The sequence below is a fragment of the Dipodomys merriami genome, unplaced genomic scaffold (assembly GCF_024711535.1).
Source record: "Dipodomys merriami isolate MVZ:Mamm:240054 unplaced genomic scaffold, mDipMer1.0.p SCAF_323, whole genome shotgun sequence".
NCBI classification, from domain to species: domain Eukaryota; kingdom Metazoa; phylum Chordata; class Mammalia; order Rodentia; family Heteromyidae; genus Dipodomys; species Dipodomys merriami.
Genome location: NW_027204749.1, coordinates 491,404 through 563,492, shown reverse-complemented (window position 1 = coordinate 563,492; position 72,089 = coordinate 491,404). Strand labels below are relative to the sequence as shown.

The following is a 72,089-nucleotide window of genomic DNA, read 5'->3' as shown; positions in this document are numbered from 1 at the left end:
AAGCTTCTTATCCTATGATGTTTTATTCAATTCCTGTACCAAGATGGCCAGGATAAAGGACAGGTATCCCAGACTCCTCTATTTTTGTCTTTGTCCTGAGCCATTCTCTCCTACAGTCCTCTTGGAAACCAGTTAGGTGAAGACCACTTGCCAGTCATCAATGACTCTTAATGGAACAAGTTCCCACCTGATCAATCCAGAGACACTGGACACTCAGACCACCTGATACCATTAAGGCCCACCTTTGAATATACTTGTGAGTGTTTTATACTTAATATTGTTTTAACTATATACCTTCACTTTTTCCTATTTAATCTAAGGCCAATGGCATCTGAAGATGGCTGAAGATACACTTAAATATTGTCTTCCCATGGCTGCCAGGGAATGATTCACCTTTCTCTGGCCTTTATGGTATGTCTCTATTTGTATAGGGTGAATGGCCAGACTTAGCACGTTGAACTCAAGCAGTTTGGACCTACCTGCTAAAATTCAATGTTTATTACTGATAGGAGTTAGTAGAAAAGTAGACAGGAAATTGAGGCCTACAGAGCTTGCAGATGAGAGGATAAACTGAAAAGCCAGAACCTGTCTGGCAATAAAATAGGGATGGGGGCTACCTAAGAATGAGGAAGTAAGAGGAACAAAAGAATGAGGAAATAAAGACAAGGCAGTAAGTCTTGGCACCAAGATCTTACAGGAAACAGAAAAGAGACATCAGACAGCCATCTTCAAGGACCCCAATTTTCCCTTCTTAATCCAAGGCCAAGCTTAACTCAGAAGAAAATGCACGATGGCTGACATTGGCTTAACTGCTGTCTTTTGTGTTGAACGCGAAGTGGCCTCCACACAGACTGGGCTAAGCAGCATGTTCTTAGCTAGTGCCAGCTGTAACTACATTTCTCATTGCTGGGGTGAGATGGCTTGCCTTCAGTGTTCTAAAAGAAAGGTTGAACAGGGCTTGCCAATGGGGCCACTAGAGTGATCTCAGCCCACACCGCAGGAATCAGAACCAGGTTAAGTCCAGTAAATTTACAGAGTCCTAATAGTAATTGTTGCTTTAAGAGGCTAGGTGCTGAGAAAGCGCAACACAAAAGAGGCAAGGAAGGCCACACAAGGCCATGAATGCTTACCTGCTTCTCCAGTCTACTTGCATAAGATGGCGCACACACACGTGACTCAAGGTTACATGGAAATACTGAAATAACTGACTCCCAATGTGGGGGGAGTGTAGGCCCCAAACCCCTCCAGAAGCCGTGCTGAGACAGCCTGGCTTACTCCACTTACTCTACAGGTGGCAAGAAACATCTAGTAATCATAGAGACCAAACAAAGGATCGCTAACCCTGCACTGTCCCCACAAGGACCTGCCACTCCTAGAAATAAGACTATTTCAGATTTTCTTCCCTTATGGTTACGATGACATTCCATTTCCTTGCCCACACTCTGCACTGGTTTCCAAACTCAACTTTATTTCATTTCAGAACTTCCCACATGGTGTTGCCCTGACTTCTTGCACTATTTCCTCCTAAGGCTACTTGTTCCCAGATACTAATACCTTTTCATTATTTAGTTCTGGATCTTGGCATCGCATTCTAGCTAATCTTCCCTCCTTTCTTAGTCTGGTGTAGGTGCCTCTGCTATGAGCTCTGGAGTATCCTAAATTATTCTGTTTCTGTTCTGTGCTATCTGTTCTCTTGGGCTCTCTGCATAACTCTACCAGTCTCTTTGCAAGCACATGTGCACATGTGTGCATGTCCACACCTGGAAGTGGGCAACTCTTGAAGTGGAAGAGGCAGCATGCTGTTAAGTTGGAACTGCCCCATTCCTCAGCCCCAACTTCTGTGTGTGTGTGTGTGTGTGTGTGTCTCACACTAAAAGTATCAATTCTTCACATGGCCAAATGAGTAACTTAAGTGGGTTCACTACCTCCACCTGTGTTCTTCTGCAGCTGATTCTCAATGACTGAACATCAGGATGACGCTTGTTAAGAGCGGTCATGTCACCACTCTGCTCAAGGCTCAATGGTGTTTTAGTTCATTAGGAGTAATGTCCTCAGGATACCCTAGGCCTCCAGGATCCATCATAGCATCCTCATCTCTGCCACTACTCAGCCCTCGCATCCCTTCCATCCCTTGCCCCTCACAGTCACAGGCTTTGTCCTGTTTACATAAACCCTTCTTCCCTGCTTATACCCTGGTAGACACTCTCTCCAGTCCAATGGTCACATGATTCATGCCCCTCTTTTTCATATCTATGATGTGCTTCTCTCAAGAAGTATTATGATATCTGGCACCAGTGACTCATGTACCTAATCGTAGCTACTCTGGAAGCAGACTTCTGAGGGCCCCATTTCAAAACCAGCCCAAGAAGAAAAGCTCCAGAGAGTAGAATGCCATCTCGAATTAACCAGCCAAGTGTTGGACATGAGCATGTTGTTTAAGTGGTATACTATCAGCCTTGAGTAAAAAACTTAAGGGACAGCACATGCACTCTAGATTTCAAGCCCCGGTACTAGCACTAAAATAAAACTAGAAAGCCAGGCACAGTGGCTCATGCCTGAAATCCTAGCTACTCAGGAATGTGATATCTGACGATCATTATTTGGAGGCAGGTGAGGTGAGACGATTATCTCAGTCAACCACCAAAAAGCCAGAGTGGATACTCAATTCAAGTGATGGAGTGCTAGCCTTGAGCAAAAATAGGTCAGCAACAGGGTCTAGGCCTTGAGTTGAAGACACAAAACTGGCAAATGTGCATGTACATGCACTCACACAAGCACACCCATGAAAGTCTACTTTGACTACCCTGTTTAAAAACAAGTCCCACCGGATGCTGGTGGCTTATACCTGTAATCCTAGCTACTCAGGAGGCTGATCTCTGAGGACTGTGGTTCAAAGCCAGCCTCAGCAGGAAAGCCCATGATCTCTTATCTCCAATTACCACCAGAAAACCAGAAGTGGTGCTGTGGCTCAAGTGGTAGAGTGCTCGCCTTGAGCTCAAGAGCTCAGGGAGTTCAAGCCCCACGATGGGGGGGAAAAAGTCCCTTTTGCAGCAACTGCTGTTGTCCTGCTACTATGCTCCTTTCTAACCAATGGTATTATTTTTCTACTTACAAACTTTCCTATGTGCACCAGATAGAATGTAGCCTTAATGAAGAGAGTTGATTTGCCATGCCTTTACCTGTCATATGCTTATCATCTTGAACAGGTTGCTCTGTATTAGATGGAATAAATGAGTTAAACATTACCTATTTCAAATTTCAATTTCCAAAAATTTATTAGCTTTTTGAGAGTTCATAAAACTCTTCAAACACACTGAATCTTCCAGGTATTCTGTTCCAGCTAAATACGTATTCACAGTTCTTGTATCTGCCAATTCATGTTTATAATAGACATTCAAGAACCCCTCTCCCTCTTGACAACTTCCAAATTTTCTTTTTTCTTTTTGGTTGGTCCCAGGGCTTGAACTTGGGGCCTGGGTAGTGTCCCTGAGTTTTGTTTTTTTTTTTTTGCTCAACCACTTCCAGTTTGGTGGTAGTACATTGGAGATAAGAGTCTCATAGAATTTCCTCTCCTGGCTGGCTTTGAACCACGATCCTTAAGTCTCAGCTCCCTGACTAGAGAAGATTACAGATGTGAGCCACCAGCATCTGGCTAACTTCCAACTTTTTAAAATATATATTTTTTATTGTAAAGTTAGTGTACAGTGGGGTTACAGTTACATGAGTAAGGTAATGAGTACATTTTCTATCGAGCATTGTTAACCCTCCTTTGTTTCTCCCCTACCATCCCTTCCCACCCACCTCTACAACTCCTCTCTCTCCACCCCCCAAAGTTCACTTTCAACATAGTGTCTTGTACATCTCATTGTTACAATGGGTCAACCTGTATCCTTATTTCAGTATTTTGTTATTTCCCTTCCCCTCCCCAAATCAGAAAAATGTATAAAAATGATTCAGGGCACTGGAATCAAATACAGTGAAAACAGAGGTTATATCATGGGGGAAGAATATATAAAAGAAACAAAAAAATCAAATAGTACCTTGTGTCCCTGTCTTGGGGTTCATTTTGTTTAGCATCATCTTATATGGTCATATATACATAGTTTTTGCTTTTCTGCTTGTTCTAGACAGATACTAGTTATTGCAAATAAGGGAAACCATCAGGCCTATGTTTCTTTGGGTCTGGCTTATTTTGCTTAATATAATTTCTTCAAGTCTCCATTTCCTAACAAATGGGGTGGTGGTGTTCTTTCTCATGGAGGCATACAATTTTCATGTGTGTGTGTGTGTGTGTGTGTGTGTGCGCGTGTGCGTGTGTGTGTGCATGTGTGTGTGTGTGTGTGTGTGTGTGTGTGTGTGTGTGTGTGTGTGACTTTTCTTGATCCATTCATCTACTGAGGGACATCTGGGTTGGTTCCATATCTTAACAATGGTGAATAATGCTGCAATAGACATAGTTGTGCTGGTAGTTTTAGTATAGCCTTGTTTGTGATTTGGGTAAATGCCCCAAAGTGGGATTGCTGGGTCATAGGGGAGCTCTATGTATAGTCTTTTGAGGAACCTCCATACTGTTTTCCAAAGTGGTTGAACAAGTTTATACTCCCACCAACAATGCACTAGGGTTCCCTTTTGGCCACATCCCCTCCAGCATCTGCTGTTATTAGATTTCTTGATTATAGCCATTCTAACGGGTGAGGTGGATGTTTTGATTTGCATTTCTTTTGTGGCTAGAGAAGTTGAGCAGTTCTTCATGTGTCTATTGGATATTGTTATTTCCTCTTCAAAGAAGTCTCTTTTTAAGTCTCTAGCCCACTTTTTAATTGGGTGGTGGTTTCTTTGAGGATTTGTTGTTGGGGCATTTAATTTTTTGAGTCCTAAGTATATTTTAGATATGAGACCCTTGTCCATTATATGGCTAGTAACTTTCTTAACTTATACACATCTATTGCCAAGAAATGTCATAACACTTTCCTCCTCTAGAGAACCATAAACACATTGAGTCACACACGATGTTAGACATTTGGAAATTCCTGTTTTCAAAAATCCACCTCAGAGCATGCTTTTCTCTCTTGTAAATCCCTTCAAGATCCTTGGATATCTGACACCCTGTACCACTCCAGTTATTTCTAATTTCTACCTCTTTCTACTCTTGATTCCAAACAGGAACTATTTTTGACAGTATCAATTTCCATTCAAAATTAGCCAATGTTTCCAACCTCCTTCTGTGATCTTCCTTGATATACGGTACCAAGGGGAAAACAGGTGGTGTCCCAGGGAGCGTAAATTTTTATAAAGTAGAGATCATGGTCAGTGCTCGAGTTAATCCAGGTAGAATGGTCTGACAGTGAGTAGGAGAGGACATTTAGATACTGGCTAAAACTCTTTCCCTAACACAGACATATTCTTTATCAAGTCTTATTTTGTCAAGCCATAGTTTTAAAAGATATTTCAGGTGATGGCAGAGGACAAGGAGAAGGATGAGGAGGAGAAGAAAGAAAGGCTGCTGGGCACCAGTTGCTCATGCCTTTAATCCTCACAGTCAGGAGGATAAGATTTGAGGTTAACAGTTTGAAGTTATCCTGGGAAAAAAAGTCCATGAGATTCTTATCTCCAATTAACTATAACAAAGTTAACAATAGTGCTGTAGCCCAAGTGGTAGAGCAGCAACCTTAAGCAGTGAAGGCTAAGAGACAGTACTCTAGGAATGAATTCAAGCATCCGTATCAGCATAAAAGAAAAAGAGAGGAGGAGTGGAGAGAAAATGTAAAGAATTCCATTGTGTGGTTGGCTCTGTGCACACATCATCCACTGTCCCAGGGCAGCAAAGGTGGCTTCAGGTTCTAGGTGAGAAAGAAGCAGATGAGCTGGGTCCTAGTGGCTCATGCCTGCAATCCTAGCTACTCAGGAGGCTGACATATGAGGATTGCAGTTCAAAGCCAGCCCAGGCAATAAAGTCCATGAGATCCTCTCTAATTAATAACCGCCAGAAAACCGGAAGTGGCACTGTGGCTCATGTGGTAGAGTACTTGCCTTGAGCTGAAGAACAGAGGAAAAGCAACCAATCCCAGAGTTAAAGCCCCACTACTGACAAAATAACAAGAATACCAACAAAAGAAGCAGATAAGGGCCCATGCTACCTCTCTCTGAGACTATTTCAGGGCTATGCAATGATCAGATGCTGTGGAAAGCTTGAAAGAATGGTCTGGATTACAATGGTCTCACCACACACTGTGTGGATAGCAATGCAGTTGGAAACCTGAAAAACACATAGTCTATAGAGAATAAATGTGCCTGCCTGGTGCTGGAGTGGTCAAGATGGAAAAGGTAGGCCGTCCTTCAGTCAGCATTAGTCATTACAGAGTAATAAGCAGCACCTCTGTCACACACAGTGCCATTTCACAGCAGCCTTCTCCACAAGGAAGCAAAAGACATTTTACACTCTTTCTCCTTTATTTTAAACATGACATTCTGGGATCTGAACCCAAACTAACATGCTGGGATTTTATAGACACACACACACACACACACACACACACACACACACACACACACACACACGCACGCATACACACACACACACACACACACACGCACGCATACACACACACACACACACACACACACACACGCACACACACACACACATTCAAAAAAATTCACATTCTGAACCCAGGTTCTTGACCACTTCTGAATTGATGTAGACAACAAAATTGACAACTAAGAAACAGAGCTCTCTGCCTCCACTCCAACCTCAGCAATGCAAACTGCAAAAGTCCTGGCATCACGACCAGGCATAGCATGAGTTCAGTCAGTGTGCTACCCCCTTAGCCAACAACAACTCCACATCAAGAACTGACAGATTTAAAATTTTTTTTTCTTTTTCCAGGTTTTTGTATTTCTGTGGTGCTAAGGAATCAAACCAAGGGCCTCATGCATCTGAGACGAGTACTCTACCACTGAGCCACCTTCCCAGCCCCCTTCAATCTCCCCTTTGCTAATAGTCACCTGCACAGAAAAATGCAGTTGGCTATTTAAATCACCAACAAAAAGTGCCCTTACCTCCTATTAATGGATTGTGAATTTCATTCAGTTTTATCAGCATGTTGAAGGACTTACAGCTGTGTTTCTTCCTTTTAGAAACCTAGGGTTTAGCATCATCAGACCTTCTCGTACCTTTGCTGAAGTAACAACTCTAGGTGGCCAACAGGTCTTTTACCCATTTCACATCTATTACTAGCAGGTTACATCAAACATAAATAAGAAAGGTTGAATACATTAAGCGCCACATAAAGTTCTTCTGCTTTATGTCCTTTCAATATTTATTTTCGAATGATAACAACCTGCTAATTCTTACTCAAAACTTTTCCATTTTAAAATTTAAAAAAATTCTTACATCAAGGTCAATGTCTCACTTATTTAATTTAAAAACTGTAATTCACATCATGCTAAAAATCAAACATTTATAATACAATGCATCAGGAAAATTAAAGGCACATACATGATGGAGAATTTATACATAGCAAAAGAAAAGAAACCCTAAACTAATGCCCATCACACATTCAAGCCCACACTTCTCATGGTACAGGGTAGCTTTTGCCTGTAAATCATGGAAATGTCACCTCAATCCAGTCTACTCCACACAGGCTAACCCCTAAATACCCAATGCTTTATTGCTTACAAAAACTCCAGCAAACAAACTTCAGCATAAGATTCTCCTCCTTATATGATTAAATGAATTACTCTAATAAATGTAAAAGTAAATAATGCGAACTAGCCTAGATGACAGTATAAAAGGATTCTGAGCTCTTAAAAATCTTGAGATACTTCCAGTTAAAAATGGGCCACAGAAGGTCCTTTGCTAAAGTTTTAACATGCACTTCATAAGCAGGAAAGCAAAAGGGATTTTCTTGTTACACACAAACCTCCCTAACTCAGAGTGAAACAAAAGTACTAAGTCTAGCACCATCTACTCAGCCTCATGTGTTTAAGAGACTTGAAAGTCTATCCCTAGAAAGCCAAGTTTTTGCTTTCTTCTCTCTTGTCATTATATATTTTAGCTTTTAAACTCTTGTCTCTCGGGGCTGGGAAGGTGGCTCAGTGGTAGAGCCCTTGCCTTGCATGCCTGAGGCCCTGTGTTTGATTCCTCAGCACCACATAAGCAAAAAGATAAAAGCCGGAAGTGGCACTGTGGCTCAAGTGGTAGTGCGCTAGCCTTGAGCTGAAGAGCTGAGGGACAGTGCCCAGGCCCAGAGTTCAGGCCCCATGACCAGATCCAAAAACAACAACAACAACAACAACAAAACTCTTGTCTCTCAAAGCCCAGAATTCCTCATTAATCTCACAATGGCTCTACAGTCTGCTCTACATTAATTTTGGAGAACGTTCCAAGTATTCCAAACACTTTCTTTTGTATAAAACCTTAAAATAAAAGAGATGACAAAATACTTTGTCCTTTTTATGGCATGCTCATTTTTGTGTTTGGCGGGGCTTGAACTTGGCTTGGGCACTGTTTCGGAAATTTTTTGTTCAAGAACAGTGAACTACCACTTTGAGCCACACTGCCACTTCCACGGAAATGTATGTTCTTAAAAATCTTGAAGACAACTTGAAGTCTTAATTTGTTCAATGTCATCACTGGCATAAACTATCTAATACTCTAACCAGGACTTTCTCCTGAGTAGAAGTGAGCAGCTGATCTATCAGCTTCTAAAAGTTTAAAAATTCCAGCTCTTCTAAGTAAGAGCATGATTACATGTGTATGAAGGTAACAGTGTAAGTGCCCTCATGCTTAGTGGAACCCAGTAAGACTCCTGCTGCTAGGCTCAGATGAGCTGTTACCCAAGCAAGGCCAGAAGAGGCCTCTCACAACAGACAACCCTTGTCACCATCTACCCAAACAAGACCTGAGCCCCACAGCACCCACCCTGTCATTCTTCTCCTAATTAAGGTTGCTTTCAAACACTCCTTAAAAGTGTGCAGCATTCAGTGCTGTGGAAACCAGGGAATGTTTCTCTTAAGCATGTTGCTGCCTTCTAAAATGACAGAAGGTAAAGGAACAGTTGAGGACCATGGACTCTGCCAAAAAGTATCTCAAGTTTAAAACAAAAATTAAAGCTCCTTTCTAACACTGGCATTTGGGGACATGCAGCCTCCTGTGGGCAGATGACTGCCTGACTCACAGGAGAGGTCTTCCCATGTTCTGTGCAAATGTTCTTTCAGTTCTTTGCCAGTGTCATGTCCTCTGGAATATGTGGCTCAGGTTGGCCTTCATAGTTTGAAGTTCTTTCAAATTCAGAGTCCTGTGAGCCAATGACTTCTGTAGTTCCTGCATTTAAACACAAGAAAGAGAGTTTTATTTTTTAGAAAAGCTTCAGTTCAAGCTGCTGCTTTCTCCACACCTAAACTAATCCATTGATTAAACTCAATGGGAGGGGACCAGCCAAGGAGAGGGATTTTAGGATTGAGAAACAGCCCTAGCCTACTGAAGACCTGCCTAGGTGGTCAGCTTCAACCCGAATTGCTCTCAAAACAACATTGATTTCTTCTACTCCCTTTGTCACTGCCTCAGGTACATCTCGAATGTTTCTATAACTCACTGTGGTTTAACATGTAGATCAACACCCACTTCAGTGGATAGTGAAGTTAAACAATTAGTTGAAAAAAAAAGTACTTAGTTGAAATTTAATAATCTTACAAGGTGATAAAAAGTGAAACCATTTTAAACTGGGAAACGCATTCTTGCTAAATTAGTCATTGCATAATTCTTTCTCTTCTACTGGAGTTGTTTTTTGGCTTTCTTCTTTTTCATTTTTAACATTTTTTATTGGTCCTGGGGCTTGAACTGTGGGCCTGGGCACTTTACCTGAGCCTCTTTGAGAGGCTAGCTCTCTACCACTTGAGCCACAGGGCCACTTCCACTTATTTTTGAGTAGCTTATTGAAGAATCTCAGGACATTTTTGCTCAGGCCAAACAACCATCCTCAATTCTCAAGTTCCTGAGTAGTTAGGATTATGGGCATGAGCCAAGCCACTAGCACCTGCCTTGGGCTAACTTTCTGAATGAAATAGTGTAAGAAAAAATTTTGTCTCTTAGTAAGGATCAGCAAAAAATTCCCTCTGACTGTGAAAATATTTTTTGTTGGTTGTCTATTTTTCGTGGTGGTAGCAATCAAATTCAGAATTTCAGGCAAACTAGGAATACTATCACAAGCCATACCTAGAGTTATTCTGTTTAAGTTTGGGGCTGGTTCTGGGACTTGAACTCTGGGCCTGGGCACTGTCCCTAAGTATTTTTTGCTCAAGATTACTACTATACCACTAGAGCTACAGCTGTATTTCCAACTTTTTGGTTGTTAATTGGAGATAAGCCACATAGATTTTTCTCCCTTGGGTCAGCTTTAAACCGAGATTCTTCTATATTGGCCTCCTGAGCAGCTAGGATTATAGCCTTGGGCCACCAACATCCACATTATGTCTTTTAAAAAATCTATCAATAATAATAAAAATGACTATTATTATTACTACAAGCTCACACCTGTAATCATACCTACTTGAGAGGCTGAGATCTGTAGATCATGGGTTAAAGACAGCATGGTCAGGCAATTCAGAGTCCATTCATATTTTTTACATGCTGGCTCTAGGGCTTGAGGGCTTGAATTCAAGGCCTGGGCACTGTCTTTGAGGCTAGTGCTCTACAACTTGAGCCACAGTGCCACTTCCAGGTTTTTCTGAGTAGTTCATAGGACTACTGGACTTTTCTGCCCAGGCTGGCTTTTAACTGCCCTCCACATATCCTAGTCTCCTGAGTAGCATTTCACCAGCAAAGCCACACTGAAGTGGCTCAAGTGGTAAAGTGTTAAACTTGACTGGAAAAAGTTAAGGGGATTCAAGCCCCAGGATTGGCACATATGTACTCATATGTATGTGTGTGGGTACACACACACACACACACACACACACACACAATCCTATACTCGGTACCCCAGGATGAAAAAAGTAAAAATAACAAATTATAAGATGGATAAATATTTTAAGTAGTTCCAAAAGTAACTAATATGGCCATATGGTGGCTTAGGTGGTAGAATGTTTTCCTCCCATGCACCATTTCAATTTCCAGTATTGTTCAAACAAAAGCACACCAACAAAAGCACACCAAAATCTATACCGAATAAAAATATATAATACTATGTAACAAACATTAAACATTAAAAATAAATACAGCTAAAGGATTGCCATACCATAATCCTGTATGGGAAAAGTCAATATCTAAAGAATATATTATTTTCCATCAAATCAATCTATACACTGAATGCAATTTTATGAGAAGTCTTATCAGAACTATTTATAGTTTCAGGAAGGATAGATTAGGAAAAATGAGAGCTGGGAAATGGCATCCAGGAACTCTGATAGAAGCAAGACAGTTAGAAACATACATGCAATCTTCTTTGCTTCTAACACAGGATGCATTCCTCATCTTAAGGATAAGCATTTCTTCTATTGCAAAAATATATGCATTCTTTCCTGGAAGAAATACAAAGACTGAGTCAACATGTAACCAAGAACTCAGAAGGTGCAACACCAGGAGCAAAGATAAACACCTATATATATGGCTTTATGACAGGTCTTGCCATTATAATATAAATGCCCCTGGTGTCAAAGAGTTCTGTGCTTTTCCCTTAAGGAGCCCCCACACTCTCAGTGTGCCTCTGTCCTTCTGTTTCTCTGCTTATCTGTTTGTTTGCTTGCTAACTCAATAAAGCATTGCCGAGTTTTCTTACCATGGTGACTTCTCTGCAAATTTTTATTCTGTGACAAAGGACCCTAAGTCAAGAGTTCCTACTTCTAGAGGGAAATTTCCCAAACCTCCCCTGGACCCAGTGACTGTAGCTCCTCAAAGTTAAGAGGTGAGTTGCTGAGTGGTAGAATGATTAACTTGCATGTAAGAGACCCTGGGTTTGGTCACTACTAATAGAGTAGAGGAGGGATTATGAAAGATCAAAGACCCAAAGAATGTAAAGAACAATTTTGGGGACATATCATATCTCAAAATGAAGATTTGTCATATTAAAGCCTAGTAATCAACACAATCTGATATTAAAGCTGAAGGAAAAGAATGACACAGGGTGCAGAGCTGAGAAACAAGCCTATGTGGAATCCTGAGATTTGACATTAGACTACTCAATAAACAGCCCCTGTGACCAAGCTATCTATATGAATAAGATACAAAATAGACCTTGACTTAAAGTCTTAGCAAACAATTCCTAAAAACAGAGGCAAAGGTAGAAAGCAACACTTGGAAGCTTAAAGTATGAACGAATAGTGTACTTTGAGAGTTCCCCAAGGAAATAAATACATATGTAGGAAAATAGCAATAAGTTTATCTATATTATAACAACACTTTTTGTTGGGTAAGTGACACCAAGAAAAATATAAACATGCTCTCTTAAGGTTGAAGACATTTAAAAACTATGTATTCAAGAGAGGAGCATTTCAATCAAGAAGATGACAGATAAAATACATGAGATTGACTAAAATATCTGAGCATGCAATTCACAAAAAGGCAGATGTAATGGGAGAAATATAAAAAATGTTCCATCAGGAACAATAAAGAGATACCACACTTGTCAGACTAGGGAAAAGTTAAAAATATACCGGACAGTACCAAATGACTGGAAAAGGGATATATAAGAATATATGTGGCTATGGATACACTGTATCTTATGCAAACTGCATATAGTGGAGTATCAACACCACTGACTCAAATTCATGAAGAAAAGTTTCATATAGAATATGTAGTATATTGCATATTTAATATGCATTGTCATTATTTGTGATGATTTTAAGTACATTGGAAAATTTTGCAAAGAAGAAAAAAGGGGGAAGAAGCCTTAAGGACCCTCATTTGTGAAATAACTTCAAGTTCACCACTACTTCCTACTTGCTAATGTTTTCTCTTTTTGTTTGAGGAAAGTAGCCCAGGTTGACCTCAAGCTCATTATCTTCCTACCACAGCTTCCATGAACTACCTCTTACTTTGTTTTCATTTGAGCCCTGAAGTCACTTAAGTGAAAAAAACAGTTATCCCAGCAAGTCCTCACCACTGAGCCTGAGCAAGGCAGGGTGTATCCCATGAAATCAGTGCATCTGGAAAGGCAAGTCACCTAAGTGGTCGTAGATCAGGAAACTGAAAGTCAAAATGGGGGTAAATTGGATGGCACTGGCCACTGGGCCAACACAAATCAAGAAGTCAGAGTTCCTCCACATGAACCAGAGGAGGCCCTCAGGCACAAACTCACTATAGCAGATGAAGGACTAGTTCGGGAGGATGGCAGCATCCCCAGCTCCAGGACAATAATCCTGTGCTACACAGGCATTAGAAGAATATTGATATGGGACAGTCTCCAAGCCCTGGGATTCCTTCTCCTGGGTCCAATATAGCTCATGACCAGAATTCTCTGGCACCACATAGGTACCCTCTTGTGAATATGTGTATACATGCACACAACTCTTGTCCTGATCCAGCACCTGGTCCAACTCAGACCAGGAAGTAGAGAGGTTCCAAAATGAAGAAAAGCAGTCCATTTGCACTATAGCAGGTGACGCACTGCCTGGGAATGGTGGAAGCATGCCCAGCTTTGGGCCCATAGCCCCAGGCAAAACAAGCCACAGCCTAGAAGAAGAAAGTCTCTGTGTCTGGCCTTCCTTCCCTAGTGGCTGTGCAATACAACATGAAAAGATGTAACTGTGTCCCTCAAACTTGTGCACACACAAGCAAAACCACATACCCACACAACCCACCCAGCAATCGGTTCCCATGAAGGGGCAAGCGGATGCACTTACCTTGAAACTTGATCATCTCAGATGGCCCTGGCACAGGGGCCTACCAGGAGGCCCAGAATAGCCAGATGATAGACCATGGGGTGAAGAACAGGCCACTGGGCATGACCTCCCTGTGAAAGGTGAAGAACTGGATGGGGAGAGTGGCAGCATCCTCAACTCAGGGCTTATAATTCCAATACACATGCCACAGTTGAAAATGGTGGTAGACACGCTGCAATCTTCAGTGTGCCATCTCTTGTGACTTCTAGAGGTGTCCTTTAGGCTAATGTGGCACCACATCCACGCACTTGTGTGTACATAGGTCCACATAAGCTCACCCACAATTTGGTTCCCATGGGGTGGTGGGAAGGGGCAAATGTTACTTTGAAATAGGGGCATCTTGAATGACACCAGCCCCTGGGCCCAGAGAACAGAAAGACAGAGTTCCTGGAGATGAATGAAGGAGGCCCTCAGGCATGAGCTCACTATAGCAGGTAAAGGACTAGTTAGGGAGAGTAATAGCTACACAGGCTTTAGCCAAGTATGGATGAGGGGCAGTCTCCAAGCCCTGGCCTTCCCTCTCCTGTTCCAATATAGCCTACAACCTGGCCTATCTGGCACCACATATTTGTCCTCCTATGAACACACAGGCATGGCCAGGCTATTTGGAACCACACATATGCCTTTATGGGAAATTGTTTATATACGCACAACCCTGGACTTGCAAGTCAGTTCCCACAGGACAAGGGCAGGAGGGAAAGAGCTTCCCTTGAATTGGTGACATCTGTAAATGGTACCTGCATCTATGCCAACACAGATCACAAATGTGGAAGGTTTGCAAAATGAAGAAAATCAGGCTACAGGCATGACCTCCATGTGGAAGGTGAAGCACTGCATTGGGCAGGCAACAGTATCATCAGCTCAGGGCCCATAATCCCAGTATACAGGCCATAGCTGGGAAGGGTGGTGTACACACGCCAAGCTCCAGTGTGCCATCTCTTGTGCCCTCTAGAGCCTATCTCTAGTCCAACTGGCAGCACATAGGTGTAATCATGTGTACACATTCCATGAAAGGGTTTCCACAGGATGGCGGGGTGGGGGCAATCTTTACCTGAAAATGGGTGTTACTCAGATGGCACAGGCCCTGGATGACACAAATCAGTAATAACGAGTTCCTTTACGTGAACCAGAAGAGGTCCTCAGCATGAAGTCACTGTAGCAGGTGATGGACTAGTTAGTTAGGGAGGTGGCAACATCCCCAGCTATAAGCAAATGACACAGGCTACACAGGCATTAGAGGTGTATGGACACAGAGCCTGGCCCAATATGTCCACAACCAGCCCTACCTGGCATCATGTATGTGCCCTCTTGTGAAAGTGTATACCGACACATGGGCCTACCAGAAGGGACCAGCAAGTCAGCAGTCCACAAGGTGAAGAACAGGCCACCAGGCACGACCTCCCTTTAGCAGAAGCAGCACTATTTAGGAAGATCATCAGCATCCCAAGTCCCAGGCCTATAACCCAGGTTCCACAGGCCTATGAAGGGATGTTTGACAGTCTCCAACCCCAGCCTTCCTTCTCTTGGGTCCAATAAAACATAGTCTAATTTTAAAACACGTAAGTGCTTTCATGGGAACATGTGTATACACATGCACAAAATCCCTGACCTGGAATTCAGTTTCCACAGGGCAATGGAGGAAGGGGAACCACTTACCTTGAATTGCATGTCTCCCAGGGCTACACTGACATTAGCCAGCTAAGGATGCAGGATAGACTCCAAGCTCTGGCCTCCTTCTTCTGGATCCAATATAATCCACGACCAGGACACTCTGGCACCACATTTGTGCCTTCCTGTACACACATGCACAACCCATCTCACAACTGGGTTCCAACAGTTCCAACAGGGAGTGGAACCACTTACTGAGAAATGAGGACATAGGCGGATGTACCTGCACCTGGGCTGACTTGGAAGCAGGAAGCAGGAGTCCCAAAGTGAACAAAAATAGGCTGCCTTGTATGACCTCCCTGTAATGGGTTACGCACTGGTTAGAGAACGCAGCACTATACCGAGCTCCAGCCCCATAACCCCTAGCAACACAGGCCATTCTCTGCAAGGGAGACATGAGAGACCTACTCTCTAAGCCTTCCTTCCCCTTGGGCCGGCATCAGCACCCAAGTGGGAAAATCTGGCCACAGGTTCATGTGTTTCACAAACTTGTGTGCACACATTCATGATGGCATATGCACTCAACCCCACACAAATATTCAGTTACCACAAAGTGGGAGTGGTCCTACTTGCCTTAAAACTAGGGCATCTGGAATGGCATTGTCACCTGGGATTACAGGGAAGGACCTGCAAGACATTAGTCCATGAGGCAAAGAACAGGGCACTGGGCATGCCCTCCCTGTAGCAGGAGGAACACTGGTTGGGGAGGGTTGCAGTATCCCCACTTCCAATCCCACAACCCTGGGCTACATAGGGCACAGCTGAATAGTGACACAGGACACTCCCTACTCAAGGAAGCCCCAAGCCTTCCTTCTCTTAGGTCCTTTAATACCACATACCAGTCCAATTTGACACCATGTACATGCCCTAGGATGAACGTGTGGACACACATACACAACCGCTCACCAGTGATTTGGTTCTCACACTATGGCAGGAGAGGTCTAATTTATCATGAAATGGGGGGCATGTGGGGTGGCATCCATGGTGACCTGACACAGACCAGGAATTCAGTGTTCCTTAAGGTGAAAAAGAGGCCCTTAGGCATGAAGTCCCTGTGACAGGTGAAGCACTAGTTAGGGAAGGTGGTGGCAGCATCCCCTGCTCCAGACCAATAATCCCAGGACACACAGGCATTAGCTGGGCAGATATGTGGGCCAACTGAGGCACCATGTATGCACATTACTTTGAATGTCTGCAAAACCTCTCACACACGATTCTTTTTGCACAGGGGATGGGTGGGAGTCAACTTACCTCAAATCAGATGTATATGGATGGCACCTGAAACTGGACCCACAACACCACAAAGAGGTCATAGAGCTGAAGTTGAAGCAGCCCTTGGGTATGACTGCCCTGTTAAGAGGTGAAACACTGGTTGAGAAGGGTGTCAGCATCTGCAGCTCCAGGCCCATAACCCCGGGCTACACAAGTCATAGCCTGGGAGGCATGAAAAACATCCCTGGCCTTCCTTCCCTTTGGCTCACAAAAGCACATGAAGAGGCAAACCTGGCCACAGTTACTGCATTCCTCACACTAATGAACACACAACCACACCCCAATCAGTCCCTACAAAGTGAGGAAAAGGCCCACTTATTTGATACTTGGGCATCAGGGATGCCTATAGGAAGGAACTAGCCAAACAATAGTCTGCAAGGTGAAGAACTGGCCACCTGACATGACCTCCCATTTATCAGGAGAAGCACTGGTTGGGGCTGGCAGCAGCATTCCAACCCCACAATCCCGAACTTCACAGGCCATAACTGGGACAGTTATGCCTTCCTTCTTCAGGGTCCAACACAGCACATAGCCAGGCTACTCTGGCATCACCTATGTGCATTCCTGTGATCACCTGTACATTTGCATGCACACAACCCCTCACCTATAATTTGGTTCCTTCAGGGGTAAGCAGAAGGACACCCACTTATCATGGGTCCAGGTGTAGTTACCATCTATGGATGCCCCCCCACAGATGGTACCCACACCTGGGCCCACCCAAACCAAGAAGATGGATGTCTGTGAGGTGAGTAAATACAGTCCACCATGCAGGACATCGCTGTAGCACGGGACACACTGGATGTGGATGGCAGCGGCATCCTCAGCTCCAAGCCTACAATCCCAGGCTACATAGGCCATAGCCTGGGAGGCATGAAAGACTCATCCCCAGCCTTCATTCCCTTGGGCCCTCAATAGTACAGGAAGAGGTGAATTCAGCCATACATATTGCATTCCTTGGCCTTGTACATGCACACACACAATGCCACACCTGTAATCATTTTGCATGAACGGTGAAACAGGACCATTCACCTGGAATCTTGGGCATTTGGAATGGCAGTGTCACCTTGGCCCTACAGGAGGGACCAACCAAAGGTAAACCATGAGGTGAAGAACAGGCCACTTGGCACAATCTCTCTGTAACAGCAGAAGCAATGGTTGGGGGCAGGATGGGCAGCAGCATCCCCAGTTCTAGGGCCATAACCCTGAGCTACATAGGCTGTAGCTGGGAAAAAATATGAGCAGGGAGAAAGGAGGCAGACTCAAGAACTGGCCTGCCTTCTCTTGGGTCTTCTACAGTGCACCTCCAGCCCAATATGGCATCATGCATGTACATTCGTGGGAATGTGTAAACACAAATGCACACAACTCTTCCCCCATCATCCATTTCTAAGGAGGAGTAACAAGGCCCATTATCTCAAAACAGGGGCATCTGGGATGGCACTGACACTTGGGAAGACATGGGCCAAGAACTTGGAATTCAATCAGCTGAGAATGAAGAGGCCCTCGGGCAAGTTCTCCTTGTTTCAGTTGGTTGGGGAAGGTGGCTGCATCTGCAGTGCCAGTCCCCAAACCTTACGCTCCACTGTCCATAGCCCAGAGAAATGGTGGGGCAGACTCCATCCCTGGCCTTCCTTCAATTGTACCAGCTATAGCACATGTAAAAGAAAAAAGAAATAACTTCACATGGTACATTAAAAACAACAACAAAACCCTCTTGTTCCCATATGTTGGAGTTCATTTCAATCTTATATGGTCAGATGTTCATAGCTATTGAACCTAGACATAATACTAATTATTACAAATGAGGGAAACCATGGGACTTATGTTTCTTTGGGTCTGGCTTACTTCACTTAATGTGATTTTTTCCCAAGTCTTTCCATTTTTTAAATTTTTTTTTACAAAAGGGCATATGTTATTCTTTCTGAAGGAAGCATAGAATTCCATTTTGTGTGTGTGTGTGTGTGTGTGTGTGTGTGTGTGTGTGTGTGTTTGTATGTATGTATATATATCACATTTTCTTGGTCTATTCATCTACTGAGGAGCATCTGGGTTGTTTCCATATCTTAGCTATGGTAAACAATGCTGCCATGAAAATGGATGTGCTGTTAGCTTTAGTGTGGCCTTGTTTGTGATTGTTTGTTAGAATTTAAAGAGAATGGTCAATAGCAAGTGAGTCAATTTCACATTTATAAACTATTAAATTTAAAATGTATATTTGTGTAAGATTTCACTCAACATTTATTGTAAATATAAATAACCAGATAGTTTTTGAGGAAAACTATCAGTGTTGAGTTGATTAGAAAATGTGTACCTTAAGGGGGCTGGGAAGGTGGCTCAGTGGTAGAGTGCTTACCTTGCATTCATGAGGCCCTGGGTTCGATTCCTCAGCACCATATAAGGACAAAAAGCTGGAAGTGGCGCTTTGGCTCAAGTGGTAGGGTGCTAGCCTTGAGCTGAAGAGCTGAGGGACAGTGCTCAGGCCCAGAGTTCAGGCCCCATGACCTACAAAAAAAGAAAGAAAGAAAGAAAGAAAATGTTCACCTTGAGCTCAGAGTTGCAGCTGATGCTTATAATCACAGCACTTGGCAGGAATAGATCAGGAAGGTCATGACTTTGAAGTCACATGGGGCTATGTAGTAAAATGATCTCCAAAAAGTGAGTGTATATATTGTATATGTTATATATACATATATATATATATATATAGCTGGAATAATTGTTATATTTATGTTTTAAACATTTAAACCACCAATATGAAAAGGTGTCTGAATTATATTGCAACATATATGTTTTCCAAAGATACTTTTTTAGTTGTTGCTGTTGTTTTGATTGGTTATAGGGCTTCAACTCAGGGCCTGGGCTCTTGTGTTTATGGCTAGCACTCTATCACTTGGAGCCACCATTCTACTTCTGGTTTTGGTAGTTAATTAGAGATAAGAGTCTCATGGACTTTCCTGGTTGGGCTGACTTTGAACTGCGATCCTCACATTTCAACCTCCTGACTAGCTAGAATTACAGACATGAACCACTGGTGCCTGCATGCTACTTGAAGTTTATCAGTTTGCTAGACTAAGGGAGGGCTGCTTTGTCACCAGTTATTGAAGAAAAGAATATCTGATAACGCTCTTAATATGCACTCAGTGATATCCAAGTAAAATATGACTGTAAAATTCTTGCAAGAATCTATTTTCCACTTAAATCTCATGGCATGCTCAGATTTATAGGCCATCCCCTAAACCAGAGAGCAGTCCAGAGAGGAAGCCTTTACTTGTGATCATGTTTGGTGCATAGGAATGGCTGTCATCAGATATGGTTGAGGATGTGAGGATTAAACTTGTAAAGTCTTTTCTGCAATGCCAAACACCCCTCCAAGAACCATGGAAATGGCCCAAATTCCTTATAGCCAATGAAGATAGATAGATAGATAGATAGATAGATAGATAGATAGATAGATAGATAGATAGATAGATAGATAGATAGATAGATAGATAGATGGATGGATGCATGGCAGATTGATAAATAGATAATAGATAATAGAGAAACATAGATATAGGTCACTAAGCATTTCCCTATATTCTGTGAGACAGTGAATGATTATATACCTCCCATCTCTCTCACTTTTTGTGCCAACAATACTTCTCACAAGGAAAAATGTACCACTGATATATAGTCATGACTAAAATAGACAATCCAAGACATCTGTATGTTCTTTTCTTTGCCATCCGTTCTGTCTTGTAGCCATGGTCACCTCCTTCCCCTTCTGGCCTGGCAGGTACTAGGGAAGCTGTGACTCACTAGGACCCCAACCTCCAAGACACCAGGATAGCAATTCAATTTCTTTTGCTAAGAACTTCTTATTTATTGGGATAAACTCAGCTTTATGATTCATCCTTCTTGGAATAACTTTCTTTAGATCATCAACTTATGAGGGAGATAGTAATATTTACACTTTCAGCCGTGGCTCTGAACACAAAAGCTTGTGACCTTAGTCAAGTTCAGGAGGATAGAGTGTTATCAGAGGATGAACATACACAAGCCAGTTGTGTATGTGTGTGTGTGTGTGGGTGGGGAGCATGCCAAAATCCCAACAAGCTGGAAGGTGTAGGTAGTAGGTTCATGACCTCAGAAAAAGTTCAAGATTTTATCTGAAAAACAAACTAAAAGCAAGAAGACTGGGGCATGAGATTCAAATGTTAGAGGACTTGCTGAGCAAATTCAATCCCAGTTACCACAGAGCCTAAGAAGTAAAAAGCATGAACAGATAAAACGTTTCATTCATCTCCAAGTTTTGTAATTCTAAAATCACAGATTTCACACCCAGTCTGGGAACTAGGCTGCAGACTGTTTTTCCTTCTCACTGTGAAAGCATCTCTGTGAGGCATGTGTATTCCAAGTTCTCCTATTGTGATTCCAGTCCTGGATGCGGTGATGGCAACAATTGCAGTCTGGATCCTCTCCCTGAAGCAGAGCTAGCGCAGAGCAGGAGCTCAGCAGCCAGGCCCCTGCTCTCTCTGTTTGTGCTTAACTCCTCCTGAAGTTTCTGCCACGGTGTCTCTCAGAGCACAGCCAAGTCTGACACTAGGACTGTGGCTTTCTTCTTTCTTTGTCATGCATGGCCTCAAATCCTTTGTGGCTTCCTATCTCATTGGCCTTGGAGACTTTAATAAGGAGCTGTGGACCTTCTTCAGTGTATTGGACATACCGGAATAGGGTGGGGTTTGGTTTCATAGGAGCAGTTCACAGTCAGGGAAGCCCCTTCTAACACGGCCACTTGGCCTTGTGTCTGGGTCACTGAGTCTCCATTGCTTCCTCCTGAAAACAAAATATGAGAATTCAGCAAGAGTTATCTTAGTCTGCTTGGTCATGACCCTCCTGTTTCTTAGAGAAACCATGGTTAAAGATTCTGTCAGCATCACCAACAGAAGAATTATTTTTGTGCCATATCACTCCCCAAACAACAAGAGCAGTGCAATCACTGGTCCTGGGGAGCAGCTCATTTTCAGAGCCTCTGCAGTCAGTGAATCTTGACTTCTTGTAAGGAAAGGTGAAAGCATAGGGAAAGATGAATGTGAGCTGAGGATGACAGCAGGAGTGGGTGTGTGTTTGAAAGATGCGCCCCCTTGTGGACAAGATCCCAAACTCAGAGGACTGTTAACCTCTCAAAGGCCAGTGCTCTAACTCCATTCTGGCTCTCCCCCTCCTCTCTCCCTGATATACTTGTAGCTTTCTGGTGATTCTCTTTAATTCTGTTTTCTATTGTTGTATTTTGAGCCATTACGTTGTCTTATTTAGAAACACTACTCCAAACACTTCTAAGAATTTAACTTTACTGCTTGACTTTAGTTTTTGCTCACCCAGTGAGTCATTGAAATATTAGAAAAACAGGTTTTAGGCTAGAATTGTAAAAATATCAACAAGTCTAGTCACTAGCTCAGTTTGGATAGCAGAGACAAATTAAATTATGCTATTCCCACACCTGGAACAATATCAGAAATCTGTCAGGTAATTAAAAAATACTTCTCAATGCAAATTAAATGAATAAATGGGTAGTTTAATGCTAGCACTTGGGAAGCTAAGGCATGATGTGCATAAGTTCTAGGTTAGCATGGGCTACATAGCACCTTTTAAGCCAGCCTACGTTACATAGACAGAGACCCTGTCCAACAAAAATATATTAGTGAGAAATTTCAATAGCTTACTTTCACCAATAGATAGGTCAGTCAAGGGAAAAATCAACCAAGAAAACTCAGAACTAAACAAAAACACAGATAAAATGGACGTAAAGAATATCAATAAAGTATTTCATACAGCAGCTGAAATATACACATGCTTTTCTGAAGTCCATTGAGCAGTCTTTAAAATAGATAATATTTTATGTCATAAAAAAATCTTAGTAAATGCAGAAACATTTAAAAAATCCCCTGCATTCTATTATATGACAATTAAAGAACTAAGCTTAGTAAAAAGATACTACAAATATTTAAACACTTGAAGATTGAGTAACACATTTTGAATGACAAGTGGATCAATAAAGAAATAAAAGAAAAAATCCAAATGATTCTGGAATCAAATGAAAATAAAAAACACAAAGTACCAGAATCTCTGAGAAACAGCAAAGGACATGATATCAGTTGTAGTTAAAAGTGCCTAGACTCTCTACCAAAAAAAATCCACATAAAATTTCCAAATACATGGACTAACATGTACACCAAACTTCTAGAAAAACAAAAGCAAATGAAATCCTGAATTATTGTACAGGAATAAAAAAGTTTAAGGAAGAAATTAATAAAATTATGATTTAAAATTATGCACAAGCCAGGTGCTTTTGGCTCACACCTGTAATCCTAACTACTCAGGAAGCTGCGATCTGAGGACCTCGGTTCAAAGCCATCCCAGGCAGGAAAGTCCATGAAACTCTTTTATCTTCAATTAACCACGGGAAAACTAGAAGTGGTGCTGTGGCTCTATCTGGTAAACCACTAGCTTTGAACAAAAGAGCACAGAGCCAGTGCTCAGGCTATGAGTTCAAGCAATAAAATAATAACAATAATAAAATAAATAAATATCACAACAAACACCAAAGAAATGCAAAAGATCATGTTGGAAAACTGAAAATTCATGTTATATAAACTGGAAACTCCAAAAAGAATTAACAAATTTCTAAATATAATTTATTTGTCAAAATTCAATCAGTAGGATGTAAGTCACTTAAACAGATATGACATAAAGAATGCAATGAAGAAATGTAATAAAGAATATACAAACAAAGGTCCAGGACTGTATCAGACCTTCTAAGAATTAATCCCAATAGGCATCAAACTCTTCAATAAAATGGGAAAGAAAAGGACACTACTAACCTAATTTATGAAGCCAGTATTGCAGTTTTCTCAATCTACACAGAGACCCAAACAAAAAAGAGAGAATTATAGATCAATCTGATGAACATTTCTGGAAAATGCTCACTAAAATACAGAATTCAGCAATACATTAAAAAGATCATACACCATGAACAATTTGGAATCTAAGGAAATAGAAGGAATATAAGGAATTATAAGGAATATAAAGAATATAAGGTATCAAATACAGTGAATACAGGGGTTAGGTGCCCTGCATCTTATATATACACTTCTCTAATTTGGGGAGGGGAAGGGAAAAAAACAAAATGCTTAAATAGGGATACAGGTTGACCCATTGTAACAATGAGATGTACAAGACACTATGTTGAAAAATGAACTTTACAATTTAGGCGGGGGGGGGCATGTAGTTGTGCAGGTGGGAGGGAAGGGATGGTAGGGGAAAAACAAAGGAGGAGGCAACGATACTTGATAAGAAATGTACTCATTACCTTGCTCATATAACTGTAACCCCTCTGTACAGTATTTTTACAATAAAAATTATTAAAATAAAAAAGAATATAAGACAATATAAGGAAAGCTCAGCATACATAAATCAATAAATGTAACATATCACATAAGTACTATCACAAACAAAAATCACAAGATCATTTCAACTGACACATAAAAAGCCCTTAACAAAACTCAACATTTATTTATGCTAAAAGCTATGAAAAAAACCAGAATTCACTGAAGTCTATATATGAGAAATCTATAACTAACATCATTATCTTTGTACAATTAGCATATACTAATAAAAATAAGTAAAGTTGGGCACTGGTGGCTCATGCTTATAATCTTAGCTACTCAGAAGGCTCACATATGAGGATTGTGGTTTGAAACCAGCTCAGAAAGGAAAGATGTGGGGGCTGGGAAGGTGGCTCAGTGGTAGAGCGCTTGCCTCGCATGCATGAGGCTCTGGGTTTGATTCCTCAGCACCACATAAGCAGATAAAAGCTGGAAATGGCACTGTGGCTCAAGTGGTAGAGCGTTAGCCTTGAACTGAAGAGCTGAGGGACAGTGCTCAGGCCCAGAGTTCAGGCCCCACGACTAGATCAAAAAAAAAGAAAGAAAGAAAGAAAGAAAGAAAGAAAGAAAGAAAGAAAGAAAGAAAGAAAGAAAGAAAGAAAGAAAGAAAGAAAGAAAGAAAGAAAGAAAGAAAGAGAAGAAAGAAAGAAAGGAAAGTCTGTGAGACTCTTATCTCCAATTAACCACAGAAATCAGAGGTGGTGCTGTGGCTCAAAGTGGTAGAGTGATAGTTTTGTGTGAAAAAGCTCATGAAGAATGCAAGCCCCACAACCAATGGGGGGAAAAGCAAAAGTAGATAAATACAGTAAATAAATATTTTTATTTTGATTTACATAGTGAACGGTCTGGTTGAAGAAATGGCACAGCTTTAAAAGTCAAGTTCCTTGTTAAAAATATCATAATATCTGACTTTATTTAAAAGAACCATAATAGCAAAAATATCATAGTGTTGGCACAAACACAGACACATTGGCCAATGGAACAGAATAGAGAACCTAGAACTGGGACATGAGTGTTGGTGGGAGTTGTGGCAGAGCTTTGAGTGGAATGTGGAAGAACTTCCAAGTCTGTGAGACTCTTATCTCCAATAAACCACTCAGAAAACTGGGATTGGCAAAATGGCTCAAGTGGTAGAGCACTAGCCTTGAGCTGAAGAGCTGAGGGACAGTGCTCAGGCCCAGAGTTCAGGCCCCACGACCGACCAAAAAAAAAAGAAGTTAAAAACCTGGAAAAGGAAATGAAAGCAGAATTCAGCAAGTGGAAAAACCAGAATCAACTCCAAATGGATCAAAGACCTCAAAATAAAAGCAGACACCATGAAAACATTACAGGAAGGAATAAGAGAAACTCTAGTGCTTCTTGGCACAGGCCAAAATTTTCTTAATAGAGACCCAGAAGCACAACAAATCAAAGAAAGGTTGGACAAATGGTATTTCATGAAACTGCAGAGTTTCTGCAAAGCAAAAGACATAGCTAGCAAGATCAACAGAAAGCCCACGGACTAGGAGAAGATATTCACTAGCCATACAACGGGTCTCATATCTAAAATATACTTAGAACTCAAAAAACTAACCAACAACAAATCCTCAAACAAACAAATGCCCCATTAACAAATGGGCTAAAGACCTAAAGAGAGACTTCTCTGAAGTGGAAATCAGAATGCCAATAGACACATAAAGAAATGCTCAACCTCTCTAGCCATAAAAGAAATGCAACTCAAGACAATGCTGAGATTCCACCTCACCCCAACTAGAATGGCTATAATCAAGAAATCTAATAAGAACAGATGCTGGAGGGAATGTGGCCAAAAGGGAACCCTACTGCTGTTGGTGGGAGTGTAAACTTATTCAACCACTCTGGAAAGCAGTATGGAGGTTCCTCAAAAAACTCCACATAAAGCTCCCCTATGACCCAGCAATCCTCCTTTTGGGGATTTGCCCAAAGGATCACAAACAAGGTCATACCAAAGCTACCAACACAACCATGTTTATCACAGTATTATTTACCATAGCTAAGATATCGAGCCAACCCAGATGCCCCTCAGTAGATGAATGAATCAAGAAAATGTGGTATATATATCATGGAATTCTATGCCTCAGTCAGAAAAAATGGCATTGCCTCTTTGTTAGGAAATGGAAAGACTTGGAAAAAAATCATATTAAGTGAAGTAAGCCAGGCCCAAAGAAACATAGGTCCCATGGTTTCCCTTGTTTGCAGTGACTAGTACATGTCTAAGACAAGCAGAGTAGGTCAAAGGCTATGAACATATGACCATATGAGATAATGTTAAGCAAAATGTACCCCAAGACAGGGACACAAGAAGGTTTTTTAAAAATTTTCTTGCTAGTGTTTTAATGTACTTACAATACATTGTGTGAGTCTTTTGTTTCTAGTGTATGTTCTTCCCCCATCAAATTCACTGAATTTGATGCTGGTGCTCTCCACCTTGTATATATATATGTATATATATATATATATATATATATATATATATACATATATATATGTATATATATATACATATATATATGTATATATATATATACATATATATATATACATACACACAATTATATACATAACATAAATATATATTATATATAATAATATGTATATAATATATAATAATATAATATTATATGATATATAACATAATAACACATATAATATAATGTTATATATAATATATAATATATTATATAATAATATAAATATATATTACAAATATATATATATATATATATATTTGTAATTTGGAGAGGGGAAGGGAAATAACAAAATGCTGAAATAAGGATACAGGCTGAACCATTGTGATGATGAGATGTACAGGACACTATATTGAAAATGAACTTTACAATGTCAGGGGTGGGGAGGGCAGGAGGAGTTGGGGAGGTGAGGAGGAAGGTGATGGTAGGGGGAAAATAAAGAAGGAGATAATCCTCACTATGAAATGTATTCATTACCCTACTCATGTAACCGCAACCCCTCTGTACAACATTTTTACAATAATAAAAAAGAAATGAAGACACTTAGAATATAGAAAGACAAATGACCTACCCAACATCTCACACTAAATATCAGGTCAAGTGGCTCTCCTGCAAGACCAGAGTTCTGTCAGCACATGCCATGTGCTGTCCTGAGCCCAGGCCTGTTGGTCCCACCTATGGCTCCTCTCTATGCATCTCCTGCCCTCCATTCCTAGACTCAAGTGGGATGGGCACCAGTACACCATGCTGGAGTCCCATTGGACAGAACCTATTCCCATGCCCTCTGTGTGGCCCCTCTTCATGTCCTTGGACTTGAGAAAAAGCAACAGATGCAATCTTTTCTTTTTACTTATAAAAGCAATTTGGGTACAGAAATGTGGAGAATATACAAATGAACATTAACTTCTCCCCTGATGAGAAGTATGTGCATTTTCTTCCAGTAATAGTCATGCCCTCTTCATTGGTACAGATCTGTAATATGTGTGTATACATATGGATGTATTATTAAATAAGTTTGGGGGTGGAGGCTGGGAAAGTGGATCACCTTAAAATGTGCTCATGTTGAGTGCATTGGTTCAAAAGCTTCTCCTTTTCATTTAATGCATTGGGAGTATTTATATTCCAGAAATATCTTTCGTTTTTGAATACTTGTATGATATGCTACTAAAGTATTTACTTGTGAGATGCTTAGAATTATATATACATATACATACATACTTGTGAGATGCTTAGAATTATATATACATATGCATACATACATATAACATATATAGATATAGATATATAAATATATAGGTATAGAGAAGTTACAGTTCTGGGTCTTCAGTCCTATTCCATTGGTCCTCAGGTCTGTTCTTGTGCCAGTACCAAGCTGTTTTGATTACTGTGGTTTTGTAGTAGAGTTTGAAGCTTGGAATTAATATTCCTCCAGCGCTGTTCTTTCTATTAAGGATTGTTTTGGCTATTTGGGGTCTTTTATTGTTCCATATGAATTTTTGGATTGCTTCTTCTATTTCATTGAAGAATGAGGTTGGAATGTGGATTGGTATTGCATTGAATTTGTAGATAACCTTTGGCAGTATTGCCACTTTCAGGATGTTAATCCTCCCAATCTAGGAGCATGGGAGGTTTTTGACCTTGCTTAGTTCTCCTTTAATTTCCTTTTTTAGGTTTTTTAAGTTTTTGTCATAGAGATCCTTCACCTCTTTTGTTAAATCTTATTTTATTTTTGTGTGGGGCTATTATAAAAGGGGTTGCTTTCTTAATTTCAGCAGCACTCTTCTCATTATTGGCATACAGGAAAGCCATTGATGTCTGAGGGTTAATATTGTACCCTGCTACTTTGCCAAAGTTTCTGGTCAGCTCAAGTAACTTGGGAGTGGAGTCCATGGGGTTCTTTAAATACAAGATCATGTCATCTGCGAAGAGGGAGAGTTTTACTTCATCCGTCCCTATTTGGATCCCCTTTATGTCCACATCTTGTCTTATTGGTCAGAGACACATAGTGGGGCTACCAGTAAGAGCGCCGCCATCTTCCTCCACTACCTCATTCTTCTTATTGAAGAAATTAACTGTTATTGAATCGGTGCAACTAGCAGTTAAATTTCATTATGTGGTAACTGTTATCTAATTGTTACAACCAGCAGTTAACTTATGTTTCCTGGAATATTTTTGCTTTCCTGATAATGATTTTAATTCTTATTTGGCACACATGACTTAGGGAACTCTTCCAAGGCAACCCATCCATTAAATGCATTTGTAAACTTAGTATAGAAATGAATGAAGTAGCAGCCAGAGGGGGGGAGTAAAAACTGCCTTTAATGCAATTCCTGGACTTGTGATCGATTTCAAGATCCATCAACTCCCTTCCTTCAATTTCCACCAATTTCAGATCAACCCATGTCAATCCCAGACAGACTGTGATCAGTACCATGGGGTGCTGGGACTCTTGTCTGCAGATTTCTCTCCTCGAGCCCTCATTAGAAACACATTGAAGCCAGCCCTGGGAAGGAAAGTCTGTGAGACTCTGATCTCCAATAAACCACTCAGAAAACCAGAAGTGTCACTGTTGCTCAAGTGGTAGAGCACTAGCCTAGAGCTGAAGAGCTCAGGGACAGCGCCCTGGCCCTGGGTTCAAGACCCATGACAGACAGAGAAAAAAAAAGTTGTGAAGACGCAAGCCCAGGTCCTGAGGTCAATCTTGTACTGGAATACACTTAAAATATAAAGACTCTTCCATTCTTTCCTTCTTGTGCCTATTATTATTATTATTATTACTATTAGTATTATTAGTATTATTTCTGGTTCTGGGACTTGAAATTCAGATCCTGGGTGAGATCACTGAGTTTTTGTTGTTGTTGTTGTTTTTCAAAGGTAACACTGCACCACCTGAGCCATAGCTCTACTTCTGACTTTTTGCTGTTTGATTGGAGAGGAAGGTTTCATACATTTGTATTCTTTTGTGGGGGGGGGGCTGGGCTGACTAAGTCATAATTCACTCCTTGCTGCCAACCCATGAGAGCCTTTCTGCAAAACCAGGCATGGTATTCAACCCAGGTGTTCAGTGAGTTCTGTGGATGCCATTGAGGAGCCTGTATATCCAGACACGGGAGGCGGAGGCTCAGACCCGGTACATTTAGTGTCTTTGCACATGCAAATCTGGCAGGCACGAATGTGCCTGTGTTTTGTAAAAAACGTTTACTCACTTGACATAGAAGTCCAGGACTATGTCGTCACATGCTCCACTGCAGCTCAGGTGACAGAAAAGACTTCTCAGTTTTCTGCCTTCCACAATCTTCACGTGGTCAGCTGTGATGGCATAGGTGACCCAAGGCCCTGAATGAAGGTTTTTCCTTCCATGCCTCATTCCCCAACGCTAGTGGTGTTCCTGGAGTCTGCTTCAGATCACCTGGAATGGTCCATCTGTGGTCTCTGAGCTACTAGAATCTGCTGTGAAGATTCAAATAAGTCCCTCTGAGAGCAACAGAATGGAATAAAATGGATAAGTATGGCAGGGAGAAGAGCAGACAGAATGCACAGGATCGGAGGAAAAGGGAGAGGAGATGTCTGTGGGGAATGATGACACAGAGTACTGTTTGTACTAGCAAAAGACAATGTTGAATTGCAACCCCTTTGTACACCTGCCTCAGCTACAATGATTCAGCTGACCACCTGTCAGGCTCACACTTGTCATCCATGTGACTCGGGATGGGGAGATCTGAGGATGGTGGGTCAAAGCCAGTGCCTGGCAAGAAAGTCTGTGAGCCTCTTATCTCCAATAATCTGCTCAGAAAAAAAGGGCCAGGAATGGATCTGTGACTCAAATTGGTACAGCACTGGCCTTGAGCACGAAGAGGTTCAGGGACAATACCCACGCCCTGAGTTCAAGCTCCAGGACTGGCAAAAATAAATATAGATAGATAAGACATAGATAGGTAGATAGATGATAGGTACGTAGGTAGGTAGGTAGGTAGGTAGGTAGGTAGGTAGGTAGGTAGGTAGATAGATAGATAGATAGATAGATAGATAGATAGATAGACAGACAGACAGACAGAGAAAATGAAAACAAAAGGTCAACACCAAATTTCAAAAAAAATATCCGAGAGCATTCTGTTTCAACAGATACCATGCCAATCCCAAATCATCTGTCTTCCTGGTCAGTGCTACTTGACCATTTATTGTCCAATGGCGATAAAATGGTATAGTTAAGGGTGATATTTTTAAGATGAGACTCACTGGTTCATAAGCTCTGACAGTCACACACACACACACACACACACACACACACACACACACACACACACACACACACACACACACACACACACACACACACACACACACACTCCTTCCCCCAGATCATGGTATCCATGGTACCTGGTTGGCTCAGAAATCCCTTGGCTTGGCATAAATCAGGCCACAGAGAAGAAAGCAACAGAAACTTCATCCTGTACCAGGTGCTGGTCTTCCTCCCCCTCCTACTGCTGCTACTGCTCCAGAGTAGGTCAGCCCTGGTGGGAATGTGAACCCATTTCTCTTTTCATACTGTTGTGTTGTGGGCAAGATTCAGAAATGAACCAATGGCTTTCCCAGCTGTTGGGGATCCCTTCCCCCAAATATCCTGCTTGGCTTGTGCATGCTGTCTAAGCTTCTACTTCATTAATCAGATTAGAATCAAGAGAAAGTTCAGTTGTACAAAAATGATTTCCTTTGTGCAATTATCCAGCCTAGTGGTTGTGCAGCTAACACCCCCAGTGGTTGCTGTGATTTCTTATTCAATGGTTAGAAATAACGTTGAACTCTGTAGGAAAGCCCAGTCACCCATGATGAACTCCATGTGAAATCAGATCTTCTGTGTGTGTGTTCAGTGGAGAATTAGCTCAAATTAAATGATACATTATGATCTCAGATTTGCTGCCCAAACCCAGCCAGACTTGTTGGGAGGTGATGACCTCGTGAAAACAGGACATATCCGGCTTCCTTCTTTTTTTTTTTAATTTTAATTTTTTTATTGTGAAAATACTGTACAGAGGGGTTACAATTACATGGGCAAGATAATGAGTACATTTCTTATCAAGCATTGTAGCCTCCTCCTTTGTTTCCCCTTCCCATCCCTTCCCATCCTCCCCCTCCCCCCTCCCCCATCCACCCCGCCCCCCCCACCAAAGTTGTAAAGTTCGTTTTCGACATAACGACTTGTGTGCTTCTCATTGTTGCAATGGGTCCACCTGTATCCCTATTAAAACGACTTGTTTTTCCCCTTCCTGGCTTCCTTCTTTAATCCGGGTTCCTGAGTGACTCTTCCAGAAAAAATATATATACTTTTTACTTCCCAGCCAGTCAGGCTGGGAAGATTGCTCAGTGGTAGAGTGCTTGCCTTGCATGCATGAGGTTCGATTCCTCAGCACCACATAAGCAGAAAAAAAAGCCAGAAGTGGCGCTGTGGCTCAAGTGGTAGAGCGCTAGCCTTGAGCTGAAGAGCTGAGGGACAGCGCCCAGGCCCAAAGTTCAGGCCCCACGACCGGACTCCCTCCCCCCCCAAAAAAGCGCCATTGGCTCACACCTGTAATCCTAGCTACTCAAAAGGCTGAGATTTGAGGATCAAAGTTCAAAGCCAGCCCAGGCAAGAAAGACTGTGAAACTCTTATCTCCAATAAATCACAAGAAAACTGGAACTGGTGCTGTAGCTGAAGTGGTAGAGCACTAGCCTTGAGCTGAAGAGCTGAGGGACAGCGCTCAGGACCAGAGTTCAAGCCCCACAACCAACAAGAAAAAATCTCCAAAACACACAAAGGCACCCTCCCCCCACATACCATTTGTTGCTCCATTTTTTTTTTATAACTTTTTGATCATGGTTTAAACTTCACTATTTGTCATCCTTGAAGTTTACATTTCTCCAGGAAATCTGATTTCTCAGAACTGCATGGGAAGAGAAGAAATCTGACCTGCTCATCTCAGCCCAAAAATTTTTCTTGAAAAAAAAAAAAAAACAAAAGAAGCAAACAACTTTTTTCCTTTGTTATTTATTTATAGTTTTAATTTCTCTTAACTTCTACTCTTGATTGAAGAAAGTATTATTAAAAGATTTTTTTTCTTTTGGCTCCTGCTTGTAGATAGAAACTAATGTATGGTGAACATATTAATTCCAAGTCAACGGAGGGCAAACAACCAGGATATCCATCCAAGGACTCATCCATTTGACAGTTGACCTTTTCAAACTCTTGGCTCCACATGGTGTCCTGAGGGCACTTCTTCACGCTGAGGAGCAAGCAACACTTCTCTCTCCTTTCCTTCCCCTACCTGTTGGTCTCCTGAAATGATTTCCCTAGGTTTTGAATGTTGCTTACATCTTATTCTGCCTGACTATCAAACCATCACCTGAAAAGCTTGAAAATGGAAAGTTTCCATGGTGGGCGATGTATCTGTGAGCACACTCTATCAACCGTCTCATATTTGATACCAGCGGTGAGCAGACGTGCAACCCCCAGTGGACATGAGTTTCACTCTATTGTCATTTTATCCTGTCTTCCTAGGGCATTGGATGGATATTCTTGGGCCAGGAAGGAGGCTTAGTGGTAGAGGGCTCACCTAGCATGCATGAAGCCCTGAGTTCAATTCCTCAGTATATCACATGGACAGAAAAAAAGCTAGAAGTGGAGCTGTGGCTCAAGTGGTAGAGTGCTCATTCTTGAGCAAAAAGAAGCTCTGGGAACAGTGCCTAGTCCCTGAGTTCAAGCCCCAGGACTAACAAAATAGAGAGAGAGGTGATTCCTTAAAATATTATACAAGAGTAAACACCTTTGCTTATGACCCAGCCATCCCATTCCTGGGCATTTATCTAAATGACCACAAACCAGGCCATGCCAAAGCTACCAGCACAACCATGTTCACTGTCATTTATCATAGCAAAGATGTAGCATTAACCCAGATGCCCCTCAGTAGATGCATGGATCAAGAAAATTGTGGTATGGAGACACAAGAGGATGCTATCTATCCATCAGAAAGAATGATGCTATCTCATTAATAACAACATGGAAAGACTTGGAGAAAATTGAGCCAGAGCTGAAGAAACACAGGCCGCATGGTTTCCCTCATATGCAATCATTAGAGTGTGACTAAAAATCTACCAGTAAACCCAATGGATAGTAAAAGACTGGGAAAGAATTACCATTGGACATGATGAATTAAAAAGGACACACACTAAACAGTTAGCCAGTGAGCCCAAAGGAGATTCTTAGGAGTAGGATCACAAGGATTCAGTAGCTATGAGAAGATAAAATGATGCTTATTGAAATGAACTCCCAGTAATGGAAACAAGAGGTTGTTATTTGTTTTCACTTTTGTTGTTTTTGTTGGTTGTGGGTCTTGAACTCAGGGCATAGGCCACTGCTCCCTGAACTTCTTTGAACTTCAGGCTGGGCGCTCGACCACTTGAGCCACAGTGCCACTTCTGGCTTTTTTTGAGTAGCTTATTTCAAGAAATTCAATGTCAAAAGTGGGGACAGGGCAGTAGACCCTCACCATGTTAGTGACCTGTTTCTGGAAAGGACCAGAAGCTGATGAAAATGTGTGCACTGTGTTGGTAGCCAAGTTTTCTGAAAAGTTCAGAGAGCAAATGAACGGATTTTCTTTATTTAATCTGTCCAAACAAAAAAAATCCTTGGGTCAATATGAGAGTTATGTTTGCTCAGTTGACTTGGGATGAGGATGTTTGCCAGTGTTGTGTGTGCACATCCACAAAGAGGAAGGGAGAACCGTCTTACAGAGCACTGACCTCAGAAAATCATTCGCCATAGCTAAGATAGGAAACCAACCCAGAAGCCCCTCTGTGGATGAATGGATCAAGAAAATGGGGTCTATGTATCCATTCGTCCTTGGGTCCATCTGTCCATCCATCCGTCTGACTGTCTGTCTATCTATCATCTATCTAATCTATCTATCTATCTATCTATCTATCTATCTATCTATCTATCTATCTATCTATCTATCTATCTATCTACCTCTATCTGTCTGGCCGTCGATCTATCTATCATCTATTTATCTATGCATCCATCTACCCATCTATCAGTCTGTCTATCTATCTATCTATGCATCCATCTATCCATCTGTCCATTCATATATCCTCTCTCTCTCTCCAGCTCATTCGGGTATGGGATGCAAGAAATAATTTCAATTAAAAAAATTTCACAAATTGGCTTGGGGACCTAACATACGACCAATTTTGTAGAATGTGCTGAGAAGAACGTCTGTTCTGAAACTGTTGGGTGAGAGAGATTCTGTAGATGTTGGTTAAATCTAGTTGTCCCCTGTAGCTATTTAGGCCTGAGCTTTCTTTGCTGAGATTTTTGCCTGGATGATCTACCAAGAAGTATATAGAATGGAAACAAATTATATATGTGTGTGTATATATATATATATATATATATATATGTATATATATAAATCATATAGTGTTTATATATAAAATCATATATATTTATATATGTTATTTAAAATTGGTAATTAAAATCTATAGGAAATAGTAAAGAGTAAAGCAATATAATAAACAAATACCTAAGTAATTTTTAAAAAATCATGGAAGTCTCTGGAACTTTTATAGAAAACTAAAATCTATTCTATCTGATCTTAGGATTGCTGCTTCAGCCTATTGTATTCTAAGGTCGTATTCCAACCTTTCATTTTGATGATGTATCTGCTCCTTTTGGCCAGATTTGTCTCCTGTCAACAACAGGTGGATGGGTTTTCATTTAGATCCAAGTACCCAGTCTGTATCTTTTAATCAGAGAATTAAGTTTGTTAACACTGGATCTGCTCTTTCTTCCTGCTCTGAGGCCCTGTCTTCTACTCCATCAGTTTGGCCACAGAGACCTTCCACCTTATTATTTCATTCTGTCTTTTCTGTCTGGTCATTTTCTGAGGGCTGCTACCTCTTCTTTCAAAACCTTAGTTTGAGGATTTCCAAAGATCTCTTTACATCATGAATACAATGCTTCTTGATCCCTTTGAACTCAGACCCTAGGTGCTGTCCCTGACCTTTTTCCACTCAAGGCTGGTGCTCTACCACTTTGAGCCATATATATATGGTGCCACTTCCAGTTTTCTGGTGGTTCATCATTGGAAATCAGAGTCTTACGGCTTTTCCCCCAGGCTGGCTTGGACCACAATCCACAGATCTCAGAACAGAGAGCTGAGTTGAGCCGGTTAGACTTTTTTTTCTTCTCCAATGTAGTTCTGAAAATCAGAGGGCTCCTACTATTCTTCTTGCTTTCCTTCTTGATTTCTTCTTGATTTCAAGAAGTTATAAAAAATGGAACAACAAATGGGGTGTCTGTGTATTTTTATGATCATAAAGGTATTTTTTCTGGAAGAGTCAGTCAGGAACTGAGATTAAACAAAGAAACCGGGTATGCCCTGTTTTCATGATGTCATCACGCCCCAAGAAGTCTGGCTGGGTTTGGGCAGCAAATGTGAAATCAGAATGGATCATCTATGTCTTATGTCAATTTTGAGCTAATTCTCCACTAAACACATACACAGAAGTCCTGATTTTACATGGATTTTACCATAGTTGACTGGGCTTTCTGAGTTCAACCTTATTTCATTTCATGCACAAAAAAGTCAATACTTTTAAACACATTTCATTTTCAGACTATAACCTACTCAAAGTTAATAGAGGAAAATAAAAGGATAGTCCCCCTCTCAAAAATAAACTTTAAAGCACAAGGGTCACCTGGAACTGAATGATTCTCAAGAAACCATAAATCTACAAATAAAATTAAAGAAACATACTAGACAAAAGGTCAGACAAAAGTGTATCTGTGGGATAGTTGGCTTTTCTGGTTGTTATCATAGGATTCGTGTTAGTGTCTGTTACTCGGAAAATGTAAGCTCACAGAAGGGATGGGTTAAGAAATATGGATGACAGTGTTAGACACCTTGTATTCATATACTGTTTGTAGAATGGGAACTTCTTTGTACAACCATTTAAAGACAATTAAAACAAATGTATGCTCACATCTCCATACAAACACGCCTTGGAACTGTCTCACCCTCACCCAACCAATGTCACCCCTTCCAGAATTCTTCCCCTATCACTACCACCCCCTCCATTTACAATCTTGATCAATGTCATGCTTTCCAACTGATCTTCTTATCAATACATTTCATTTTCCTTTATTGGGTGTTTCATGTTATTTCTGGAGTTACATGAGATTAAACCACAAATATGTAGGGTGGTTTTCTGGCACTTGAAGCATAGGACCAGTGTTCATTTACTTATATATCAAGATAGGTAGATAGATATGCAGGTAGATACAAGACAGATGTAGAGAGAATATGGATAGGTAGATGGATAGACAGGCTGGATGATAGATAAAAATAAATGATAGAAAGAAAGAAAGAAAGAAAGAAAGAAAGAAAGAAAGAAAGAAAGAAAGAAAGAAAGAAAGAAAGAAAGAAAGAAAGATAGGCCGGCAGGCAGGCTGTCAGGTAGATAGACAGAAGGATAATAGATAGATAGAGAGATAGGTAGATAGATAGATAGATAGATAGATAGATAGATAGATAGATAGATAGATAGATAGATAGACAGATAGATAAATACATACATACATACATATATACATACATACATACATACATACATACATATACATACACATACACAGACACACAGTTAAAATCATGGCTGGCTTGCACTCACTCTCAGGATCATGTGTCCTCTGTCCCTGTGTCCACTGGGGTCACAAATACCACTCTGACAGTGAGGGATTTCCCACTCGTGTTGACCAGGTCTGAGGCTCCGCCATGAAGTGCGTGTTGAGTTGGATGCATTGTCTTCTTTCCTGACAACTTTACAGGTATGGTGGAAATGGGGAGCATGCAGGATGCCAGTCTCTCCACAGGGTCAGCATCTCCTCCACCAAAATACAGTCGCCTGGTCGCTCAGATCTGTGTTTCCCCCTGTAGGTGAAGCCATGGGTGCTTCTCCCTAGATTTCTTTCTTCATCCCTTCTTCTTCTGATCTTGATACTTCTCAGAATGACTTAATAAACTGATTGCACATGCATTCATTTCTGTCTTGGGAAAATCTGTGCTCCTGGGGCCATGACTAGCATCCCAGATGCCCTCGGTACACGAGTGGATCCAAAACATGCACTACTAGCACCCAATGGATGGGCAGAATTCACACAGATCCACACCCCACCAAGAAATGAACTTGAGGATCGCATGGAAATGGACCAACTGAGGTTCCTGAGACTGATTCCTTCCAGAAAACTCTTTCTTTTCCTAACCATTCCTGAAAAGTAAAATTAGATTACACCTGGAGGCTAAGACTGAGACTGAGAAAAAAAAATCACTATTAATTGAACAGTGATAAAACAAAATGGTTTCCATCCCTAAGGAATCCAGTATTTTCTGACATTTTTCCTGTTCTGAACTTGGGGTTTACTCATTTGAAGAGATTCTGTGTCTTCACCTTTAGATGTCATAAGCCTTTCTTTTGGGTTAGTTTTCATGATGTCATAGTATTTGGAATTTTCCAGATTTATGTACTGTAGATTCCCCTTCCCCAGTCAATGGTGGGGGGTGGGTGTATGGGGTGGATTCTTATTTTGTTGGATTAAACATTTCCAAACACCACCCTATCTTTCCACGCAGCAGGAGCTGAGACCAAGGCTGGCTGGAGATTTCACTCTACTCTACCCTTTGACTGGGTGACTGTTCTCAAGTTGCTGAAGACTGTGTTCATGAGGCTAGGTATTGGTGGCTCCTGGTTATTATCTCAGTGACTCAGGAGGAAGGGATCTGATGATCACATTGTGAATTAGCCTCTCTCCAAAAAATCATCATCTTTCCTTATCGAACAAATAAACCTAAGATGAGAAGTGAAGGTCACGGGGTAGAGCTTCAAATTGGATTGGAAAATCTGAGTCACTCCAGCCGTCTCATTATCAACATCTCCATTCCATCCCTCACTTCCCAACTTTTGTTTGGCCAGTCCTGGACCTTGAACTCAGGGCCTGGACTCTGTCCCTGAGTCTCTTTTTGCTCCAGGCTAGCACTCTACCAGTTAAAACAGAGCATCACTTCTGACTTTTCTGAGTAGTTGATTGTAATTCATCTCTAAAGGAGAAGGAATTACTATTCTTTGACTTTGATCTGAAGACTCCACTCTGCCTTTTGCCCATCACATCACTGTTAGGCTCTTGGTCAGAAAATTATGTGCAAAGCTCATCTGTGCATGCTGTCAAAAGCACACATCCACTCCGCCAGCACCTCCACATCTGTCCATAAAGTCCATAGGTATTGACTACTGACTCTCCCACCTGGGGTTCACTGTGATCTTCATCCCATGGTTAGAAAGTTAATATCCCCAGGGGTATTTTCCTTCAACTGTCACTTGAGGAATGTGGTCAGTCCATAGGAGTGTCTGATCAAGAATGTTCTAAGAGACATCTAGAGAAGTCACTGTTTCTCTAATGGACAGAGAAAGACATTGAGTTAATACTTTCCTTTTACTTAGAACATGTCCTGGGACTTGGACTCAGGGCTGGGCTGCTGTGTCTTAGATGTTATTTTTCTCCCTGATAACACCCTACTGCTTGAGCCACATCTGTACCTGTGTCCTTTGGGTAGTCAGCTGGAGGAAAGAGACTCCAGGACTTTCACATGGGCTGAGCTGGCCTGGAACCTTCCATCTGATTATGATGCCATCTGTCCCCAGGACTTCACTTTTCCCACCTGAGAGTTAAACGAACCCTAGTATCAAGGAAGAATCACCATTTCATCTTCAACAGGAATGAAGGAGACTCGGTTGCCCTTCCATCAAGTTCTCTAACTCCGAAGTCAGAGAAAATTAACAATTGTGTACATGGAAGTGCTGATCAGGTCACTGTGTTCCCAGTAAACATGACAGTCCTCAGCTCACCATGTTCTTGTTGCTCATCTGCCTGGTGATCTGGAATATTCCCTCCAGACCACCTGTGCCAAGCAGGATATTCGGGGGGTGGAGGGGGGAAGAGTCAACACCACTCGATGGTGAGCACTGATTTGTGCATGGGGGAGACTGACCCACAGGAGAGTCCCATAAAACCTGGAGGAGACGCCACCCTCCCCAACTATGGAGGAGACAGAAAGCCCCACAGCATGAGAGTCCTGCTGCTACCTCTGCTGCTCGCATGGACATGTGCTCAGCAGAATCCTCAACTGCATCAGTATCAGGTAACCTGAATATGGTGATTGGAGAAGTAGTGTGTGTAGGGAAATTTTCTGTCTGAGTATCAGTGTGTCTGTCTCACATTTGCTTTTGTGCATCAATCACACTTTATTAATATGTTGCTCTATATGTCTCTATTCAACAATCAGTTCTTATATTTTGAGTTCTTACATTTTCATTGGACAGTAAATATAGAACATATATATATATATATTTGTGATACATATTTGTGATTTTTGCAGTGATATTTCATATAGGCTTAGGTATTGAATTTTTATAATTGTGTGTGTGTGTGTGTGTGTGTGTGTGTGTGTGTTACTTTAACAAACAGATTTCCATGGAGGTCTAGAATCTCCTCCTAAAAATACACCTTCCTCCTGAATCTCTCCCTCTTCAAATGTATTAATAAAATGCAGTTAAGAATCAGAGACTCTGAATACTTCCAGTAAATTGTCATCTAAAAGAAGCAGAGCCTGGTAGCTCAGAGTCTGGAGAGGGAACGCTCCAGGTCATCGCAAGCAGGTTACTTGAATCCCTGAGTGTCTGAAGATCTGTCCTCTAACCTGCCCAATGGGGTGTTTCAATAGCACACCTATGCCTTAGCAGCTGATAATGAAGAGCAAATCCTGGAGGATGGAGAACTGAGACTCTATCTACGCAATCTTCTGTGAATTAGATATTGTGATATATTACACCTCCAGCTTTATATCAAGTTAAGTTGTGCCTCTTCCACAATACAGGTCTTGATGCCCTGACTCCTGACTTCTCTTTTTAGTCCAACTATTACTTTATTTATATTACTATGTTTATTTATATTACTATGGAAAAAGACAACCAAGCAATTCTGCGCCATTTCAAAAAAAATTTCCAATCAACACCAATTATGTGGTGACAAGCAACTGGGAATGGTGACATCTTTGGGCCAAGACTGACAAGAAAAAATGGGCTCTGGTGCTACAGTTCATCTCCAACAAGAATATGTCACACTGGCCAGCACAAGCCATACTAACATTGAGCCTTTAGCGCTGGGCACAGATTTGGATCTCTTCTCTGAAGCTAGCAAATCAAGTGAAATAACTGGGTTAAAAAAGTTTTAAAATGAAGCCCAAATAAGTTGTAAAACCATGCTCCTGACATAGTCTCCATCAAAGTTTACATGAAACCCACTTTTCCCACTCTAAGAGCCCCAATTTTTTCCTCACATAGCCTACCATGTAGCTGCAGAGACTCTTCTGCCTCAAGATGTAAACAAAGGGAAAAAATAACAGCATGTGCATCATATTCTCTACACACTTCTGTTGGATGGAAAATACCAAATTAAAAAGAGAGAGAGAGAGAAAGGTTCCATCTTAGATTCTCACAACCTCTTGTTCCGCAGTTCATGAATCCGACTCTGATGCTAAGGTGACAGTGTATGTAAGTAGATTTGTTTTCAGTGAAGGAAACCTGTCAAAAGATGGATTTACCTCTTTTTCTTCGAGACTTATCTGATGGTACATGCTCTTCAAAGTCCTCACTCTCTCAAACTAGGGCACGTTCCAGGATCACACGGCCTTCCTTATAACGCTGGCTGTCTTCAGTGGCAAACTCATAGATCCATCCCAGTTTGCTATTGCAGTTTTTGCAGCTCACATCTCGAGCCATGTGGCAGCCAGTGAGCATGACTGGATCTTGAACTTCACTGTACTGCAGATTAACTACCTTGTTAAAAAGAAATGCTCTACCAGTGGCACCTGTAAACCGAGTGGAGATGAGTTCTGAGCGGTTTGTGAGGATCATACCACAGTTTGCACAAGAAAACAGGTGAGTACCACCAATATGATCAAGGAAAATTCCTCCCATTTTGCTAGCTGAAGTTCTAAAAACCTTGCATTTATGAGACTCACATAATACAAATAAAACATTCAACAGACCCTGGTGCTGGTGGCTCACACCTGTAATCCTAGCTACTCAAGAAGGCTGAGATCTGAGGATCACAGTTAAATCCAGCCCAGAAAAATCTGTGAGACTCTTATCTCCAATTAACCACCAGAAAACTGGAAGTGTGCTGTGGCTCAAGTGGTAGAACGCTTGCCTTGAGCTGAAGAGTTCAGGAACAGTGCCTAGGCCCAGAGTTCAAGCCTCATGACTTAGTGGAATCTCAAGTCCCTTCAGCCACAAATTTCTGAAATGGAGTGAAAGCTTTCACAGATGTCCTTTCTCTGTTAATTCTTAGGAACTTTACTGTGTCCCACAGTAGGAAAAAATAGGTGCTTTGTGGTACTTATCAGTGCTTCTCTTGCTGGCAGAAATATAAGAAATGAAGGGACAGAAATCAGGAAGAACACTTGAAACGTTCCAAAGCATCTCAAACTCTTGGTGCCACCATTCTATGTCTTAAAGTAAGTGCTTTTCTTCCTTCAGATTTTCCATCTGTCAAGGAGACCCAGAGCAGCGGTGAGGTCGGCCCTGCCAATGACTCCTCGCTCCTCAGCTGGGTCGAAGCCCCTAACTTCTCTTTTGCAGCCAAGATTGCAAGGTAGTATTTGCATTTGGTGGGGGAATCTGAGGACCTGTACTTTGTCAGGAATCTACTTTCATAGACTCTGATGTCCCAATCCTCATCGAAGGCTCTGTGGAATCACAAGCCTGGTTTTTCCTAGGAAGTCTGTGGCTTAACCACCATACAGTACATTAACTAATCCACCATAGACAAAAGAACAGGATAGAAAGAGCTTTCCTTGTAAAATGGGAAGGATATGTCATTAGATTTTTTTACCCTTTGGCCTGGTTTTGAGTCTTCACAACCTTTAAGATGGTAGCTATGCGCTAGTTTCTGAGCAATGAGGTTGAAGAACTGAGTTAACATCATAGATCTAATCACCAAGATTCTCCATATGACAAATTCTCAGTATAAGAAATATTATGAACACATTTAAGGAGAACAATATTGAAAAGAAGAAGGTGTGTATGTCTGTTTTGGGGGGGGGTTGTGGGAGTTTTTCTCTGGATGCTGTATGATTTCCATAAAGATCACAGATAAAACACTCACAGTAAGTATTTGCTATCTTCACAAGCTTACATTGAAGAGCTAGAGGTGAGTATGGGTGCTTGAGAAGTAAGAGCAAGAACAAGATGCAGGGGAAAGCCGTACAAATGAGTGTGTGCATGGATACACTCCCAGTGACCTGGAGGAAGGAAGCTGCACGGTGTATTTTAGATCTCATCCCTGGCAGATGGATTTTTTCATTTCCCTCCCTACCAGTGTGGATGAATGGATGATTTTGCAAATTATCTGTCCTAGATAGAAATGAAATTTCTAAAATCACCACTCGCAGGGAAGAGGCAGTGATTCTGAAAAATACTAGAGCTGTGCACAGGAAGGAGTTCCTAAAGCAAGGAGGGAAAAAAACCCAACCAAGTGATAACTGCCCAGGGCAGAAATCTGATACATAAATCAGCAGAGCACCCAAAGAGTGGACACAGGAAATTAATTGTAAGACTGTATGTAATCTGAGGTTCTCAAATTACATCTGAATCATCCAACATTTCATAACTGGTGCAAATGTGTGCAATGATGGTTAAGGATAAAAGAACTACTCTGTTCGTCATTGTTGTTGTTGTTATGTTAAAGGATTGGTTCTGAGTGCCAACATGGTTTTTCCATGCATTAAAAAGAAACATGGTGTTTATAAAATACTTTGGGGTAAAGTCGGATCTCCCTCCACTTCTGTGTCCTAGTGGGTAGACAGATTTTGCAGATGAGGGGTGGTTCTTAGACACATTCTTCCCCCAAGGACTGAGTTCATATGAACAAGATGTTGAACCTTGCAAGGGCTCAGGCCCAGTTCACCTCCCCATAACTCCTTCTGTTTCCCAGCCTTCCATGTTGCTATGGATGACATTCAGGGTCCCTTGGCAGAGTTTCTGCTTTCTTAGTGTGACAGCAATGAGGGGGGCTGGAAAGGGACTGGAAATCTGAACAACTTTTAGAGGACAAGAATTGCCCCACCTGTAGTGGGACTGTCTCCCCTTATATTGGACCCCACTCTGCCACAGGGAGTTGTGGAAGTGCTTCAAGCACAGAGCCCCCAAGCAGCAACTGTGCTCATGAACATGAACACTATGCACCATCGATTGCCCTGAATTTTGAAATGTTCATCTTGATTTTGTAGACTCAAGAAACAATGTCATTCAAGTGTTGAAAAACACAGGAGTATTCGTCATTCAAAATTGTCAACGTGGTTGACAGACAGCAAATGTGATTTTGCTGGCAGGTAAGTAGGGCCATGTGTGGCTGTGAGGTAGGACAAGCAGAAGCTGCATCCACATTGAGTGTACAGGGAGGAGCTGGTGCATGCATGTGCTGTACTCTGCTGATCCCTGCGGTGCTGACCTTCCTACAAAAGAAGAGGCAAGGTGGATCTTGAGGAAAGGCAGCCAGCCTGGTGCTGGAGGCCTCTCAACTTGGGTACACAGGAGGCTGAGATCTGGAGACTGGGGTTCAAAGCCAGTCTAGGCTGGAAGATCCTTCAGACTCTTCTTATCTAACCAAACAACCAAAAAGCTAGAAGGGAGCCCTGACTCAAGTGTTAGAGGACTAGATATGAGTAACTTCAGGAGCTGTTAGGACAATGGAGGAGGAGGGAAGAGAACAGGCTGGACTCGATCGATCTTCCACAGGTGAAGAGTGTTTATTGAGATAGAGTAGCTGGGAGACTATGTGGAGTTGGGCTTTCTGAGATCTGGGCAGGGAGGCAGAGGAGAATGGAGAAGCCATTAGGTTGACAGCTGGGACATCTCAGAAGCACCCAAAGAGGGTGGGCATCGCTGGGTCTCTCCACCTGCACATCAGCATGGGCCCCCATACCTGGAGTCCTGCCTGGGGTCCTATTTGTGTGTGGACAATAGTGGGGGGCAGGCTGTCAACCCTTCAGGAAAAACACCCAAGCCCTGAGTTCAAGTCTTCAACCCTTTAGGAACAACACCCCAGCCCTGAGTTCAAGTCCTTGGACCAGCACCACAACCACCAAAACTGAAACCAAATGCTAGAAGAGGAAACAGGAGAAAGAAATGGCAGTCAGCATCTATCTAAGAACAGGCCCAGAACCAGGAACAACTGTTCATTGATGAGTCAGGGCCTCAGAGCTGAGGACCAAGAGCCCGAGCTTTGGAAAATGGTGCTTGTGTCACCTCAGATTCAAAGATTGGAAAGCTGAGAAATCCTGTGATGGAAGTTGAGGACTCTAGGGAAAGTCACTCCTTTTAACAGGGAAATGTCACTAACCTCCACCTGCACCCAGCAACACCAGGAACTTCTGGGCTTGACTGCGGTGATGGAAACCATTGGATTGAGGTGGTCAGATGAGGACCTGGCAGAGTCCCTGGGGGGAGGCCAAGGGGACATGTTGGGATTCTGCATCAGGAAGCAGCATGGAGGACCTCAGAAGATGCATGAGGAACTCAGTAGTTCTCCACTGAATGTGGAAGGACAGAAGGGCAGCACCCATACTGAGAAGGAAAACTCGGTGCTGAGAAAGATCATGGAGGAAAATGGCATTCTGGGTGACCATATCCACTATGTTCTGGAGGAAGGTAAGTCACCATCCCTTTCCTCTCTAAGGAAATACCTATCAGAGTAGAGATGAGTGGGGTGTGTTCTTCATAGAGTTGTTCTGTCTGCCAACTTCTCTATGCTCAGAGTCAGGAGATGTCCGAAGCAAAATGGAGCCGGTGCTCTGACCTTCCCTTCCCTTCCCTTCTGTCTTTGCAGATGGCTGTCCTTTCAGTGATACATTTGAAAAGATTATGAAGTTGATTGTGTAAGTTGCCAGTGGTAATTACTCACAGTTAGTCTCTTATACATGGTGGTCAGCTTCAGTTGGATGAGTGTATACTTCACATGTAAATCACTGACACTGGCTTAATAGGACTTAATATTTTGTGTGTGTTCTGTCACTAGGGATTATTTCCAAATAAGGCTGGGATAGTAACAAATGATGCTCTGCTCTCCTTGTGGCTTTTCTGGGGCTCATGGGAGATGGGAGTCTCCTGGACATTGTGGAATTGGCTGTCCCTTGAAGCTTCCTGCTCAGGTCTCAGCCTCCTGTGGATGTAGGCTCAGAAGTGTGAGCCAGCTGGGGCATGGAAGTGATTGTTACTTTGATTTGGGGAACTAGACTCACACAATCAGGAAAAAATAAACTTTTGCAAAGATGAACCCTTCTGAATTCCAGTGTGCCTAATTACATTTGCATTCTCCAATTCCTTACATTATAGAACACAGTACTCAAAATCTTATAGTACCCTCATATATACTTTAATTCACATACTATGCATGATATATTCATGTTATAATATCTATCTGTTTCTGGGGCTGGGAAGGTGGCTCAGTGGTAGAGTGCTTGCCTTGCATGCATGAGGCCCTGGGTTCAATTTTTATGCATGATATATTCATGTTATAATATCTATCTATTTCTGGGTCTGGGAAAGTGGCTCAGTGGTAGAGTGCTTGCCTTGCATGCATGAGGCCCTGGGTTCGATTCCTCAGCACCACATAAGCAAAATGAAAAAAGCCGGAAGTGGGGCTATGGCTCAAGTGGTAGAGCGCTAGCCTTGAGCTGAAGAGCTGAGGGACAATGCCCAGGTCCAGAGTTCAGACCCCACGACCGGACCCCCCCCCAAAAAAAATCTATTTCTTTCTTTATTTGTAAGGTTATATGCTCTTTTCATTATATATAATAAATAAAATATATAAAGTATATATATTTTATTTTTATGTTATATATATTTGTTTATGTATAAATGTCTCAAGATGCTGTATATATACATATATGTGTGTATATATATGTATATATGTATATATATGTATATATATATATATATATATATATATATACACAGCGTATTAAGAGACAAACACAGAGCAATACAAAATACCCAAGAGAAAGTAAAAGACAGAGGAGAAAGAAGTCTCAAATTCTGAAGCTACCTTCATACTGATTACTTTCCTAAGCAATTTTTTTCCTATATAAGCCCATGAAATCTGCATAGAACTAGTATTCGGCCCATTGACTTTTTTGTCTAAATCAATCCAGCATTCTCACAATCAACATCTCTATTCCCTCCCCCATCCCACTTGTTTTGGGCAGGTCTGGGCCTTGAACTCAGGGCTTGGACTCTGTTCCTGAGTCTCTTTGTGCTCCAGGCTAGTGCTTGAGCCTCAGCAACACTCCTGGCTTTTTCTGAGCATCTGACTGAATTCCTCCTGTGAAGGAAGATGAGTTGCTCTTTTGTGCCTTAGACCTGAAGGCTCTACTCTGTATTTCTACCATTATTGTAAGATGAATCATCCCAGAAACCACATTTTGGAAAATAGAATAAGGGAGTCTTTACTATAGAGTTAGCAGTCTGCAGGCTGCCCATTGTTACAAATGCCTGCAGCACCCAACAAATACACATAACAGGGTTAGGAAACAGGCCAGAGAGGGAAGAAAGAACACAAAACAATTCCAACAAATCAATTCAGCTCCAGTGAAGAGCTGAATTGGGAGACCATGATGACCAGAGATGAGCCAGGAAGACAGGAACACAGGACAAGGTCATAGAGACACATGTGGCAAGGTGTCACAGTGTCTGGGCTGGTCTGGGCCTAAATAGGATCAGGGAAGGGGGTGGGGCCACAGAAATTCCCAGTTTCAGGCACTGGAGTGACAGATTCAATAACCTATCAGCTAAGTGCCTGCCCATTCATTACCTGAGAAGCAGGTGATGGGTAAAGGGCATTTCCTTCCCCCAGCATGAAAACAAGATGCCAGACTCTACCATCCACCATGTGGCCAAATATGGTGCTGGCTAGACCTGACCGCCTGACTTCATTCTTCCCTTTGTTTTCTTATGTACATGAAATCAAATCATTGATTTTTCTATAAGAGGGCTGAATTTGTGCCTGGGCTGTTTGCGTCTGTAACATAAGGATTCTCCAGCAGTTAAAGTTGGCTCCATATGGTTGGTACCCATATAGTCAAGGGACTTTGAACTTTCTTTCCCAGGTCAGGCAGGGTAAGGTTTACAAATCTATGTCCCACAGAAAGAATGTCCTGCAACCCAAGTCTTAGGTTAAGCAGATCCAAAGCAATCTTTCACCAGGAATCAGTTGCAGGTGATGGAATGAGGAAAGAAGGAGTCCAGTCCACTTTAACCACAGTAGAGGTGGTCAGGATGATAATGCTGTAGTCTCCTCCAGATGGCGCCAGGCTGTCCTTGAACTTTATCCAAGGCGGTGGGCAGCATCAGCATCAGCAGCATCAGTAGTATCTCGCAGTGACTCGGGTAGATTGTCACACCTCCTGCTGGGTTACCTGTCAATTTCTGCACGAAGTGGTTAAAGAAGTTTTACCTGATTTCTGATTTTTGTGAAACTTCCCAGTATTTTCCTGCCTATACACTGGCTTTTTCAGGCTGGTCTCCCACTGTTTTTTTTAAGGCAGTTTAGGCAGTGGCTCCTCCTGGGTAATTTATCAGGGTGACAACTTTTTACTAATCAGAGATATTTTAAAATAAGGCCAGGATTTTCTAGGCTTGAGCTTATAATTATTTTTTCCAAGTGCATACTTGTACACTTGTACAGTTGTTATCACTGCTTTTTATGCTTTTTCCTTTTAATTTATCCTGCCTCATTTTCCAGAAATCACTTTTGTCTCTTGATCTTAAGGGAGTTGATGGACAAAGATCCATCTTCTGCTGACCCTACCTAGCCAGGAACCTTTAACCTTACCCATTTTTAACAAGGGTTGCCAGGATCAGATGTCATTAAGAACACTATTTGCTCTAAATGGGAAATTATATGCATTTCATTTTTAACAACTGCACAGACCTTTTCTTGGGCTATAGCAGTGTAGCCTGTTTAGCAATCTGGTTTGGTAAAGCATTTTTCTGGCTGACTAGGAAAGCTGATCTCTAGTGACCCTAACAATGCCTGAGTTACCTGTGCAGGCCTTTAGACAGATCTCAAGAGGGACATAATCCCCCTCTGTATGGTATTTTCACAATAATAATAATAATAATAATAATAATAATAATAATAATAATAATAATAATAATAATAAATAGGGACATAATCTCAGGTCCACGGAACTTTTCCTTTACTGAACAAATAAATTTATGTGGCTAGTGTCACCCTAAAAGTCACTGCCAATTCAGACTTGAGCAGATATAGGGGGTTTGGGATTTAAGCTCTCCCCCATATTTTATAATGTTAGCTTTTCACTACCTGTTATCACAGATGACTGACAAGTTCCTGCCCAGTTACAAAATAAACAAACATGGGCATTGGAAAGGCAGGCTTACAAACTACCTTCCTGTGACCTCCAGGCTCTGATCAATTTTTGAAGGGCCAAGTGATTCTAGGATCTGACACCATCTCTGGCATCCAAGTAGTGGCTTGTGACTGTCTCTGGATGCTCCATCATTGCCAGGGTCCCTGGAATGCCTTTCTCCATGCTGGAATAAATGCACCATTGGCATTTTACTTGGTTGGTCCCTGGACTTGAACTCAGGGCTTGAGCACTGTCCTTCAGCTCTCCAGCTCAAGGCTAGCACTCTGCCACTTTCAGGCCCAAAGCAACTCTCCTTTTCCAGCACTCTGCTGGCTGATTAGAGATGACAATCTCACAGGGACCTTTCCATTTCCTGGCTGGTTTCAAGCCATAGTTTTCAGATCAACAAATCTTTAAAACCAGCCACTGTATTCCAATGAAAGCAACAAAGTTGGTCATTGGAAGTAGTTCTATAAACATGGTCTTACCTGGAACTTATTAAGGGCCAGCTCCTCCACTTCTGCAATAAGATATTTACTTCAGACTCTGTTACCTGGGTTTGACTGTGCTCTTCATCCCATGATTAGAGCTTTAATGTCCCCAGGTGCATTTCCTTTCAACTGTCACTTGAGGAATGTGATCAGTCCATAGGAGTGTCTGATAAAGAATGTCCTAGGAAACATCTAGAGAAGTTACTGTTTCTCTAAGGGTCAGAGAAAGACACTGAGTTAATACATTCCTTTTATTTAGGACATGTCCTGGGACTTGGACTCAGGGGTGGGCTGCTGTGTCTTAGATGTTATTTTTCTCCCTGCTAACACCCTATTGCTTGATCCACATTTGCACCTGTGTCCTTTGTGTGGTCGGCTGGATGAAAGGTCTCCAGGACTTTCCTACCTGCTTGGTTTTGAACCATGATTGCCCCACATCTTCACTATTCGAACAGCTGGAGTTACAGGCATGTCCTTGTCCTGAATAGCAAGAATCTCCTGCCAAATATGGAGATGGGAATATAGGCAGAAGTCAGGTCAATAATAAAAGTGACACAGTGTTGATGAAATCCCAGTGGGTTTTAACAAGATATGCTCATACACCTGTTTTCTAGAGGCCTGTCATCATAGCCCAAGGAGGACAGTTTTCATTCGACACACTGCAGGACACACAGGCAGGAAACACACACATTCATCTACCTCCTTGCCTTGCACAGCCCCATATTCCTGAGAAAATCTCTTCCACCTTCTGGGAATCTATTTTCCCCAAATGAATGGATAGGTGTGTAGAGGAGTTACACTAGGGCTCCCTCCCCCACTTCTTCCACAGTGTCTTCCCGCTTGGCCTGTTGTGATCCCACATGACAGTTTGGATTGTTTCAAAAATCACAGAAGTACTGAGGTGAATGTGCATTTTGTGGAGGCTGGTGTGAGATTTCATGGAGGATTTTATGAAAAGGCTGATGTTGGTTTTGAACCTTGACCCACTCATGGTCATGCGATTTCAACATGATCTTCATCACCCCTGGGTAGTTATTGTAGTGGGAATCCTTATGTGTGGAAAAATCAACTCACACTAGATAGATAGATAGATAGATAGATAGATAGATAGATAGATAGATAGATAGATAGATAGATAGATAGATAGATAGATAGATAGATAAGCAAACGGGCTGATAGATAGGCAGATAGAGAGGCAGACAGACAGATAGGCAGATAGATGGACAGATGGATGGATGGATAGATAGATAGATTGATTGATAGGTAGATAGATAGATAGATAGATAGATAGATAGATAGATAGATAGATAGATAGATAGATAGATAGATAGATAGATAGATGAATGATAGATAGATAGATGGATAGATAGATAGATAGATAGATAGATAGATAGATAGATAGATAGAAAGATAGAGTTCAACTTAGTACTCATATCCACTAGTATAGAAGCCTCATGATCAGATATCCTTAGGACTCCTGGAGAAAAAATGAGGAAGGGAGGTTGGAGGAATATGACTTCAAGTGGAAGCGCTTGCCTTTTGACCCTGACAGGCAGGTATTACCACTGTCCTTGCTACCCACCTTATCAATCAGGTCCCTTCCACTGATCCCCAGAAAACATATACCCATAGTGGTTGGAAGACAGCCTGAGACCCAGGCCACAACTTGCAGATACACACAGGCTGTGGAAATCTTGAAAACCTCTCCTCAAGATTGCTCTCTCGCCTCAACTCAAATAAAGGTTCCACTATTACCCCTGACCATGCCTCTGGGTCCAGGATTGTATCATCATCACCAGGATTCTTTCTCTATCCTGGCTGGAAGGAAGGAAGAAAAGAGAGAGAACCAAGGTGAAATCCAACTGACCAACAGGTTTTCATGGGGCTGAAATCCTGGGGAAAGAAAGCAAGTCTCCTTCATTGTGACTGAAGGGAATTGATGAAGCTTCCTGAGAACTTGGGTTCCCTATCTACTAGGAAGAAAATGTGGAGTCCTGGAGGGGGGAGGAAGATGGCAGTGGACTGAGATGGAGGCTGGGAGGGAAAGCGACCTGATCCTGAAGATTCTAGAAATTAACACAGATTGGTGGACTTTGAGCAGGAAATATATGCCTTGGCTAGTTCAGTGCCCATCACCATCATTTTCCAATAGAGATGCATGTCACTTGAGTTTCTCCTCTGGAAATCAGAAGACAAGCAAGAAGGAAGGAGGAGACAGTGGTGGTGTCATTATGAGGCCATTTTTTGCCTACATCCACAGGGGAAATTGGCCTGGGATTCTGCACCAATGCCCAGATAAGAAATGCTTTGCCATAGTCACTGCAGTCATTCCAGGAAGTTGTCCCCTGAAGGAGAAATCAGAGTCTGCATTTTAGAAGATTATAACACATGACTAGTTTTGCATTTTGCTCAACTTCTTCACTCAGAGATTCTGAGAACTTCTAGAACACGAGAAGAGGAAGAATTTGTAAGAAGTCGGATGTCAATCCAACCCCTTCTTGATAAACTTACTGGAATCATCAACATCCACCGTAAAAATACAAATAAACTTCTAGTCATAGCTGTACCCTGAGCCTAAGCTATCTCAAAAAGCAACCACATCCATAGGAACAGAAAGGTTCAGATGCATATAATTATGAAAAACTGTTAAACAATGTAGACATGGGATGGCAGGTACTGATTTTGCACCCACCTATATTGTTCATTAGTTCAAGTGACTTTGTGAAATGTACAGATTTCAAGTCAGGCACTTAAAACCTAGTTTTCTATCCTGTTTTGGAGAATATTTCTTACATAGCACAGAAAGCAATCATCCTGATTGCAAAAGAGTGAGAGCAAGCAACTTCTCTCAAAAGGGGATTCATTCAGCTTCTTGAAATAATGGGCATTAAATAGAGAGTCCAACGTTTTTTCTCTCTCTTAATACTTCTTAAAGTGTTTGCATAATGTCCAGTGAATATAGGACTAGCATGATTTCAGACCCCCAATACACTGTTTACTACTTATGGATTTAATCATTTGCTACCTATGTATTTTATTCAATATGGTGGAGGTGAGCTGTGAGTGTGTTTGACTGGACTACTATCAAACCCATCATCTCCCTCCTCTGCTTGTTAGACAGGAAGCCAGCAGTGTAAAATAGATTTTCCAATTTTATTTACAATCTCCAAACTAAGTTGTCATTTATATCTGCTGTCTCGCTTGTGTGGTTCCAATATAAGATTCTGTACATCATACAATTCAGTAACAACTGCCATGTCAGAGAAAATGAATAATTCTGTTGGTGGAACCGGTGATAAGATCTCTGCTCTCCTGTTGAACGTCGATGTCCTCAGGTCAAGTTGGCCTTGCTGCTCATCTGCTTGGTGAGCTGGAATATTCCCTCCGGACCACCTGTGCCAAGCAGGAATTTTTTTGTGGGGGAAGAGTCAACACCACTCAATGGTGAGCACTGATTGGTGCATAGGGGAGACTGACCCACAGGAGCATCTCATAAAAACAGGAGGAGACGCCACCCTCCCAACCCCAGAGCTGGAGACGGAAAGCTCACAGCATGAGAGTCCTGTTGCTGGCTCTGCTGATCCCATGGATGCGTGCTCAGCAGAATCCTCAGTTCATACCTTTCAAGGTAACCAAATATGGTGATGTGGGGAACTAGTCCCTGTGTGGGGAAACTGTCTGTCTCTCAATTTGTGTCAGTGTGTCTGTCTCTCATTTGTTTTTGTGCATTGATCAGATTTTATTCATGGGTTGCTCTGTATGTCCATATTTATCCAACATACCTTCCATTTTGAATTCTTCCTTTGTCACTGGACAGTAAATAAAAAACATAGTCAAGAACACATGGACAGCATGATTTGTGATTTTGTCAGTTTTACTTCATATAGGCTTAGACAATGAATCTTTATAATTTTGTACATGTGTTACTTTCCCAAACAGATCTGCTTGTGATCATTCCTAAGAGGCCTAGAATCTCCTCCTGAAAATACTCCTTCTTCTTTATTCTCTCTTCAAATTTATTAATGCTATGTAGCAAAATCAGACCCTGTGAATACTTCTAGTAAATTGTTTTCTCGAAAGAAGCTGAGCCTGGTAGCTCAGAGTCTGGAGAGGGAAGTCTCCAGGTCATTGCAAGCAGGTTACTTGAACCCCTGAGTGTTTGGGGGAGCAAAACTGAAAATCTATTCTCTAACCTTCCTGATGGGGTGTTTGTCATTCAGCCAGGATATTGGTTCACCGTGGTCCTTGCAGCTGATCATGAAGAGCAAATCCTGGAGCATGGACGAATGAGATACTTACTGCGCTATATCTCCTGTAATAGCGAATGTGATATCATAAGTGTGTTTGCTTATATCAAGTAAGCTGGGCTTCCTTGACAATACAGGCACCCATGCACTGAGGCCTGGCCTGACCTTGATGGACACGTTTCCAAGAAAATCTTTGCTTTTGGTGGGGAAATCTGAGGATCTGAACTTACCCATATTTTAATATATAGGATGTCCAAATATTCATGTTATGCCAGGTGGAGGTGCATGCCTGGTCTGCAGGTTAACCAGCCAGATGGAAATTATCTAATTAATAATATCCACAATATCAGGAAGAAAAGGGCTTTAATTGTACAATGGGAATGTGTCATTTGATTTTTACTCCATGGCCTTGTTGTGAGTCTTAACCAATGTTAAGATGATGGCTAACACCTTCTGAGTGGTGAGGTGTAAGGACTGATTCAATGTCACAGAACTATTCGCCAACATTCTCCTCATGACAAGTCTCAGTTTTGCATGGACTTGAAGCACATTTAAAGATAGCAACATTGAAAAAAAAGGAGGTGTGTGTGCATGTAGTTGTGTGTAGATAGACAGACAGACAGATATATTCAGACATACATACATAATACATTCATAGATCGATAGATAACATGTGTCATTGTCTGTGTGTGTCTGAAGTCTTGTCCAGATGTTTCATGATATTCATGTCGATAGTAAACATGTGAAACTTTCATTAGCACAAGGTGAAAGGCTAGCAGACAATGTATGTGCGTTTGGATGGACAGGAAGAACAAAATACATGAGGGAAGTGTCCAAATGACTGTGTGAGTGGAAACACTCACAGTGACCTGGAGGAAGGAATCCAGGGGATGTTCTCTCTCCCTCCCCTGCAGGTGGATTCCTTCATTTCCATCCCTACTAGTGGCTGAATGGACAGATCTGCAAATTATCCTAGTTGTAACTGGAAATGAAAAACAAAATTACCACACAATTACGTGTCTGTGATTCTGAGATCCGGGTCCTATACCCAAAAGAGGAGTAAGCCAATGACCAAGATGGTAACTCCCCAGAGCAGACATCTGATGTACAATCAGCAGAACATGCAAACAGCACAGAAATGAAATTAAGTATAAAATAATATAAAATTGGATTTTCTCAAATTTCATGTGGGTTGCACAGAATCTCATAACTGGTGAACATGTTTGAGATGATAAATAAGCATTCTAAAAAAAACTATGTTTTTTTCTTGTTTGTTGTTGCTGTTCCTGTTTCAAAGGCCTGATTCCCAGTGCTACGCTGTGATTTATTTCGGAGATAGACAAGAGAATGGTGTTTACAAAATATTCAGTGAGTATCTGCTGCTGATCTCGGGTACACCTAGGGCTCCTGGCACTGTTGGGTTCTAGGTCACACATAAGAGGCCCAGAGGAGGGGTGGCCACCTACTGCCCCAAGGACCAAGTCCACGTGGACAAGACCCTGAACCTTGCAAGGACTCAGGGCCAGTCCTCCTCCCTGTTTCCAAGGCTTCTGTGTTGCCATGGATAACATTCAGGGATGCTTTGCAGTGACACGAGCAGGTGTTGAAAAGGACTGGAAACTGGAACCATGCTTTCAGGATGAGGTTTTCTCTAATCAAAATAGGAGCAGCTGCCATAAAAGGTGACCAGACTCTTCTGTAGAGTTGGAGATGTGCTAGAAGGAGCAGGTCCTCCAAAACAATCAGGAAAGTCCCCATAATCCAACCACAGATGCTCATCTCCTAGTGTAGCTGACTTTACGCTTTAGCTACAAGAGGTCTAGAGGCCTAATCCACTAGGTGTGTGTAGGGTGATATGACATAAGCAAAAATGGTTTTCATCCTGCCAGAAAAAGAAGCAGCACTACTAATACTGACTTCCATAAAAAAGTACTCACTTATGCCTGGTGGATTTCGTATGTTTTTTTTTTTTTGAAAAAGGAAAGAAGAAATTAAAAAGCAATCAAACAGGGAAGGCAGGTAAGCAGAAAGACAGTGGCACAGCCCAGCAGAGGCTACATGCTGTCTAAGTAAGAAATACTGAGGTCTTTCATATCAGGGCTGTTTATATGATAATAACAGGGTCTCCCCTAGAATTCTGCACAGTTGGATGTTAATCTTTGGTCTTCATTGCTGCTGGTGTTACATTTTCTCCTCGCTGGTTCTTCCTGCGACTCACTCCTCAATGCCTGGCATTGCTTTGTGTGAAGAAGGCATCTGTCCACCGTACACACGTGCATCCATCAGATAGGCAAAGCCATCCTTTGGTTTCCCCTTCCAAGCCCAGAAGAGGGAGTTTCTGGCTCTGAATATCTTGCTTTTATTCTGAGTACCTGTGCATGAGTCTCTTTCTCTAATTTATCTTTGTTCCTTTCCCCCAAAAGGATTTTGTTCTCTTCATTTTTTTTCTTTAATGCTGGTGTTGCCATGAGGACACTGGGTCGGAGTGACTTCTCCTTGTGCTCACAGCCATCCTGGTGTCTTGCTGGGTGCTGGGGGCTTTTCATCTAGCTCCTGAAGGCCTGGACACAAGATGGGCCATTCTTGGAATTGCAGGTTTCATGCTGTTTAGCCTCAGGAAAGCTTGGGTCCAGAACATGGTCGTTCCTGAGTATTTCCCTGCCCAGTTTTCTTGGTTCATCCCTGAGTATTCACCTCTGTGCTTTGCCTTTGTAAGCCTTGGGCCTCCACTCCAAACATGAAGCTTTTGTCTTTAAGAGCTTGGTGCATGCTAGTTCTGGCCTGCAGGTGTTTGAGTCAGGACTCTACCTGCAGTCACTGGCTCTCCACAGAAGTCTCCCAATTCATTCTCTGAAGATGGGGCTTCTTTGTTTCTAGAGAATAAATTCACTTATAACTAGAGACATCACTACCAAACACAATGAACCATCAATTGCCTCACCTTCTGACATTGTTATTTTGAATTTCCAGACCGTGAGATCCATATCCAAGTACTGAAAAGTACAGAGAAATTCATAACGTTGAAAATAGTACATGTTCATCAAAACAGAGAGAAAACCAATGTGATCTTGTTGGCAGGTGAGCACTGCAGCTTCGGTCTGTGCAGCAAAGCCAACCACCTCTGCAATGAGCTTGGAGAGCTGGGATTGGGTATTAATTGGCTCCACTGTATTGATCCCTGTGACCTTGATCTTCTTTGGGAGGAGAGGCCAGGACCCTGAATCTGGGTCTTAAGAAACAGCCCAGGGACTCCCAGAGGACACAGTAGACAACTGGTTGTATTAATGGTGGATATGGCTGCTGTCCTGTCTTCTCCTCCATGTAGGAAGACTACACAGTATTCTCACTAAGAAGGAAGACATGGAGTTCAGAAGGATCGTGGAGGAAAACAGCATACCACCTGACCACATCCACTACATTAGGAACAAATGTAAGTCTGCCCACTGTGGAAATACTCACCAGCATAGAGATTCATGGAGAGCATTCTTCATGGAGTTGTTCTGTCAGCAATATTCTCTTTGCTCAGAGTTAGGAGGCATCAGAAGCAAAATGGCACAGGTGGCCTGACCTTCCCTTCCCCTCATTTCTCTCTTCACAGATGATTGTCATTAGCGAAATTTCTCGGTGAGTAGAAATGGGTATGTTTAAAGCCCCTGCTATTTCAGTGATCTCTTCCCTCAGGAGAGCCTGAGAAATTCAGAGACAAATATTCCTGTTCGAAGAGTGGCAAACAGTTTGGTCGACGTAGCATGGAGGTTTTTTTTACTGAAATCCCTCAAAAGATGACATGGTCCTTGGGTTCATTGTAGCTATTTTAATGATAGTTCCTCAAGTAGCAGTTGATATAGTAAAGCAGGAGTTACTATAGGACAATGAGAGTTGCTGCAATAGTAACAATTTACTATTACAAAGGAATACTTTAGTGCTAGTCCTAAACAGGGACTTGACTGTGCAGTCGGTGTTTTTGTTGGTTTGTTTGCTGGTGGTGGGGCTTGAACTCAGGGCCTGGATGCTGTTCCTCAGCACTTCTGCTGAAGACTGGCTCTCTACCACTTGAGCCATATAGATGGTGCTACTTCCGGTTTCCTGGTGGTTCATTGAATATAAGCATCTCTCGGACTGTCCTGCCCAGGCTGGCTTTGAACCATGATCCTCAGATCTCAGCCTCCTGAGTAGCTAGGATGACAGGTGTGAGCCACCAGGGCTGGGCTTGAGCATTAGTTATTATAGTAAAGGATTAGTTATTACATTAAATTCATAGTTACCTTATCACATTTTCACTCTCATAAAGATACCACTTTATAGAAGTTAATAGTGGTTCCTTTCCTATATACAGAAGGCTTGGAATTCTGAAATGTAAAAGCAAGAAGACAGAAACCCTTGTGGCTACCACTGTGACTGAGCTCACTCGCATTCCAAACCCACTTTACTGCAGATCATTCAGAAACATTCATTATACTGTGTTTTTCTATAATTTTTCTGTGTGATGTCTAGAAATTATGACATAGAGATTCAAAATTCTCAAGATGCTTAAATATTCATCACTTTTCTCTTTTTGATGGGTGCACTCATTTTATTTTTGCTATCCTTAAGTAGCTGTGCACAGTAGTTTCTGTTCAATACGTTAAATGTGCACAATGCATCCCAACCAATGTCACCCTTCCAGAATTCTCTCCCATTGCTACCATCCCCTCCTTGTACAATCTTGATCAATATGTCTCCATCCAAGTGTTGTTTTTTTTTTTTTAATTTTTTTTGCTGGTTGTGAGACCTGGACTCTGGGCCTAGGCATTGTCCCTCAGCTCTTTAGCTCATGGCTAGTGCCCCACCACTTGAGCCATAGCACCACTTCTGGCTTTATGTTCTTCTTATCAATACATTTCTCTTTCCTTTATTGGGTTTTTCATTCTATTTCTGGAGTTATGTGAGATTAAACATGTGCAGGGCAGTTTCCTGTCAGCTTAAGCATATATGACCAGTGCTCATTTACTTATCAAGATAGATAGACAGACAGACAGATAGATAGATAAACACACAGGCATATACAAGACAGATGTAGAGAGAATATTGATAGGTAGATGGATAGACAGACAGGCAGGAAGATAGATGAAAGAGAGATAGATAAACAGACCGACAGACAGACAGATAAGTAAGTAGTTGTGTAGATAGGTAGGTAGGTAGATAGATAGGCAGGAGGACAAGCTGGCAGAGAGGCTGGCTGGCTGGCTGGCAGGCAGGCAGGCAGACAGACAGACAAACAGAGAGAGAGACATAGTTAGGAAGACAGACAGGCACACAGGCCAACAGAAAGAGATAAAAATAGTGATGGAGGTAGAGATAGAGAGTGATGAATAGATACAGGTTGATGGATAGATACTGATATATACATGAATAGATATAGAGAGAGAGATAGACGGGGATAGACACAGACAGACAGATGGATGGATAGATACATACATACATACAGACATACAAACATACAAACATACATACATACAAAGACACATAGATAAAATCATTGCTGACTTGGACACACTCTCAGGATCATGTGTCCTTTGTCCCTGGGTCAGCTGGGATCACAAACACTGCTTTGACAGTGAGCGATTTCCCACTCATGCTGACAATGTCAGAGGCTCTGCCATGGAGTACATGTTGGGTTGGATGTGTTTTCTTCTTCTTCTCTTACAACCTCACAGGTGCAGTGGAGATCTGGAGCTCACGGGACGCCAGCCTCTCTGTAGGGTCAGAATCACCTCCACCAAGATAAAGTCACATGGTCACTCCAATCTGTGTTCCCTCCTTTAGGTGAAGCCATGGACACTCTTCCCTGGCTTTCCTTCTTCATCCCTTCTTCTGATCTTAATACTTCTCAGAATGATTTAATAAACCAATTTCATGTGCATGCATTTCTGCGTTGGGAGAATCTGTTTCTAAGGCCATGGATAGCGTCCCAGACACCCCTCAGTAGACAAGTGGATCCAAAACAGTGGAATTTTACACCATCAATATAAAGAACAAAGTCATGTTATTGACAGGGAAATGGATGGAACTATAAAAAGTCTTGTTAAGTGAGGTGAGCTGAGCTCAGAGGGACCAAGGGCGCATGTTTTCTCTCATATGAAGAGGTGAGATATAAAATGCAATGGGATATGGCAAATTATTCAAGATACTCACATACAGTGAGACCTAAAAGGATATTCTTAGGAGAGAATGACAGAAGCACAGTGCCTATATGCTTCTTCCTACCATCAATCAATCAAGCAAGCAAGCATCTATCTGTCTATGTTTCTATGTATCTATTTGTCTATGTATCTATGTATCTTTATCTATGTATTTATCTGTATCTCTATCCATCCAATTATCTATCTATCTATCTATCTATCTATCTATCTATCTATCTATCTATCACCCTATCCATCTCTCTATCCATCTGTGTGTCTATGTATCTATATATCTATGTGTATGTACATACATACCTATATAAACAAATTCTCAGATATGGAAACAAGAGACCTCTCTTCTTTTTTCTTTTCAAGTTTTTATGTTTTAATTTTTGAGTGATTCTGCCTCCTTTTCCTCATTTATTGTGTATCCACGTGGATATCATTGGGTGGGGAGGGGGAGGGCACAGAACTCGAGGGGAAAATGATGAATAAGTGCAGTAGTGGAGCACACTGGACACAGGTGTAGGTGAAGTCTGCAACTCTCGGGTGGAGACAGGAGGGAGGGACAGGGAGAGAGTGAGGGAAGAGAAGACACTGTGCAAAGGAAATGTGTTCTTACCTGACTCAGGTCATGGGACTTGCTCTGGGCATCACCTCCATAATAACAATGGAATAAATTAATGTAAACAAGAGAAATAGCTAGCCCTACCTTATTAGGAATGATCAAGGAGACCAAATGAAAGACGGCAGATGCCTCCTACAGATGAGGTTAGGAGTTAATCATTGTTGGAGAGAGGCATCAAGTAGCACAGAACAGAGTCAGAGATACCAGGGGCTGGGGGCACAGGAGGATCAGGGTTTAAATACAGTAGGGTATGAGACATGGGGATTTGTAATGTAAAATCAGAAGGGCCTGCATTAACAGGTGAAATGAGGATACTGGATCTAACTGGCACCATCTTGTCTTCTTGTTGGATGAAGGTGGAGGCCACCCCCAGGTGATGGCTCTGCTTGAATCCCCAGAGGAAGGGAAGTCCCACCCCCAGGTGATGGGCATGCCTGAGTTCCTAGAGGAAGGAAGTCCCACCCTCATGTGATGGGTGTGCCTGAGCTCCTAGAGGAACTTGAACAATAGTTTCATCCCAGTCCTGAATCTTGAACTTGACTCTTGAGCTTCCTGTGACCTTGACCCTGACTCTATTTAGGGCCCAACAAATGCATGCACCATTTTGCACCATGCTTCATGTTTCCTGAGTCTCCTAAGATCACTATGACATCCCACTTGGGCTCTTCACTGGAGTTGATCCGGTTCTTTGACATTGCTTTTCTGTTCTTCATTATCCTCATGGCTCAGTTTCCTGATGGTATGAAGTGCATTCAAGGCTACAAGTTTTCTGAGCATATGTATCTGCCTGCAGTTACTAATAATGAACACTCTGATAAAGACTCCTGATCTGATCTCTCAAAATATGTCTATTCTGGATCTCATGAATGAATTTCCATATAACATAGATTAGGCCAGAGGGCGGGAGTGGGGGGGGGAGCATCTGGCTGAGAACAGCTCAAGAATGTAGATATGGATAAGATTCTGATGAGATTCCCTGGGTGGAGATAGCTGCACAGAGACCCTAGGAAGCGGCATGATCAATGGGCCAGGAGAGCAACTTCGAGCTGTGAGACCAATGCAGATTCCCCTCAGCCATAATTGTTGAAGGGAAGAGAAAGAAAGAAAGAAAGAAAGAAAGAAAGAAAGAAAGAAAGAAAGAAAGAAAGAAAGAAAGAAAGAAAGAAAGAAAGAAAGAAAGAAAGAAAGAAAGAAAGAAAGAAAGAAAGAAAAAAAGAAAGAAAGAAAGAAAGAAAGAAAAGAATGAAGAGAGGAAAGGAAGGAAAGGAAAGGAAGGAAGGAAGGAAAGGAAGGAAGGAAGGAAGGAAGGAAGGAAGGAAGGAAGGAAGGAAGGAAGGAAGGAAGATTGATGAAGGAATATAATAGATAATAGATATATAGACATATCTATTAGATATGTAGATAATATAATAATAATAATAATAGAATTCGTACTAAAAGTGGTCGTGGATTTCCTTGGACCAGTTGGTCACAGAGGAAGCCATGAGTTGTGAATCCCTCAGATAGGACTTGAAGGACAGATCTGAAATTATCCAGGAAACATCTATGAGCAGAACAGATGGATGGTTAGAATTCATACACAGATCTCCTCCCCCCCCCGCCCCTGGCCCACCACAAGACATGAACTTGTGGATGGTGGGCAAATGGACCAACTGAGTTTCCTGAGACTGATTCCTTCCAGAAAATTCTTTCTTTTCCTAATCACTCCTGAAAAATAAAATTATTACGCTCCTGGAGGATAAGACTGAGACTGAGACAAAAAAAATATTACCATTAGTTGAACAATGACAAAACAAAAGGTTTTCCATCCCTGAGGAATCCAGTATTTGATATTGCCTATTCTGGACTTGGGATTTACTCATTTGAAGAAATTCTGTGTCCTCACCTTTAGATGTCACAAGCCTTTCTTTGGGGGTTAGTTTTCATGATGTCATAGTATTTGGAATTTTACAGATTGATGTACTGTGGATTTCCATTCCTCAGTCAATTGAGGGGAAAAGGGATGTGTAGAGTGGATTCCTATTTTCCTGCATTTACCACTTCAAATAACCCTATTTTTCCACACAGCAGGAGTTGAGACCAAGGCGGGCTGGACATTTCAGTCTACTCTACCCTTTGCCTAGGTGACTGTTCTCAAGTTGCTGAAGACTATGATCAGGAGTCTAGGTATTGGTGCCTCCTAGTTATTATCTTAGTGACTCAGGAGGAGGGGATCTCATGATCTTATTTTGAATTAAACTCTCCCCCCCACCAAATCATCATCTCTCCACTCCTCATCCAACAAATAAACCTAAGATGAAAATGAAGGTCAAGAAGTAGAGTTTCAAATAGTATTGGAAAACCTGAACATGAGTGTTGGGGTCTGTCATCTTCTGTGAGTCTGAAATTATTTATTTCATGTGTTTAAGTGCTTCCTGTTTGGTGACTATATATTAACCCATGTGATTGCTTCTTCATCGATCACTCCCTTTATTTATCTGTAATGATCTTGTCTCTTCTAACTGGTTTTAATAGGAACAGGGTGGATACTCCTGCCTTCTCACAAGATGAATTCGCCTGGAAGATTCATTTCCATCCCTTTGCTCAGATTCGTGTTGATCTCTGACTATGATTTGAGTTTACTATAGACAACACATGAGTGGATCTTGCTTTTTTGCTCCAGTCTGCTCCTCTAATCTTTATAGGACCAGACTTGGCCCCATTGACTTGTTTTTGTGAATCAATCCAGGAGTCCCATTACCAACATCTCTATTCCATCCCCACATCCCAATTATTTTTTGGCCAGTTGTGGGACTTGAATTCAGGCCTGTGTCTGTGCTCCAGGCTGGTGCTCCATCCCTTGAGCCAGAGCACCACTTCTGGCTTTTTCTTACTAGTTGATGGATTCCTCCTGCAAATGAAGAGGAGTTGCCCTTCTGTGGCAGATCTGAAGACTCCACTCTATTTCTTCCCATCATATCAGTGTGAGGCTCTTCAGTCAGAAAATCATGTGCAAAGCTCATCTGTGCATGCTGTTCTTTCTGTCATGCCAATAGCACACATCCACTCTGCCAGGTCCTCTGCTTCTGCCCATATAATCCATAGATATTGACTACAGACTCTGCTACCTGGGGTTGACTGTGAACTTCATCCCATGGTGAGAAATTTAATGTCCCCAGGTGCATTTCCCTTCAACTGTTATTTGAGGGATATGGTCAATCCATAGGAATGCCTAATAAAGAATGTTGTGTGAGACATCTATAGAAGTCACTGTTTCTCTAAAGGACATAGAAAGACATTGAGTTAATGCTTTCCTTTTATTTAGGACATGTCCTGGCACTTGGACTCAGGGCTGGGCTGCTATGTCTTAGATATTATTTTTCTCCTCCTAACACCCTACTACTTGAGCCACATCTGCACCTGTGTCCTTTGGGTGGTCAGCTGGAGGAAAGAGACTCCAGGACTTTCACATGGCCTGGGCTGGTTTGGAACCTTCCATCTGATTCTGATGCTATCTGCCCCAGGACTTCACTTCTTCCACCTGATAGCTAAATCAACCTCAGTTGCAAGGAAGCTTTGCCATTTCACCTTCATCCAGAATGGAGACTCGGTTGCCCTTCCATCCATTTCACTAACTGCCAAGTCGGAGACAATAAATAATTGTGTACATGGAAGAGCTAATCAGTTCACTGCTCCCTGTGAACACAAGTGTCCTCAGCTCACCAAGTTCTTGCTGCTCATCTGCTTAGTGAGCTGGAATTCCCTCCGGACTACCTGTGTCAAGCAGGATTAGTTTTTTGCGGGGGGGGGGGGGGTGCATCCAGGAGGCTGATTCACAGGAGACTCTCATAAAAACCAGGAGGAGCCTAACCACGGAGCTGGAGACAGAAAGCCCCACAGCATGAGAATCCTGCTGCTGGCTCTTCTGCTCGCATGGACTCACGCTCGGCAGAAATCTCAGTTGGAACCCTTCCAGGTAACCTGAATATGGTGTTGTGGGGAACTAGTGTCTGTGTGGGGAAATTGTCTTTCTGGCAGTCAGTGTGTCTGTCTCACATTGCTTCTGTGCATCAATCACACCTTATTAATAAGTTGCTCTGTATGTCTATATTCATCCAACTCATCTTCCATTTTGAATTCTTCCTTTGCCATTCTGCAGTAAATATAAAAGATCATTAAGAACATGTGGACAGGGGCTGGGAAGGTGGCTCAGTGGTAGAGTGCTTTCCTTGCATGCATGAGGCCCTGGGTTTGATTCCTCTGCACCATATAAACAGAAAAAGCTGGAAGTAATGCAATGTCTCAAGTAGTAGAGTGCTAGCCTTGAACTGAAGAGCTGAGGGACAGCACCTGGCCCAGAGTTCAAGCCCCACAACTGACCCCCCCCCCAAAAAAGAACATGTGGACTGCTGCATGATCTGTGGTTTTTGCAGTGTTATTTCATATAGGCTTAGGTATTGAATTTTTATAATTTTGTACATGTGTTACTTTCACCAATGGGTCTCCTTGTGATCATTCCAAAGAGGCCTAGAATCTCCCCCTGAAAATTCTCATCCTGTCTAGTTTTCTATCTCTCTCTTCCAATTTATTAACACCATGCAGCAAGAATCAGAGACTCTGAATACTTCCAGTGAATTCTCTTCTGAAAGAAGCAGAGCCTGGTAGCTCAGATCTGGAGAGGGAAGTCTCCCGGTCATTGCAAGCAGGTTACTTGAACCCCTTAGTGTTTGGGGAGCAAAACTGAAGATCCATGCTCTACCATGCCTGATGGGTGTTTCTTATTCAGCCAGGATATTGGTTCACCTACACCCTCACAGCTGATAAGTAAGAGCAAATCTTGGAGGGTGGATGACAGAGATACTTAATGCTCTATGTCTCCACTAGTAGAGAACTTGATATCATATGCACGATCGCTTATCTCAAGTAAGCTGGGCTTCCTCCACAATATAGGCACCCACTCACTGAGTCCTAGCTTGTCCTTGACAGCCAAGTTTTCAAGGAAGTACTTGCATTAAGTGGGGAATCTGAGGACCTGTACTTAACCATATTTTTATATGTATGATGTCCAAATACCTTGTGGAAATGCATGCCTGATCTGCAGATTAACCAGCCAGATGGGAATTATCTAAGAATAGAAAATACCAGGAAGAAAAGGGCTTTAATTTTAAAATGGGAATAAGTGTCATGCATTTTTTACTCTATGTTGTGGTTGTGAGTCCTCACAAATGTTAAAATGATGGCTTACACCTTCTGAGTGGTGAGGTGTAAGGACTGATTCAACGTCATACAGCTATTCACCTCATGACAAAGCCGCAGCTATGCAAGTACTTGAAGCACATTTAAGGAGAAAACATTGAAAAAAAGGAGATATGTGTGCATGTATGTGTGTGTAGATAAGTATATATAGATAAATAGATGGATAGGTAGACAGACAGACAGACAGACAGACAGACAGACAGACAGACAGACAGACAGACAGACAGACAGATAGATAGATAGATAGATAGATAGATAGATAGATAGATAGATAGATAGATAGATAGATAGATAGATAGGTAATGTGTGTGTATCATTGTCTATGTGTGTCTGAGGTTTTGTCTGGATATTTCATGATTTAAATGAAGATCACAGCAGACAATTCCAGATAACACGCTCTAGAGTGAATACTTGCAACCTTCATTAACACAAGTTGACAGGCTAGCAGTCTGTATACTTTTTGGATGGAAAGAAAGTGCAAGATGTCTGAGGGAGATGTCCAAACGATTTTGTGAGTGGAATCACTCACAGTGACCAGGAGGAAGAAATCCACAGGGTGTTCTTTATATATGAGCAACAGAACAGCAGCTCTTCATTCCCTGCAGATTGGAGTCCTTCATTTCCATCCCTACCACTGGCTGAATGGACAGATCTGCAGATTATCTGTTCTAGTTGGAGCTGGAAATGAAAAGCAAAAATACCATACAATTACATGTCAGTGATTCTGAGATCAAGGTCCTAAATCAAGGAGGAGTAAGCCAACATCCAACATGATAACTGCTCAGGCCAGAAATCTGATATACAATCAGCAGAGCACCCAAAGAGTAGAGCTATAAAATTAATTATCAGACAGTATAAATTTGAGTTTTCTCAAATTCTTTATGGATTGCACAGAATTCCATCACTGGTGAAAATATTTATGATGATAAATAATGATTTAAATATGTACTTTTTGTTGTTGTTGTTCTTTCAAAGGTTTCATTCCTACTGCAAAAGGGTAAAGTTCTGTACAATACAACAAGAGAATGGTGTTTATGAAACACTCTGAGAGTATATGAAGATTCGGGGAACAGCACTGTTGGGTTCTAGGTCATACATAGGAGGTGCAGATGAGGGGTGGGGTTTGTAGACACCTCCTGCCCACAAGGACCAAGTCCACATGGACAAGACCCTGAACCTTGCAAGACTCAGGCCCAGTCCTCCTCCCTGCGCCTCCTCCTGTTTCCAAGCCTTCCATGTTGCTATGGATAACATTTGAGGATGCTTTGCAGTGACATGAACAGGTGTTCAAAGGAACTGGAAACCTGGATGATGCTTTCAGGGCAAGCTTTTCCCCCAATCAAAATAGCAGCAGCTGCCATGAAAGGCGACCAGACTCTTCAGTAGAGTTGGAGACGTGCTTGAAGGAGCAGATCCTCCACAATAACCGGGAAAGTCCCCATAATCCAACCACAGATGCTCATCTCCTAGGGTAGCCGACTTTATGCTTCAGTTACAAGAGGTAGAGGCCTAATCTACTAGGTGTGTGTATGGTGATGTGAAATAATCACCAATGGTTTTCATCTTGCCAAAAAAGGAAGCAACATTCCAAATACTGACTTCCATAAAAATATTCACTTATGCAGAGTTTGTAATGGGGTTTTTTGAAAAAGCAAAGAACAAATCAAAAAACAATCAATCAGGGAAGGCAGGTAAGCAGAAAGACAGTGGTGCAGCCCAGCATAGGCTACATGCTGTCTAAGTAAGAAATACTGAGGTCTTTCACATCAGGGGTCTTTACGTGATAATAACAGGTTCTCACCTAGAGTCCTGCACAGATGGATGTTAATCTTTGGTCTTCATTGTTGCTGGTGTTACACTTTCTCGTCGCTGGTTCTATCTGCAACTCACTCTTCACATATTCGTTCTTCAGATAGACAAAGTCATCCTTTGCTTGCCTTTCCAAGCCAAAAAGAGGGAGCTTCTGGCTCTGTATATCTTGCTTTTATTCTGAATGCCTATGCATGAGTCCCTTTCCCTAACTTATCTTTGTTCCTTTCCCCGTAAAAGGATTTTGCTCTCTTTAATCTTTTTTTTTAATGCTTGTGTCTGAGTAACTTCTCCGTGTGTTCACAGCCATCCTTGTGTCTTGCTGGGCTGTGGGAGCATTTCTTCCAGCTCCCAAAGGCCTAGACATGAGATGGGCCATTCTTAGAATTGCATGTGCCATGCTGTTTAGCCCCAAGAAAGCTTGGCTACAGAGAATGCTCACTCCTGATTAGTTCTGCACATGGTTTGCTTTGATCATCCCTGAGTGTTCACCTCTGTGGTATGCCTTTGTAAGACTAGGGCCTGCAACCCAAATATGAAGTTCTTGTCCTTATAAGCTTGGTGCACATGAATTTCTGGGCTGCAGGTGTTTGAGTCAGGACTCCCCCTGCAATCGCCAGCTTTCAAGAAAGACTCCCCATTCCATCCTGCAGGATGGGACTTCTCTTGTTTCTTGAGACTGAATTCTCATGTCACCAGAGACATTACCGAACACAATGAACCATCTATTTTCTTGCATTGTGACATCGTTATTTTGAATTTCCAGAATACACTTTCCATATCTAAATACTGAAAATTACAGATGAATTCCTCACATTGAAAATGGTCTCTGTGAATAGAGATGAAAGGAAAACCAGCACGATCATATTGGCAGGTAAGTACTGCAGCTTCTTCCTATGCAGAGAAGCAAACCACAGCCACCTCTACACTGAGCTTGGAGAGCTGGGATGGTGCATTCATTTGCTCCAGGGTGTTTATCCCTGTGACCTTGATCTTCCTTGGGAGAAAAGGCAACGACCCTGAATCTGGGTCTCAAGACAATGAAGCCAGCCTGGTGCTGGTGGCTTCTCATGCTGGCTTCTCAGGAGGTTGAGATCTGGCAACCAAGGTTCAAAGCCAGTCCAGGCAAGAAAATCCTTGAAACTCTCATCTCTGACAAAACAACCAACAAGGGGGAATTAGCGCTGTGACTCAAGTTTTCCAGGGCTAGACTTGAGTGGAAAAGTTCAGGAACAACAGGCAGGTTCTGAGTTCAAGTCCTTAGACCAGCTGACAAGTGATATTGGAGCAGCACAGGCTGGGCAAAATGAGGTGTGGTCAGTTTGGAGCAAATACAGCTGATATTCATCCATCTAGCAACCCTAAGATCAAGGGACCAGAGTCATTGAGGGGAAAATGAGGCAGGATATGGAGGAAAATGAGGCCTGGTGAAGGCAACTCAGCAACATGGTGTTTAGAAACAGAGAAGCACCATCTTTGCTTCAAAGAAAGACAACAGGAGACATTCTTTCCTGAGCAATGAAATTCTCACCCCAAGAATGAACATTTGTCTGGCAGGATCTGTGCCTTCCCTGAGAAATTCTCTCCCACCCCCCTGCAATGTAAGCCACCTCCTGTCCATAATGCAGATCACAGGGCACCAGCCTTTTCTCAAGGATAAGGATCTGTTTTGTGGCAGGCTGCTTCTTACCTGGAATAAATGCCCCCAACAGGCAGAAACTCAGAAAGAATAACACCAGGAGTGCTTAGAGCAAAAATAAAACACCCAGCTTTGCATAGCTTTGGGGTCAGATCCCTCCACTTACCCTAGAAATACCCCCTGACAGCCAGGGAGCTGCATGTGTTTCTCTCTCCCTCCCTGTGAGAAGTCCACCCTCTGTGAGGTTGGGCTGGGCCCTTTCAGCTTAGCTATGTGTGCTTTGTCTGCTTGCTTAGCCACTGAATAAAGCTCTTCCCCATTTGACACTGAGTTTCTGGGCTATCGGAGCCATTGGACTGAGGTGGGTAGGTGAGGGCCAGGCAGAGTCCCTGGATGGATGCGAGGAGACATGGTGGGATTCTGAATCAGAAAACATCACAGGAGATCCCAGACAATGCAGTATACAGCCAGTTGTACGATGGTGGATGTGACTACTGTCTTGTCTTCTCTTCCATGCAGGAAAACCAGGCAGCCTTGTCACTGAAGAGGAAGACATGGAGCTGAGAAGGATCATGTTGGAAACTGGCATCTAGAGTGACCACATCCACTACATTTGGAAGGGGGAAGGTAAATCACTGCTTTTTTCCCCCACTATGGGAATAGAGATGAATGGAGAGCATTCATCATTCAGTTGTTCTGTCTGCTGGCCTCTCTTTGCTCAGAGTTAGGAGACATCTGCCACAAAATGGAGCCTGTGCACTGGTCTTCCCTTCTGCTTCTTTCTCTATTCTCAGATGATTGTAATGAAGCAAGAGTTGTGGGAATATATGGAAACAGAAGTATCTAAGTTGTCTTTGGTAATTAATCAGAAAATCTCTCTTATACATACCCATCAGCTCCAATTAACTGGGCATGCACCTTACATTTAAATCACTGAAATTGGAACCTGGATTGTGGCTTCATAGGAGTTTATCTTACATGTCCTAGGCTTTACCTTGGATTGTGACTTCAGCCCCAGAGCTCATTCAATCAAGGCTGGTGCACTAACACTTGACCCACAGCTCCACCTTGTGGTGATCTGGGTTTTTGGTGATTCGTTGGAGAGAGGAGTCTGGGAGCCTTTCCTGATTGAACCTCCATCGCCCCAGATCTCAGCCTCCTGAGTTTGCAGGATGGCTGGTGTGACCCACCAGGGCTGGGTGAATGGTATTACTTTGATTTGGGAAAGTAGAGTCACATGGTCAGGTAGAATAAACTTGTGAAGATGAACCCTTCTGAATGTTGGTGTGACTCAATAGACTTGCATGGGCAAAAATCATTACATCATCCAAGACAGTGCTCCAAACCTTATATTACACACACACACACACACACACACACACACACACACACACATATGTATATATGTTGTATGTGCATACTATACATTATATAGCCATGTTGTATTATGCATTTATTTTTGTGTAAGGTGTTATATGCTGTTTGCATGAGAGATTTATATATTATATACAGAGAGAGAGACAGAGGGAGAAATAAAGGTAACATCAAATTTGATGTTACCTTCCTAAGAAATGTCTCCTAAGGAAACACATCCAGTCTATATGAAACCAGAGTTTGACTCAGTGGTTTGCTTCTCAGACTCAATTCCAGCATCTTCTGATCAATATCTTCATTCCCTTTCTTTTTGGCTCCGCCAGTCCTGAGGATGGAACTCAGGGCCTGGACCCCGTCCCTAGTCTCTTTGTGCTCAAGCCACAACACCATTTTCCACTTTTTTCTGAGTAGTTAATTGGAGAGAAGAGCCTCATGGACTTTCCCACCCAGGCTGGCTTTGAGCCCATGAGATGCCACCCTACCCAACCACAGAGCTGCTTTAAGCTTCTCCCTTAGGAGATAGAAAGCCCCACAGCATAAGAATCCTGCTGCTGGCTCTGCTGCTCACATGTACTCATGTCCAGCAGAATCTTCAATTGTATCAGTACCAGGTAGCCTGAATATGGTGCTATGGGGAACTAGTGTGTGTGGGCAAACTGTATGTCTATATGTCTCTTTGACTGAGTGTCAGTGTGTCTGTCTCACATTCACTTTTGTGCATCAATCACATTTCTTAATAGATTGCCCTATGTGTCTGTATTCAACCATTAGTCTTCTATTTTTAGCTCTTCCTTTGTCATTGGACAGTAATATAAAAAACATAGTTAAGAACACATGGACCACATGATCTGTGATTTTTGCCATGATATTTCATATAAGCTTAGGTATTAAATTTTTATAATTGTGTGTGTGTGTGTGTGTGTGTGTGTGTGTGTTACTTGGACAAACAGCTCTCCATGTGGTCATTCAATTAAGGAATAGAATCTCCTCCTAAAAATACTCCTTTCCTGAATCTCTCTCTTCAAATTGATTAATACAATGCAGTAAGAATCAGAGACTCTGAATATTTCCAGTAATTTCTCTTCTGAAAGACAGGAGTCAAGGAACTCAGAGTCTGGAGAGGGAACCCTCCAGTTCATCACAAGCAGGTTACTTGAACCCCTGAGTGTTTGGGGAGCAAAACTGAAGATCCATCTTCTAACTTTCCCGATGGGGTGTTTCTCATTCAGTCAGGACAATGGCACACCTATGCCCTAGCAGCTGAT

General features: G+C 42.1%; 1 protein-coding gene across 1 annotated transcript; it reads right to left on the bottom strand.

Moving 5' to 3' along the window:
• Positions 1–41,461: 41,461 nt before the first annotated feature.
• LOC138841604 (protein yippee-like 5) lies at positions 41,462–41,786 on the bottom strand. Its single transcript, XM_070042388.1, has one exon. The coding sequence runs from the start codon at positions 41,784–41,786 to the stop codon at positions 41,466–41,468; it is 321 nt and encodes a 106-aa protein (XP_069898489.1). The 3' UTR covers positions 41,462–41,465.
• Positions 41,787–72,089: the final 30,303 nt, after the last annotated feature.

Bases quoted from the DNA above. Each gene is read 5' to 3' on its own strand.
- LOC138841604 (XM_070042388.1), bottom strand. From the start codon at position 41,786: ATGGGAGGAATTTTCCTTGATCATATTGGTGGTACTCACCTGTTTTCT.